This window comes from Salvelinus sp. IW2-2015, linkage group LG4p (assembly GCF_002910315.2).
Source record: "Salvelinus sp. IW2-2015 linkage group LG4p, ASM291031v2, whole genome shotgun sequence".
Classification (NCBI taxonomy): Eukaryota; Metazoa; Chordata; class Actinopteri; order Salmoniformes; family Salmonidae; genus Salvelinus; species Salvelinus sp. IW2-2015.
The window spans coordinates 14,456,877-14,528,965 of record NC_036841.1 but is presented as its reverse complement, the minus strand read 5'-3'; the positions used below and the strand labels follow the sequence as shown (position 1 = coordinate 14,528,965).

The 72,089-nt window shown below is 41.7% G+C and overlaps 1 protein-coding gene across 1 annotated transcript; it reads right to left on the bottom strand.

Annotated features, from left to right (window-relative positions):
- Positions 1–24,617: 24,617 nt before the first annotated feature.
- On the bottom strand, positions 24,618–43,447 carry LOC111960560 (sodium channel regulatory subunit beta-3-like). The gene is made up of 7 exons (XM_023982607.2): positions 43,184–43,447; positions 42,687–42,781; positions 37,850–38,013; positions 37,381–37,606; positions 29,543–29,681; positions 28,136–28,223; positions 24,618–27,508 (listed from the first exon to the last, which is right to left on the bottom strand). The coding sequence occupies exons 2-6, from the start codon at positions 42,739–42,741 to the stop codon at positions 28,160–28,162; spliced, it is 648 nt and encodes a 215-aa protein (XP_023838375.1). The 5' UTR covers positions 42,742–42,781; positions 43,184–43,447; the 3' UTR covers positions 24,618–27,508; positions 28,136–28,159.
- Between the last annotated feature and the right edge of the window lie 28,642 nt (positions 43,448–72,089).

Sequence of the window (72,089 nt, the reverse complement as noted above, 5' to 3'; positions counted from 1 at the left end):
GTGAGAAATTAGCTTTACATAAAGTAAATACATGCTGATATGCTAATATTTACATGGGGTAACAATGCTGATATTAGTCCTGCAGTTATGTCTAATGTCGACAGACATAATAAGTACTCCCCCCCCCCCCACACACTTTAGTTGCAGAGATTCAGAGAGGGCTACAGTCAATGGGAGTGCTGCAAAGATAATTAGAAGAATCATACACAGATTTAGACCCAGACATAGCAGAGTTGCTGAAGGAGGATGAGGATTCCATCATAGACATTAATGTATCTTTGGATGGCACTTGGCACAAGAGAGGATTCACTTCCAGCTACGGGATAGGTGTGTGCATTGGTGCTGGTACCAGCGAGCCATAGAAAACAGTGAAGATCCATCCAGTCACAAAAACCTAAAAAATTATTATAGAGAGGTTGCACAGAAAATGGTACCTGTATATCATAGGATGTCAAATGATAACGTCCTCAAAAGCGTGAAGCACGGAGGAACCCAGAATGCAAATGAATGTCTGAACTCTGTAATATGGTTGCGATGCCCCAAAACTGTCTTRGTGGGCAAAAGCCACATTGCAGCCAGTATGGCAGTAGCCACGTTCAATGAGGGAGCCACTGCTATATCAATTGTGATGAACAAATTGTGGCTTGACAGCACTTTGGTGACACTGGAGCAATCAGAGAGTTGTGAGAGCTGCAGCTGCTTCAATGGAGTGTGCCAAGCGTAGGCGCAGTCAAGAAAGTAAAGCGTCACCAGCAACAACTCAAAGAGGGCCTTACATATGGGTCAGGCATAGCTGATTCATGTTCTGCACATTTCAACAGCCATACGAAATCCTTGTATGTGACAAATTGAGCAAAGTGATATGAGAATTTGCCCAAAACTGCATATTTGCCCAACACTTCCAGTATTCAAAGCATATGCTCTCTTGCTTGAAACAAATGTATTAAATGTGCTAATGTATTTGTAAAATGTATATTTTATGTTTATTTGTCAGMTTAGAAGTGATGTATGAATAAGAGTTTAATTCATGTGACATAAATGGTCATATTTATGGAAAGTACATTTTAATTGCATTAGCCTATCTTTATCGGACATTTTCTCAAAATGACATGTTCCCGGTGCGCCAAATCCTTTTTCTCAAACTTCAAAGGACGTACATTCCCATTTTTCCACACACAGGTTCTTAAGTCTTATAGTCAGACTTTTACAGATGTTTTTTTTTAAATATCTTGTGTCGTTTTGATTTTAAGTGTTATTTTATGTGTAAATATATGCAAAATATGCATCCGTCATACATGTGAGTTATGTTTTTTAAATAATTCCATGAAATTACAATATTTTGATGAACTGATCTGTAAAAGCCTGACCATTGAGTGTCTTATCACATTAAAACAACAACAACAATAAACATTCTGCCTTGAAGCAATGTGTTGAAAAACAGATTCWCGTAATATGCTAATTATGCAAATTAGTGCATATTTATGGTCAGTTTGCCTCATTTGCATATMTTATTTATAAAATAAATAAAACTTGTAATACAATAATATAATGTATTTATGTATACTTTCAACTGTTAAAGTTTCAGTCTGATCAGAGTAAAGGGAAAAAATCCCTATTAGCCTGTGGTGCCTGGCCTTAAAATGTGTAGGCAGCATTTGTGTGTTAGAGTCACTTTTAATTCTTAATTGATCTACCGTTTCTATCATAGGCCACTGTAATCGATGGGGGCTCAGGGCGGTAGCATTCTGCTCATCTGATGAGGTTGCACATGGATCACATTCAAACTTTGAAGACCGAGATCAAGTCATTGAAGGCAGACCAGCAGAAAGAGAAACATTATCTGAGGGCAGAGATACGGGCGACAGCTGATGCATTGGTCCAGAGCCAGGCGGTACTGGCGGAGAGCCAGGCGGTACTGGCGGAGAGTCAGGCGGAGAACGACGCGTTGAAGAGGGCGAGGAACGAGATGGAGTCCCAATCCATGCCAGGCACACCTGTGAGCTCTGGAACTCCACCTCCAACAGGAAGAGTCAACATACGTGGCGGATTCGTCAGGTCATCGGTTCACCCTGACATTTCCATTCCTCTTCTGACAACAGCACTTGACCAACTGCTCACCAGGCACAGCAAGGGCCGTCCGGACCGTTATGCTGTTCTGCTATTCCAAGGATGTGTAAACGAAGAGAGATACCACGAGTGGGCACAGAATACCAACTGGGATGGATACCGAGGCAAATGTGGCTTACCAGTGAACCTCCGGGTGTTCATCATTAATACTGTGTCTCAGAATTTTCTGTACATGACTGATGCAACCTGAAAAAGCATTAAAGACAGAGTATTAATGATGAGAAAGTCAGGACATGGCTTGTTCTCCCTTATGTAAGGAATTAGGCACTTTACCATGTTTACTACAGTATGTACTGTAGGCTATGTTTACTTGTCAGACTGCACAGTAGCCAAATAAACAAATGCAGGTAGCTTCTATCTTCAAAATGCTTTATTATCCAAATGTTTAAAGTGCGTGTTGGTGACCTCATGCAACCGCAAAATGTCGGATAAAGCATATACTGTACAGTACTGTATTTCTTCAACAGCATCTTTATGCTTTTGTTAATAAAATATTTATGAAAATACTCTTTCAAAATGCAGATGTGTATTTCGTTATGGATCCATAACGAATTACTATGGCAATAAATATCACTGAATGACAGAAATATTGGAACGTAGGCTAATGAAGGTAAACAAATTCGTCAAATGTATTTCTTAGTTAGGTTGGCTGTATCACAACCGGCCGTGATTGGGAGTCCCATAGGGCGGTGCACAATTGGCCCATCGTCATCCGGGTTAGGGGAGGTTTTGGCTGGCCGATATGTCCTTGTCCAAAAAATAGGCACGGTGGGCTTATAGTTTCCCTCCCTCTAAAAACAGAAATAAATATTTTGYCCTTTATAAATATTATTTTGACCTTTATTCAGATTACAAACACTCACTTTAGGTTATTTCAAAACAAAATAATCTCCAAAATATKATTATTTTTAAACAAAGCGATTATTATTATTAATTAATTAATTTAGAATTATATAAAAGCCCCTTAGATATTCTCACAGATCAGATTTGCCCTAACAAAAAATGCCCCTTAGATATTAATTTAAAATCCCCAATCCTCTAAATCGAATTATTGGCGGAGAGTTACATCATTGAAAAAAATATTTMTAGATATACTGTAGGCCTACCGTAGGTGACATGAGTCTCACAAGTGTTGAGTATTGTGCTGTTAAAAGTGGTGTAGGTCTTATTTATTTTAAAAGCATATTGAAGTTAGAAGCAATAGGATTTGAAGCAATGGCCGACCCGCATGTGGTCAACTTTTTCAGCACCGGGACTGGTCAATGAGATTTTTATTTTCCCTGAATCTCCGTTTGGGTATTGGTTAGACTAAAATTAGGGTGTGGAAATGTTAGGATTATTTTGCTCTTACTGTTGTAATGTAGCCTACTCCCGCCCGGTCACGTTATACAGCGCCATTATGGGCTATTAGCAGGACAATAGATACTTTGTGCAATGCAATTGATCAGCATTAAAAACTTTGTGGATGGGGCCCCCCGAATGGRGCAGCGGTCTAAGACACTGCATCGCAGTGTAAACTGCATTGCTAAATATGCTAGTTCAATATGCTGGTACCTGTCCTMGCCGCAACCGGGAGACCCATGAGGCCGGGCGACCCAGTGGGCTTTTGGTTTCTCTCCCTCTAAAAACAGAAATAATTCTAAATAAGAAACTGGCTTTATTTACAAATTAGTAAGAATATCTCAGCCCATGGTCAAGAATGGCCTTTTTCTCGCTCACTTTAGGTTATTTGAAAATGAAATAATCTCCAAAATATTGTTATTTTTTAAACAAAGTGATTATTATTATTATTAATTCATTTAGAATTATATAAAAGCCCCTTAGACATACAATTAGGGTGTGGAAATGTTATGTAGTCTGTAGTCTACTCCCGACCGTCACGTTGTACAGCGCCATATTTTCCTAACGGAAACCCTGAGGGTTTCGTTTTTTCTTGGAATAGAAACACTATAATATTAATCAAATAAATTTCTTAAAATCAATCCCATATACTATGTTCTTACCAAAAAAGGTTTTAAATTCTCCAGTACAGCCAATATTGAAGGCTATCAAATGCTTCTCAAAGATGCCCTCTGGTGGTCAAACTATCACTAACTAGCATTAATGGTAACAATGGCTGACAATTGAACAACGTGCCATAGAATTCTGTGGCACCCCACTAGGTGTGCTCCAGTATGACGCAACTTACAGGAAGAACCACTGTAGCTCGTCTGGTAGGCTCGCATCAGTGGGCAGCTCGCGTCTGGGTTTCCCTTTGTAGTCAGTAATAGTTTTCAAGCCCTGCCACATCCGACAAGCATCAGAGCCGGTGTAGTATGATTCAATCTTAATCCTGTATTGACGCTTTTCTTTTTGATGATTCATCTGAGGGCATAGCTGGATTTCTTATAAGCGTACGGATTAGTGTCCTGCTCCTTGAAAGTGGCAGCTGTAGCTTTTATCTCTATGCGGATGTTGCCTGTAATCCATGGCTTCTGGTTGGGATATGTACATACGGTCACTGTGGGGACGACGTCGTCAATGCACTTATTGATGAAGCCAATGACTGAAGTGGTATACTCCTCAATGCCATTGGATGAATCCCGGAACATATTCCAGTCTGTGCTAGAAAAACAGTCCTGTAGCATAGCATTTGCGTCATCTGACCACTTCCATATTGAGCGAGTCACTGGTACTTTGTTCTTTGAATCAGGAGGATAGAATTATGGTGAGATTTGACAAATGCATGGCGGGGGAGAGCTTTGTATGCGTCTCCATGTGTGGAGGAAAGGTGGTATAGAGTTTTTTTCCCCTCTGGTTGCACATGTGACATGCTGGTAGAAATGAGGTAAAACAGATTTAAGATTGCCTGCATTAAAGTCCCCTGCCACTAGGAGCGTCGCTTCTGGATGAGCATTTTCTTGTTTGCTTATGGCCTTATAGAGTTGGTTGAGTGCGGTCTTAGTGCCAGCATCGGTCTGCGGTGGTAAATAGACAGCTTCAAATAATATAGATAAGAACTCTCTTGGTAGATAATYTGGTCTACAACTTATCATAAGGTACTCTACTTCAGGCGAGCAATACCTRGGGACTTCTTTAATATTAGATATTGCTGTTATTGACATAGACACACACCCCAACCCTTTGTCTTACCAGACGTAGCTGTTCTGTTCTGCCGGTGCATGGAAAATCCCGCCAAATTTATATTATCCGTGTCTTCGTTCAGCCACGACTTGGTAAAACATAAAATATTACAGTTTTTAATGTCCCATTGGTAGGATAATCTTGATCGTAGGTCATCATATTTATTTTCTAATGATTGCACGTTGACCAATAGAACGGATGGCAGTAGGAGTTTACTCGCACGCCTACGAATTCTATGAAGGCAGCCTGTCCTCCACCCCCTTTTTCTCTGTCTTTTCTTCACGCAAATGATGGGGATTTGGGCCTGTTCCCGGGAAAGCAGTATATCCTTCCCGCCGAACTCATTAAACAAAAATGATTCTTCCAGTTCGAGGTGAGTAATCGCTGTTCTGATGTCCAGAAGTTATTTTCGGTCATGAAAGGCGGTAGCAGCAACATTATGTACAAAATAAGTTAAAAAACTAAGTTAAAAACGAACAAAATAGCGCAGTTGGTTAGGTGCACYTAAAGCYTCAGCCATCCCCTCCGACARCATTATACATTATTCAAGTGTAGAGAACAGTAGTTACAAGATAATGTGATTTACCCAAAGATTTTTGCACATCTTGTCTATTTCAAGTCTTCTCTCATTGATCGAGACAGGTGGGTGTCCACCCTAAAGTGCTGCATGTCATGATGAGTGAGATCAATGAGTGAGAAGACTTGAAATAGACATGATGGCGGCACACATATTGTTGGATTACTTTAAGGAGCAAAAAATTATAGCGGTGCATTTTCTAAATAAAAACTGACACTGCAACTGGACACGGACATTTGATGAGATTCCTGTTTCCCCAAATCGAGGACGAAGACAGCATTGCTAAGGTTTGTCGGAAATTCTTTGTGCAGCAACAAACAGTACCTATCCTGTAACTCCCGGTAATGGATACCAAACATCTTTGGTTAGATCACATTATATGGTGTAATAATCTGTAGCTAAGAGAACTGATGATCAGCAGTTGAGAGGTGATCATGATGAAATTTCCATTCTAAAGAAGCATACAGTAAGTTCAGGGAATACTTGTAAAGCTGTGGGAGGAGTGTCATGATCAAACTGCCTTTCAGGTCCTCATGAGTTCGCTGCTTGAAATCCAGCATAATGTCTAATTCCTTTGAGAGCAATACAGTTCACGGGATACACTTCTGCTGCAATGACACGCGCAGGCAAAGGAATTCTGTTTCTATATAACTGATGTTCAACTGATGCCTGAATGTTATCTCCCGGTGGCGCAGTGGTCTAGGGCAGCTGCATGCGCGTGCTAGCTGCGCCACCAAGTCTCTGGGTTCCGCCCAGGTCAGCGGGGTGGGCTGGGTTTCGCCTGCCCAGGCTCTGTTGGCAGCCGGCCGCAACCGGGAGATCCGTGGGGCGACGCACAACTTGGGTTAGGGCGAGGTTGGCCGGTAGGGAGGGTTTGGCCGGTAGGGATATCCTTGTCTCAGTATGTAATAAAAAGTTATGCACTTACTGTAAGTCGCTCTGGATAATCAATCAATCAATCCAATTTTATTTTATATAGCCCTTCCGATTATACCTAATACTCGAATGTGTACAAACACCCCAGCCTTAAACCCCAAAGCAGCTAGTAATGCAGTGTATAAGCACGTGTAGGTGGAAAAAACTCCCCTAGAAGGCCAAAACCTAGAGAAGACACTGAGAGGAACGCAGCGCTATGAGGGGTGGCCAGTCCTCTTACTGTGCTGTGCCGAGGTGGAGATTATAACAAGAACTATGCCAAGATGTTCAAAAATGTTCCATAAGATGACAAGCATGGTCAATATAAATCAAGAATAATATTTCAGTTGGCTTTCTCATAGGCCGATCATCACGAGTTGAAAACAACAGGTAGCTGGTAAGTGCGGTCCATAACCCGCAGGCCAGAACACTGAAACTGAGAATAGCAGCAAGGCCAGGTGGACTGGGACAGCAAGAGAGTCCACACGGCGGCATCCCGACGCATGGTCCTAGGCCCAGTCCTCCCGAGAGAAAGAAAGAGAGCACGAGAGAAATATTAGAGAGAGCCCAAAGATTTTCAACAATGTTCATAAATGAGTCTTAGCTTGATGTCAAATGACATAATCAGGAAATAAATTCAGTTGGACTTTTTCATAGCCCGATCATTAAGAGTCAGAAACAGCAGGTCTGAGGACAGTAGGGGTTCCATAACCGCAGGCAGACAACAGTTGAAACTGGATAGCAGCAAGCCCAGCGGACGGGGACAGCAAGCGAGTCACCAGCGTCCGTAGTTCCCACGTAATGGTCCTTGGCTGCAGGTCCTCAAGAGAAAAGAAAGAGAGAAGGAAAAATCTTAGAAGAGCCAAGATTTTCAAAATGTTCATTTTAAATCGACACGCATGGTCAAATAATAAATCAGAAGTAATCTCAGTTGGCCTTTTATAGCCGATCATTAAGAGTTGAAAAAGCAGGTCTGGGACAGGTAGGGGTTCCGTAGCCCGCAGGGAACAGTTGAAACTGTGAATAGCAGCACGGCAGGCGGATCTTGGGGACAGCAAGGTGTCATCATGCCGGTCGTCCTGACGTATGGTCCTAGGGCTCAGGTTTCAGAGAGAAAAAGAGGAACGAGCGAATTAGAGAGAGCATCCTTAAATTCACACAGGACCTGATAAGACAGGAGAAGTCTCCAGGTAACCAACTGACCCTAGCCCGAACACTACCATACTGCAGCATAAATACTGGAGGCTGCGACACAGGAGCGGTCAGGAGACCTGTGGCCCCATCCGACAGAAACGCCCCGGACAGGGCCAAACAGGAAGGATATAACCCACGCCACTTATGCCAAAGCAACGCCCGCGCACCATAGAGGAAATCCTCACCGACCAACTTCCAATCTGAGACACGGCCGAGTGCCACAAGGTCTCCACCACGCACACCAAGGGGGGGCGCAACCAGACAGGAAGATACGTCAGTAACTCAACCCACTAAGTGACGCACCTTAGGGACGGCATTGTGTGAAAAGAGCACCAGCCCCAAAGCCAAGTGACTCGCCTGTACAGGGCTTAGGGGCCAGAAGAATCCGCAGTGGAGAGAGGGGGAACCGGCTACGGCAAGAGACAGCAAGGGCGGTTCGTTGCTCCAAGAGCTTTCCGTTCACTTCACACTCCTGGGCCAGACTACACTCAATCATAATGACCTACTGAAGAGATAAGTCTTCAGTAAAGACTTAAAGGTGAGACCGAGTCTGCGTCTCTCACATGGGTAGGCAGACTGTTCCATAAAAATGGAGATCTATAAGGAGAAAGCCCTGCTCCCGCTGTTTTGCTTAGAAATTCTAGGGAACAATTAGAGGCCTGCGTCTTGTGACCGTAGCGTCCGTATGTGGTATGACGTGCAGGACGCACTCGGAAGATATGGTAGGTAGCAAGCCATGTTACGCTTTATAGGTTAACAGTTAAAACTTTGAAATCAGCCCTTGCCTTAACAGGTAGCCAGTGTAGGGAAGCGTAGCATGGGAGTATATGATCAAAATTTCTTGGTTTATAAGTTCAGGATTCTAGCAGCCGTATTTAGCACTAACTGAAGTTTATATTAGTGCTTTATCCGGGTAGCCGAAAGTAGAGCATTGCAGTAGTCTAACTCTAGAAGTAAAAATGCTATGGATTAAATTTTTGCGGCATCATTTTATGGACAGAAAATTTCTGATTTTTTGACATGTGTACGTAGATGAAAAAAAGCTGTCCTTGAACAGTCTCTTATTGTTTCGTTCAAAGAGAGACTCAGGTCAAGAGTAACCGCGACGGTCTTCACAGTTTTTTTTGAGACACTTACAACCTCAGATGAAATTGTCAGATTTACAGAAGATTCTCTTTTGTTTTCTTTGGGGAAAACCTAAGAAACCAAGCCATCTCTGTTTTGTCGAGTTTAAAAAGTAGAAATTTTCAGCATCCCTTCCTTATGTCGTGGAACACAGGCTTCTAGCGAGCGCAATTTTGGGGCTTCACCATGTTTCATTGAAAGTGTACAGCTGTGTGTCATCGCATCGCAGTGAAGGTTAACTATTTGTTTCGAATAACATCCCAAGACCTGGTAAAATTATAAGTGAAAACAATAGTGGTCCTAAAACGGAATCTTGGAGGAACACCGAAATGTACAGTTGATTTGTCAGAGGACAGCCATTCACAAGACAAACTGATATCTTTCCGACAGGTAAGATCTAAACCAGGCAGAATTGTCTCGTGTAGACCGAATTTTGCGGTATTCCAGTCTCTCCAAAAGAATGTGGTGATCGATTGTGTCAAAGGCAGCACTAAGGTCTAAGTAGGCAGAGGACAGATGCAGAGCCTCGGTCTGACGCCATTAAAAGGTGCATTTACCACCTGTCACAATGCAAGTCTCAGTGCTATGATGGGGTTCTAAAACCAGACTGAAGCCTTCGTATACACTTGTTTAAAGACGTGCTGCTCTTGGCCGGTAGGGATATCCTTGTTCAGTCATGTAAAAAATGTGATAAAATGTATGCACTCTACTGTAAGTCGCTCTGGATCAGAGGCGTCTGCTAAATGACTAAAATGTAAATGTAAAAAAATGTTACACATAATTTCTCACAAGTTACAAATGCGAGGCATGGTGCATACAAGMTAGCAGGCGCCAGGCTAACTAGCTGGCCAACTCTAGTCATGAGCTAACGTTTGCTGGTAAACCTAGCTTTTGGTGGCTGGTTGTAATGTTGCAGCTTGCTGTTTAGTAACTAGCCATATTTATGACTAAAAAGAGAAGAGGTTTTACAATCGAGATACAAAAGAGCTCTGATTGTAAAACCTCTTCTATTTTTAATCATAAATATGGCTTCTGGTTGTTTAGCTAGCTAACTTAGCTAGTTAGCTATCTACATAGCTAGCTAAGTTAATAAACAGAAAAATAATTTGATTTCCCCCAGTGTACCACAGTAGTATGTTAGCCAGTAGATAAACTAAAGTTAGCTATCTAGCTAGGTGACTTGCAGGAAAAATAACTTGCTTAGCTAGGCATTGTATCTGTCAACTGGCCTGTTGGTGCTGGCATCGGCTGTAGTTGAGCTTCTAATTTMAGCTAAATCCAACTCTTTGTTTCGAATCCTCTTCACTGTATTCTGGTTGAAACATGTATGGTTGAATGACCATTTAGCTAATAGATGCTCTATCGTCAAATTCGTGTAGATGAGAAGAATCACGAGTAAGTTCTTTCAGTTTMCCCAAAGGATTGTTGTTAGAGTCCGCCTCTTTTTTTGAAAAGCGGGGGCCAGAGCACGATGTACCGCCCAACACAAATTGTAGTCTTTCAGAGACTGGAAAAACAGTGTCTGCTTGTATATTTAGCAATGTATCTGCCAATAGGAACATCGCTGAAAGATGTCCAATAGCTTTATCAAACAAGGACAACCATATCTACACCCACAAAAACATATAGTGTGATTAGTACAGCATAGAGCCTTCGCAAAATGCCACAAAGCAGAACTACATGTACTTTTAGGTCTCGCCTCCCCATCAATACACCGGAAGCCATCGTAGGGTGTATCATTCAGCGCGGAAAGCCCTAAKCTGCCTTCCTCCTGGGCAATTATGTGTGAAACACATCTTACTGTTCTAGAAATGGCTCCGACATGATGAAAACAAGTCTAGATTCCCCCAGGGTGAAATTCCCCTTTAATGTACAATGCTCTGCAGCATTGCCCGTGGCATTGTATCTGACTGCAACAGTAAGCTTCATATACACTGAGTGTACAAAACATTAAGGACACCTGCTCTTTCCATAGCATAGACTGACCAGGTGAAAGCTATGATCCCTTATTGATCTCACTTGTTAAATTCACTTCAATCAGTGTAGATGAAGGGGGAGGAGACAGGTTAAATAAGGCTTTTTAAGTCTTGAGAGAATTGAGACATGGATTGTGTAAGTGTGCCATTCAGAGGGTGAATGGGCAAGACAAAATATTTAAGTGCCTTTGAACGGGGTATGATAGTAGGTGCCAGGCACACTGTTTTGAGTGTGTCAGGAACTGCAATGCTGCTGGGTTTTTCAAGCTCAACAGTTTCCCATGTGTATCAATAGTGGTCCACAATCCAATGGACATCCAGCCATCTTGACACAACTGTGGGAAACATTGGAGTCAACATYGGCCAACATCCCTGTGGAACAATTTCGACACCTTAAAGAGTCCATTCCCTGACAAATTTAGGTTGTTCTGAGGGCAATATTAGGAAGGTGTCCTTAATGTTTTGTACACTCAGTGTATGTTCTCCCTGTCAAATAMAATTTATTGARAGGTGTGTATTATACCGTAATCCTACTTTATTTAAAGGCGCTAAGGAACAGAATTGTCATAAGTAATTATTACTTAGCTGACATGATGGACWGTCACTTGGCTGATTCCTCACAGTCTTCCCAATTCATTACTGTCTCTTTCGACATGCTGCTACTACAGGACAGTTTGTTTCAAGGGCAGAGTCGACGATGTAGGGTTTTGTAGATTGACCGACCAACGTAGACACTAAGATGTAGGCAGCATAGATGTCAAGATGTAAAATTTGATTCAAATCAAATGTTATTGGTTGCATTCACATTTTTAAGTAGATGTTTTTGCGGGTGTAGCGAAATGCTTGTGCTTGGAGCAGTCTCTGGGATATGAGGAATTGCCTTGGGGGGTACGAACAAAGGGTCCAATTAAGGAAAGTCGTATTTCTGGTCAAAATGCTGGTAAATTACCGCCACTCTAATATCCCAATGTTTTTTTCTGGCTGTATGTGTGTGCAAAGGATGTTGTGAGCAAATAATGTGAGAAATAACACACAACGGAAAAAAATATTGCAAAGTTGCTAAAGAGCCATGAACAGGGTGACCATGTCTATCGGCGCCATCTTGTCCAACAGGTTTTCTATCCTCCATCCTAAGAGTTGGTCTGGATCCAAACATCAGTAGGCTTTTCATAAAGAGGAAATACTATCGAAGAGGTTATTTTAAGGCTATTGACTGAGAGTAGCCTGGCTCTCAGATTCACATATCAACTATCCTATTCCCTCCCTATTTTTAACCTTATTCTTCCGCAAACATTTGTATAGACTCTGAGAGCCAGACTAATGACGCATCTATAAGGAGCTACCGGCAACTTGAAACATGAATTTCTGTTAAATATTGATTCCTTCCTTCATATTAATAATTGTTATCGTTCTAGTTCATAATGTTGCAACTCAGACCACATGGAATATGCTATCAGAGACAAACCGACCATGCTACACAGGGTAAAGAAATCAACACCGTTGTTTTTGCACCATACTGCACTTACTGCACTAACGTCCTGTCCAGAGGGTGTACATCAAGCTGCCTCACGCTAAGAAAACAGGAAATAGGCTGCTGGCTTATGGGCCATTCTGGCATTGACATGGCTATTTACTTACTATACTGCACTTGCCACTTGCTCTCCATCTCTTCAACGTCAGTCTTAGGATGGCAACCCTACAAACACTTGAAAACAAGGGGCGCATTCGTTTTACCTCACCTGGTGCAACACAGTTTGCACTTGAGGACCAGTTAAGGAGGGCTCATTAATAATACATTGAGGTGAGGAAAGGTGATTCAGGAAGTATCACACAGGTGAAATAGCATGAACTGTAAGCATACCTCACATATTCAAACCATATGGCCATACATGTATGCATTAAAATTTGTCCTACAAAATACTGAAGTCAGAACAGGCTTGGATATCAACCCAAAGTATAATGTGAAGAAGAGCTATCTATTGTGAAAGTATTTACGGCTGTATGAATACAAAGCAGAAAAATGCAAAGAGACTCTTGGGTAATTTACACCCAGAGCAGGACCTTTGATATCCATGTGAGTGAGATAAGCAGCATTCTCTTAGACACAACTTAAATTCCCTGTTAACCACAAAGCATTCTCTACTACACAATTGCTATCAAGGGCATTTGGGAATATTTAATGGAAAACCGACTCCCATATATTTACATATTCCATTATTTTGATTTAGTTCAAATTCTTACTTAATTCTTCTCTTTATTTGCAGTACTCGCATTAAGTGGAGTTTGGCTGTGTACCTTTAGGTCATAACAGGATGGTGCCGAGAAGTATACATTCGGTATTCAGCTCAAGTGAGACACATCCTTCTGGTACTCCATTATAGCTTTGAACATGTTAGTTTATTCTTGGGCTTTCTGTGCAGAAGTAAAAGGACAGTATAATTCATTATGTGACTGGAAAGAGTAATGTGTTTAGTGCCTGCCAAGCGGAGATAGAAAATAACAAATGCTCTATGATTCTTGACTTCCACCCTCAATACAAAATTAATTCCAAACAAGGAAACACTTTGTCTTTCATCAAGCCAGTATTCAGGAACAATTTGCGACGAAACTAGTTTTTTCCTCCCATCATTTCAGAACGGTAAAGGTCTATAGAATCACATTCTCTGTCTCCATGGACTGGACACACACACACACACACACACACACATAGGCACGCACGCACGCAGGCACAGACACACAAACACACACAGACATAACCAGTTGGGTTCTGATAAGCTTTCATTTGTTTGGGGGAATAAAAAACGGTGACTATTTAATTCAATGACTAAATAACAGACATTTGGGCTTTGCATCCAAAGCAAAGATATTTTAAGATTAAACTTGAATTATTTCACGTCAATAGAGGCCATAATCCAATAAGTCTATCCATCTATCATTTAGGCAGGCTATCGAAATAAACAATTTCAAAGCAAGAAGAATCTCAGACAAACAAACGTCTGCCCTCTTGGGTTGGCTGCTTTGCTCCGTATTGAACTTTAACTTAATCTTCTAATTCAAGAGCATAGGTAGGTTGTTCTTATAGTGGTAGATGCAACTTCTTTGCACCAAAATGTTCTCTTCGCTTCTCCTGTCACTTGCCCTAAGCCAAGACAGATAAGGTCATCTTTTTCCACTGGTATTGCTTCTGGAATCTGAAAGCAATAGAGGCCAAGTAAATGATCCAATGTGTTCATTAGCAGGCTTTTCCAAATGATCAGTTAAAACAAAGGAAAATGTTTGCATTTATCTTTGCCAAATAAGCTTGAGGAGCAGAACAAAACTGGGGGAAAAAACAGCTATGAAAATATTTTAATAATGCAAACATGTAGAAGAATTGGCCGTGCAACGCTAGACATTGGGAAGGCTGTAGATATTTAGCTTTATGCATTTCCCAAACTAATTGGTCCCTTAAGGGTTGAATAAATTTGTTTTAACACTGTTTAAGCAATCACCTAACAATATACATTTAACAAACAAGGACTTGGTTGAGGTCAAGTAGAAGACAAAAATTGTGTGGTCATTATCTTATTGTAATTATTACTAACATTATTCTCATCACGTTGAACACACATATGGTCCTTGGGTTTTAATTAATTGAACTTTGATCTTCAGTGATGAGAACTGGGGATAGGCCTACAGGCAGCGTGTCTTTAACGTTGAAGCATGCCTTGTTATTTCTCGTCATGGGCCCTAATTAAATTCTGGATTTAGGAATTATTATTATTATTATTATTATTTTTTAAATAATTTTATCCCCTTTTCTCGTGGTATCCAATTGCTAGTAATTACTATCTTGTCTCATCGCTACAACTCCCGTACGGGCTCGGGAGAGACGAAGGTCGAAAGCCATGCGTCCTCCGAAACACAACCCAACCAAGCCGCACTGCTTCTTAACACAGCGCGCCTCCAACCCGGAAGCCAGCCGCACCAATGTGTTGGAGGAAACACCGTGCACCTGACTACCTTGGTTAGCGCGCACTGCGCCCGGCCCGCCACAGGAGTCACTGGTGCATGATGAGACAAGGATATCCCTACCGGCCAAACCCTCCCTAACCCGGACGACGCTAGGCCAATTGTGCGTCGCCCCACGGACCTCCCGGTCACGACCGGCTGCGACAGAGCCTGGGCGCGAACCCAGTCTCTGGTGGCACAGCTAGCGCTAGCCCTAGACCACTGCGCCACCCGGGAGGCCGATTTAGGAATTATTGAAGTTATATTCAAGAGGAATCAGAAATAGGCAACTTTCTTAAATGTGGTTAACCAAAGGTAAAATCATGTGTCATTGATTGCGTGTAACGGTTTTCTTCCTGGGATGAAGGAGAGGACCAAAATGCAGCGCGGCTAGTGTTAAACATAATTTAATAAAGAATGTGAGAACACTACAAACAACAAAACAATAAATGTGAAAACCGAAAACAGTCCTATCTGGTGCAGAACACAAAGACAGAAGACAACCACCCACAATCCCCAACACAAAACAAGCCACCTATATATGATTCTCAATCAGGGACAACGATTGACAGCTGCCTCTGATTGAGAASCATATTAGGCTGAACACAGAAACAGACAAACTAGACACACAACATAGAATTCCCACCCAGCTCACGTCCTGACCAACACTAAACAAGAAAAACACATAAGAACTATGGTCAGGACATGACATTGCGTCTGATTGCATCTAGCCTCACCTTGGGCAACTGTCCTCATGTCTGCTTTATACAAAAGTAAAAGAATGAATTCGTACTCAAAGAAAGTTTCCAAACTTTGTATTAATATGTTGAATGTTAATATGGTCATAGCCTATATATGAATGTACACTACCTTTCAAAAGTTTGGGGTCACTTAGAAATGTCCTTGTTTTTGAAAGAAAAGCAAATTGTTTGTCCATTAAAATAACGTCCAATTGATCAGAAATACAGTATAGACATTGTTAATGTTGTAAATGACTATTGTAGCTGGAAATGGCAGATTTTTAATGGATATCTACATGGGCATACAGAGGCCCATTATCAGCAACCATCACTCCTGTGTTCCAATGGCACGTTGTGTTAGCTAATCGAAGTTGATCATTTTAGAAGGCTAATTGATCATTAGAAAACCCCTTTGCAATTATGTTAGCACAGCTAAAAACTGTTGTGATGATTAAAGAAGCAATAAAACTGGCCTTCTTTAGACTAGTTAAGTATCTGGAGCATCAGCATTTGTGGGTTCGATTACAGGCTCAAAATGTCCAGAAACAGAGACCGTCCTTCTGACACTCGTCAGTCTATTCTTGTTCTGAGAAATGAAGGCTATTCCATGCGAGAAATTGCCAAGAAACTGAAGATCTCGTACAACGGTGTATACTACTCCCTTCACAGAACAGCGCAAACTGTCTCTAACCAGAATAGAAAGAGGAGTGGGAGGCCCTGGTGCACAACTGAGCAAGAGGACAAGTACATTGGAGGGTCTAGTTTGAGAAACAGATGCCTCACAAGTCCTCAACTGGCAGCTTCTTTAAATAGTACCCGCAAAACACCAGTCTCAACATCAACAGTGAAGAGGCAACTCCGGGATGCTGGCCTTCTAGGCAGAGTTACAAAGAAAAAGCCATATCTCAGACTGGCCAATAAAAAGAAAAGATTAAGATGGGCAAAAGAACACAGACACTGGAACTCTGCCTGGAAGGCCAGCATCCCAGAGTCGCCTCTTCACTGTTGAGGTTGAGACTGGTGTTTTCACGCAGTCTCCTCTGAGCAGTTGATGTTGAGATGTGTCTGTTACTTGAACTCTGAGGCTGATAACTCTAATGAACCTATCCTCTGCAGCAGAGGTAACTCTGGGTCTTCCTTTCCTGTGGCGGTCCTCATGAGAGCCAGTTTCATCATAGCACTTGATGGTTTTTGCGACTGCACTTAAAGAAACTTTCAGTTCTTGAAATTTTATGCATTGACTTGCCTTCATGTCTTAAATGAATGATGGTCTGTCGATTCTCTTTGCTTATTTGAGCTGTTCTTGACATAATATGGACTTGGTCTTTTACCAAATAGGGCTATCTTCTGTATACCACAACTACCTTGTCACAACACAACTGATTGGCTCAAATGCATTAAGAAGGAAAGCTATTCCACAAATTAACTTTTAACAAGGCACACCTGTTATTTAAAATGCATTCCAGGGTTACTACCTCATGAAGCTGGTTGAGAGAATGCCAAGAGTGCGCAAAGCTGTTATCAAGGCGAAGGGTGGCTACTTTGAAGAATGTCAAATCTAAAATATATTTCGATTTGTTGAACACTTTTTTGGTTACTACATGATTGTGTGTTATTTGATAGTTTTGATGTCTTCACTATTATTATACAATGTAGAAAATAGTAAAAATAATGAAAAACCCTTGAATGAGTAGGTGTGTCCAAAGTTTTAACTTGTACTGTATTGGCAGGTAGCCTAGTGGTTAGATCGTTGGGCTAGTAACCGAAAGGATGCAAGTTCGAATTTCTGAGCTGACAAGGTACAAATCTGTCGTTCTACCCCTGAACAAGGCAGTTAAACCCACTGTTCCTAGGCCGTCATTGAAAATAAGAATTTGTTCTTAACTGACTTGCCTAGTTAAATAAAGGTAAAATATAAATAAATCATCAGAAGGCCCAACAGGAAAGTACCAGCAGATTGAGCACATTTACAGTTAGTGTAATTTAAGAATGTGGTATCCATCCCAGGTCTCAGGTGGGGCTAAACATATCCCAGTAATTTAACACGTCGCTAACAGCCAGGTGTTAATTTCACTAACAATGGAGCTACGACGTCAATCAGAGCCGACGCCAGCTTGGTTCTCTAATCACGCATGATAAAGCAGCCCCAGCCATTGATTCACTGTGGATTTTGACTTGTTAATGCTCTTTTTATTTAAGGCATCCCTTTGTGCAAATAATCAAAGATGTCTTGTGTTTGAAGTGCAGGTGAATGAAATGGTGGTGAGGGAGAAGGGGCTAGTAGAAAGTAAATATGGGTGGACAGCCTTTTGGTTAATTCATATCTCCAATTTTTTTAATGGGGAGAGATGATAGAGAGTCGACATAGTATGGTGGCCCTAAGGGGCAAACCAGATGTTGAAATGATAGACAGATATCGCTCTTTTGATTATATCTTGTTGGATGAATCAGTCAAAATATCAGAATAGACCAAATAAAATGTTTCAACTTTCATTTTATGCTCAATCTCTATATCTCCTGTCTTTGTAGGAAAACCAAGGACACGTGTCTGTGGTATTTCACAAAGGATAAGGGAACACAAAGGATAAGGGAATATAACAGAATTCTGTGTAGGTGTAGAGAAAAACCTGCCACAATATTGTGTATTTACAAGACTTATAGGGATGTACAATAGTGTCAATATGTCTGTATTTGAGAAACATGATGCAAAGCAACCTCGGAACCATGATAGGACCATGACAAATGGCAAATTCCTTCCAAATGGGTTGTGGGCTTGTGGCTGAATTCATTCAGCTTTACAAAATGAAATGTTATGGCCTCAGCATGTTTGTAAGAATGTTGGAAGCGGTGTAAGTGTCAGGTGGTGAAAAACTAAGGTTATTACTTTTGCTCATTTTCAGTGCTCTCCAACCAAGTTGCATGAATTGAGGAACAAGCTGAAGTGAAGAGAAAATTCAGCAACTCTCGGAGGACAATGGAAGTTGCTAAAACAGCTTATTTTTTTGTTAATTAAGGTCCAATGCAGCCGTTTTTTTATCTCAATATCAAATCATTTCTGGGTAACAATTAAGTACCTTACTGCTATTTTTTCAATTCAAATGGTAAAACAATATTTAAATAATCCTTCTTAGCAAGGAGCAATTCTCAAGATAGAATTTTGCTAGGACTGAGTGGTCTGAGTGGGGAGAAAAACTGAAAACTAGCTGTCTATTAAATAATTTGCCACCTGGTGATGTCACCAGGCAGGCCAAAACTCCATCCCACCGAAACAGGCTGAAATTTCAAATGTCTTTTTAAACTTACACTAAAAGGGCATTATCATAATGTTCACAATTTCACAGTATTATTCCAAACTCATAGTGTGGAAATATATATATATATATATAAAACACAGGAAAATCAAGTTGACTGCACTGGTCCTTTAAAAGTAAAACATTGATTTTAGCCCTTAGTCTTCATTTTGGGTTTTGCTCATTTTCACTCACTTTTGTTTATACAGTACTTGTAGAGTGTAGTACACAGTGGCTTTGACTCATATGAACTCATAATAAGTACTGGATATTCCAAAGGTGTCCCAGACTTAATTAATGTACTTCATACCTGTCAAAACCATGGACCCCCTCACACTCGGAACTGTTTAAGATGCCCTTAGCCAATACACAGCAATAATAAGTTTGATCAAATTACGGCAATAACAAGTTTGATCAAATTAACTTAAGCCCTCACCTGACTCACCTCTGAAAATGCAGTAATTTGCATTCTTTCAAATCCGATAGACTTTGTGTGGATTTGAGAAGAGCTTCTGTGGGTGCTCTGTTGACTACTTAAGCATCATTTAGTGTTGTGCTGCAGACAGACAGTGCTTACTTAAACATGCTGGCATTTTTGCCTTGTGGGTTTCTCAAATCAATTCAAATTGTATTTGTCACTGGACACATGTTAAGCAGATGTTATTGCGGGTGTAGCAAAATGCTTGTAGGAGCTAGAAGCAGAGTTGCCCTATCTGTCGGCGCCATCTTGCATAGCCTGACACTTTGAAGATGTCCAGGCCAGGGGAGATGTGACGAGGGAGAACATCAACAAGAACATCTTCTGTTGTCTATTTTATGGAGCGCTAGGCAGTCTGGGAGAGTCAAGGAGATTCATGAAAACCTTTTCAAGTATCAGAATGAAGTTGAAAACATTCCTAGTTGAAAGTCCACTCTGCTGAGATAATTTGAGGGAGGAAAGTGATTTCTTAGTGACTGAAGAAACATGTAAAAGAGAGACTTAAAAATGAATGTCACCAATACATGAGAGGCTGCAAATTCTCTCCAGGCAAAAATGTCCTTCTGCTTTCATATTCTACAAAAGTTCCCTCCCAACTTCAGGCAGTTAATTAACTTTAGATTATATGTTTTTTGTTGCAGTTGCGTACATTATTTATCTTCAATTAACATTTCAGCATTCAGTTGTGCAATGGTCAAATGTAAATTCATCACTGCTTGTGGATCTCTTACACTCAGATGTAATCCTAATTCTCACTAGGCTTAAAATTCCCTTCGCATATAGTATATTTCCAAAAAGGTCGATTTTTATCAAACCTTTAAGAAGAGTATCATTGTTTAGCCTGTATCACACTTTGGCTTAGATAGGGGTACATACACACACACAGGGTGGGGTGTATACTCCAAACAATAACATCAAATCAGCAAACACGATGAGATCGTAGGGTAGAGTAAGGTTTAAACCAATTGTTTTCTCTCAACCTGCCACCCATACAAAACCACAATTCCTTCAGTAAACAGGTACACTGCCCTCCTATGGGCCTAGAACCACATTGCACTGTCTCATCCCATAACTAACATCAACTCAGACAGAACTAATGCGCTCAAATATTCTAGGCCTAAATGGAGAACATAGGGGCAAAATATATTATTTTGTRTTCCCAGTTTTTCTCCAATAGGGGATCTTTCAGAGCCCTGGAGATACTTATTGAATAGAGATAAATAAATGCATTTTTGGGGAGAGGGATTGAGGGATTGTCACTGCAGTCTCTGAGCTGAGTCAGATGTGAGGAGTCAAGTTTGGCTCATTAAGGGACTTAACAACTTAACGCAGCGTGAAATAGTCTGCTTTATATTCTCGTAACAATCTGACTAAATAAACAGTTTTATTCAGGTAGGCTACTTTACAACAGTGATAAGACGAACTATAACAATAGCTCTACTTACCATTGTTAATTACTTCATTGTCCATAAAGTGATTCAATGACAATAGTATTTTATAATAAGTTATGAAACCTAATATAATGCAGTTAGGGTGGGCCTTAAGCCTATAGCAGTATAATATACTATTGTCATTGAATCACTTTATGTAACTTGGTGTTTTATTATATATATATATATAATAAAACACCAAGTTATGAAACCTAATATAACATAACGCAGTTAGGGTGGGCCTTAAGACTTTTTTTGTGTATTACACTAGAGGGAGACAAAGACCATTCGTAGATGTTATAATTGACATGTTATCTTGTTCTTCTGTAACTAAATTGAGAGTAAAGTGATAGTAGATTGAGAGTAAAAGTGATAGGAAGTAACATTGGCAGAGCACACAATGACACATTTGTTATGTTACTGCTAAGTTCTGTTGTTGCTGTTATCAAATCAAATCAAATTGTATTGGCCGCTTACACATATTTGGCTAATGTTATTGTGGGTATAGCAAAATTTTTATGTTCCTAGCTCCAACAGTACAATAATACCTAACAATACAAAACAATACATGCAAATCCCAAAACATTGAAATAAAGGAATTAAGAAATATAGAAATATTAGAACGAGCAATGTCAGAGGCTGGAATTTAAATATATATGTATGTGACGGTGTGTATAGACATTATAGATAGTATATGAATGGAAAAGGTGTGTACAGCAGTAGTTATATAGTACATATGGCAGCAGTCTGTAAAGTTCAGGGCAGGGTACTGGGCGGATGCTGGCTAGTAGTGACTATTTAACAGTCTGATGGCCTGGAGATAGAAGCTGTTTTTCAGTCTCTCTGTCCCAGCTTTGATGCACCAGTACTGCACTTACTGTACTAACGTCCTGTCCAGATGGTGTACTTGTACATCAAGCTGCCTCAAGCTACAGAAACAGGAGATAGGCTGCTGGCCTATGGGCCATTCTGGCATTGACAAGGCTATTTAAAATAGAGAAATATTACAATATATTTTGTTGTTGTTGTAACAGTAGTAACAATAACAATGCTATATACAAGGAGTACTGGAGCCGAGTCAGTATGCAGGGGTATGAGGTAGTTGAGGTAACTGAGGTAATATGTACATGTAGTTAAGGGTAAAAGTGACTAGGCAATCAGGTTAGATAATTAACAGGGGTCAATGTAAATAGTAGGGGTAGCCATTTGATTAACTGTTCAGCAGGCTTATGGGTTCGGGGTAGAAGCTGTTCAGGAGCCTTTTGGTCCCAGACTTGGTGCTCCGGAACCACTTGCCGTGCAGTAGCAGAGAGAACAGTCTATGACTTGGGTGGCTGGAGTCATACACACTACCCTCTGTGGCGCCTTGCGCAGTTGCAGTTGCTATACCAAGCAGGGATGCAGTCAGTCAAGATCAAATCAAATCAAATTTTATTTGTCACATGTTGGCGAATACAACAACCTTACAGTCAAATGCTACTTACAAGCCCTTAACCAACAATGCAGTTAAGAAAAATACGTGTTAAGTAAAAAATAGATAAGTAAAACATTTTAAATAAAAGTAACAAATAATTAAAGAGCAGCAGTAAAACAACATTAGCGAGGCTATATACAGGGGGCACGGGTACAGAGTCAATGTGCAGGGCACCGGTTAGTTGAGGTAATTGAGGTACCCGCAGTATGTATACACCGCCTGGTATAGAGGTCCAGGATGGCAGGAAGCTTGGCCCCAGTGATGTACTGGGCAGTACGCACTACCTTCTGTAGTGCCTTGCGGTCGGAGGCCGAGCAGTTGCTATACCAGGCAATGATGCAACCAGTCAGGATGCTCTCGATGGTGCAGCTATAGAACTTTGAGGATCTGAGGACCCATGCCAAATATTTTCAGTCTCTTGAGAGGGAATAGGCTTTGTCGTGCCCTCTTCACAACTGTCTTGGTGTGTTTGGACCATGATAGTTTGTTGGTGACGTGGACTCCAAGGAACTTGAAGCTCTCAACCTGCTCCACTACAGCCCTGTCGATGAGAATGGGGGTGTGCTCAGTCCTCCTTTTTCTGTAGTCCACAATCATCTCCTTTGTCTTGATCACGTTGAGAGAGAGGTTGTTGTCCTTGCACCACATGGCCAGGTCTCTGACCTCCTCCCTATAGACTGTCTCATCGTTTTCGGTGATCAGGCCTATCACTGTTGTGTCATCGGCAAACTTAATGATGGTGTTGGAGTCGTGCTTGGCCATGCAGTCATGAGTGAACAGGGAGTACAGGAGGGGACTGAGCACGCACCCCTGAGGGGCCCCTGTGTTGAGGATCAGCGTGGCGGATGTGTTGTTACCTACCCTTACCACCTGGGGCGGCCCGTCAGGGCCGGCAGAATGGTCGAAACCGGGAAAACTAGAAAACGGGAACTATAGAAAAAGACAGGAGCAAGGGGAAAAATGCTGGTAGGCTTGACGGACAAAATGAACTAGCAACAGACAAACAGAGGACACAGGTATTAATACACTGGGGATAAGGGTCAAAGATGGGCAACACCTGGAGGGGAGTGGAGACAAGCACAAAGACAGGTGAAACAGATCAGGGTGTGACAGGCGTTGTTGTTGTGTAAAATGTTAATGAATTGTTGTGAGGGATTGGCATTATTCCAGCTCCAATAGAACATCTAGCATTGTTGAATACATTTCTGTGATAAATGAATTTATTTCAGATTAGTAACAGCCTGGTATAATTATAAAGTCTTAAATGTGGGTCACAATAGTGGGTTGTACCCTTTGGGAGATAGGAAATTATACCGTACTCCAATGACACGCTTGTTAAACAGAAGAGGAGGGAAAAGCATTACTGGCTGAATGAGGTGCAGCATACAGATAATGAAATGTTGAATTTTCATATCACTGATGTAGGCCCATGCTTTAGGGTGCATTACTAGCAAGGGTTGTGATAACCCTTGTGCCCTGTACTGTGTAGTCATTACCTTCATGTCTGGTTCGTGCATGACCCGCACAACTCTGTCATCATGGCATGGTTAAGTCGAAGACAACCAATCTGCTCTCTGCTCGGCGCTTGCCTGGGTTGCTATAACGACAGATGCTATATCTGTCACCGGTGGCCCCAGAACAAAAACATGGTGCTGGTGCGATTGTTCTCCGAGGACTGCCCCCCATCCTAAGGTGCTTAACACCAGCTGTGCACTGTGGAGGAGGATGGATGGTACAGATGGATGGCTGAACCCACCTAGATTTGGCCTAATTCATTCACACCCTACCTCCTTAGTCTCAATAGCTTGGTGCCACCACCCCCAGTCTGTCCCCACCCCTATTCCCCAGTCAAGATATGTCATCAAAACCTTGTGGGTGAACTAGTCACATTGTATCTATAGCAAATGGGATGATGCTCCTTTTCCCTGTGGTATTCGCTAATCAGGCAATAACTAAATAGTTATATTTTATCTGTAATGTTTTTGAGGTATCTAAAAACAATACCTTCCTCTGTTATTAGTCACACAATCAGTGAGGAGATTGACAGACAGACTTGCACAAACTCTTATCGAGTGTTTTAGCATTTCAATGAAACGCGACCTGCTTGTCTCGTCTCTGTGCCAACTCTGTAATCAAATAGATTTTCAAGATCAAAGTAGAAGGACTTTACAAATTAGATAAGTATGGAGAAGGGTTCGGATACATTTGGAATGCATTGTCCTTTAATAGCTCAGTATGGAGATACAGTGTATAAGAGATACAGTGACATACAGGGCATTCGGAAAGTGTTCAGACCCCTTCACTTTCTCCACATTTTGTTACTTCACAGCCTTATTCTAAAATGGATTAAATTATTTCCCCCCTCATCAATCTACACACAGTGCCCCATAATGACAAAGCGAAAACAGGTTTTTAGTTATTATTGCAAATGTATAAATAAAAAATCTGAAATATTTACATAAGTATTCAGACCCTTTGCTATGAGACTTGAAATTGAGCTCGGGTGCATCCTGTTTCCATTGATCATCCATGATTTGTTCCTATAACTTGATTGGAGTCCACCTGTGGTAAATTAAATTGACTGTAAATGATTTGGAAAGGCACACACCTGGCTATATAAGTTCCCACAGTTGACCAAGCCAGGTCGAAGGAATTGCCTGTAGAGCTCCGAGACAGGATTGTGTCGAGGCACAGATCAGGGAAAGGGTACCAAAACATTTCTGGAGCATTGAAGGTCCCCACGAACACAGTGGCCACCATCATTCTTAATAAATGGACGAAGTTTGGAACCACCAAGACTCTTCCTAGAGCTGGCCGCCCGGCCAAACTGAGCCATCGGGGGAGAAGGGCCTTGGTCAGGGTTGTGAAAAAAGAGCTCCAGAGTTCCTCTGTGGAGATGGGAGAACCTTCCAGAAGGATAACCATCTCTGCAGCACTCCACCAATCAGGTCTTTATGGTAGAGTGGCCAGACTGAAGCCACTCCTCAGTAAAAGGTATATGGCAGCCCGCTTGGAGTTGGCCAAAAGGCACCTAAAGGACTCTCAGACCATGCAAAACAAGATTCTCTGGTCTGATGAAACCACGACTGAACTCTTTGGCCTGAATGCCAAGTGTCACGTCTGGAGGAAACCAGGCACCGTTTATCACCTGGCCAATACCATCCCTAGAGTGAAGCATGGTGGTGGCAGCATCATGCTGTGGTGATGTTTTGAGGGAAAGATTAATGGAGAAAAGTACAGAGAGATCATTGATGAAAACCTGCTCCAGACCTCAGACTGGCGGAAGGTTACCCTTCCAACTGTTCATTTATGAACATTTGAACATCTTGGCCATGTTCTGTTTTAATCTCCACCCGGCACAGCCAGAAGAGGATTGGCCACCCCTCATAGCCTGGTTCCTCTCTAGGTTTCTTCCTAGGTTTTGGCCTTTCTAGGGAGTTTTTCCTAGCTACTGTGCTTCTACACCTGCATTGCTTGCTGTTTGGGGTTTTAGGCTGGGTTTCTGTACAGCACTTTGATATATCAGCTGATGTAAGAAGGGCTATATAAATAAATTTGATTTGATTTTGGAGAGACCTGAAAATAGCTGTGCAGCTTCGCTCCCCATCCAACCTGACAGAGCTTGAGAGGATCTGCAGAGAAGAATGGGAGAAACTCCACAAATACAGGTGTGCCAAGCTTGTAGCATCATACCAAAGAAGACTCAAGGATGTAATCGCTGCCAAAGGTGCTTCAACAAAGTACTGAGTAAAGGGTTTGAATACTTATGTAAATGTGATATTTAAGTTTTTTTATTTGTAATACATTTGCAAAAATGTCTAAAAGCCTGTTTTTGCTTTGTCATTATGGGGTATTGCGTGTAGATTGATGAGGGGAAAAAACGATATAATCAATTTTAGAATAAGGCTGTAAAGTAACAAAATGTGGAAAAGGTGACGGAATCTGAATACTTTCCGAATGCACTGTATATAGTATGATTGTACACAATTCATACATTATAGAAGTAGGCACATATGAGTCTCAATAGCAATTCTACTGTATATTAAAAAACAACAATCTCACCAGCCAGTATATGGTTTAGCATGGTTTAGAATGATCAAGTATTTGGCTATTGGTGTGTACAGTAGTTGTATTATGCAGCATCATTGTTTTGAATGTCTTAATAAGATGCCATTGAATAAGCTTTATATCTCACAAAACACTGAGTAAAAAAGCCATATTGTTGATGTGAGCAAAAGATATAGGAATCTCTGGTACCAATGACTGTGACTTTGTTCCATTTGTTTCCTTCTTCTTCTTTTGTAAAATAGCCTAGTCACTCTCTAAGATCCAAATGCACAACGTCTTCTCAAGCCAGGTCCTTTCGTGGAAGAGAATTGAACTTAAAGAGGAGCTTCTGACGTAGAAGGCCAAATGGAGCCTTGGAGTCACACTAAGAACCAGCGAGAGGACTCAGTGTTCATATCATAAACCACAGTCATACTGTGCATGAAACATCTCATTTGACCAAACAACTTGAGTGAAGTAAACCTGACAAGCTATGCAATCCAATTTCTGTAAAAAGATAACGACGGGACACCGGTCATATAAGAGCAAAACCTTGACCCATGATCTCGTCATTTTCTATCAGGAGAGTAAAAATGAACTGAAAATAACGTACCAGAAGCTTTTATGTGCACCCAATGATGTGCAGTGTACCATTTGAACAACATTTCACACATTTAAAAGTATAAGTAGTTTGCTTTGAAAGCAATTGGTTGATCCTCTGCAACAGTCGGTTCAATTTTGTTTCTGTGGGTGACATTCAAAAGTCATAAACAACTTACTAATCATCAAATCACTGCTGTCTGGCACATAGTGGTTCAGAGTGAAATAAGAAGGGAGAGTATACTTGAGCATTCAAGTATTTGGCTAGCTCACACCACAAGACCAAGACAAAGGGGACTCCACTTGGCAGGTTTCCTGGTTGCTGAGAGGCGTTGCGACATCTTTACTGAAAGTTCCCTTCAAAGAGTTCAGTCTGTATCGTCAGGTGACTATGAACTGCTTGATACACCATTGGTCAGTACCTGAAATAGAGGACAGACTAAGTTGCTTGATGTGTTGAAAAATTCAGATCAGGTACAACAGTAACAGATATTCTAATACAGATTCAGAAATGTAAAACAATAACTTGCGAAAAACTTTCTTCCACTTAAATAAAACAGAAAGTACCACTCTCAGAAAGTACCACTGTGCCTCACACAGCCCCTTAGCAATACTAAGAAAACATGTCTCCGTCCACTGTTCTGAGAACACAGCAGGGGGTATGTTCAGAGTGTTCATGGGCCTCATTTCTTTCACTATTGTAAATCGGGCCACTCTCCCTTTGAAAACGACACTTAAATCAAGTACCAAAGAATCTCACGTGGAGAGTGGATTTCTTATATAACTATTGTTTTCACCTCTCGTTATTTTCACTATTAGGTAGACTTTTACTATTAGTACGAGTACTATGAGTGAGAAAGAGCTGATGGTAGATGGATATAAAGCACAGAGATGAGTGGTTGAGGAAGGGAATGTTCTTACTATGGTGTGAGTGAGTCATGTCTTACGGAAGAAAATGGGGGATGAGGTTGCAGCAGAAAGAGACTCGTGAGTTGAAGTGGAGAGTGATTTTCTGATCGAGGTCAGATTGAGAGCCACATTCAAAATACCGTATTGGTGTGAGACAGTCACTTTTATTCTGTAACTGGAACACCCAGGTTCTCTTTATTTTCTGAGGGAATGGCTAGGTAGTTTGTCCTGTAGATGGGTAAAGAGAGAGAGGCACATCTAAGATCCCGTGGTGCATCCATGGAGCACCATACTGTGAACATTTCATTGGGCCTTTCTTATTCAACTCTGTCAATGCAAAACAATTGAGACAATTGCAAAACAATTTAAACAATTGGGGTAACTTATCATTGGGAAGGTTCCAGTTTATTCGTGACAACGTGCCAACAGCAATACCGAACATAAGCCTGGATACTGACTAAGAAGCTATGACATCGATTTTTTTCAACTTTGCTAATAGGATTCCCACAACCCATGAGTTAACCTATTTCAAGTAAGAGAACCAGGTCAAATGGAAGTGGGAAAATGGTAGGAAATCAGTTAACCACACTTGCAACTGCTGGAGATCATCCTGTCTCCTAGCCAACAGTCCATGATCGATGTGATTTGGGATCAGTAATGCATGCTACAGATCCTTTTAAATGGATACATTGTCCTGTACTGTTGAACCGCCAGTCACATATTATGGCTGGCTGCCATCAGTGTGCCTCTAATGTTGATCTGCTCAAACAGCTCAATACCAAGCTGCGTCCCAAATGGCACCCTATTCCCTGTATAGTGCATTCTTTTTTTAACCAGAGCCCTAAGTCCTGTCGGCACTAGACCGGACGGAGGTCACGCCTTGCAACACACCACTGGTGGTTAAACTTACTCTGGTGTTCTTGGGCATAGGGTCATTAGGCATTGGCTCTAGACTGAGCGCAWAGTGTTGTCCATTTAAAAAGCATTTTCGGAACAACTGTCACAAGCCATGTCACGTAGCAGTGTACACTCTCTTCATGTGTTCAGAAGTGCATTATTTTAACCCATTTCCTCCATCGATGCCTTCAGACATTCTCTCAATTTCCCAAGTAAGTTCTGTGTACATCTATCCTGCACTATCGGTACATCCAGTGTAAGGTACAGGAACAGTGTCATTGGATTCAAACATGCACTGTATATTACCCAATATCTTTATTGTAAGGTTGACATTTGATGGCCCACAATCCACTGTACCGACTTCCATCTACCGCCGAGCACCATCACCAATCATTGGGAGCTGACAGCACAGAAATATATTGAAGCCTTGGCCACAGAACAGGTCAATTTCAGATCCGGCTGCAAATCCACAGAGCACTAAATTGGTTGTTTGAAAATGGCAGTACAGGAGTCAGCAGAGCGCTCCAAGCTATCCAGGGACCTCAGCGGAAAGCCGACAAGATTCAAAGCTACGAGATACAAAGCTACGAGATAAGAGACAAGCCCTATGAGATAAAAAGCCATGAGACACATGGCTAAGAGCTACTCACGCGGGGTCCTGGGCCTGCTCGTCTGACTTGGAGATCTTCCTGTAGCAGTATACCATCTCCACCAGGAGCCAGCAGGTGAGGAAGACCAGCAGGACGTACATCATGATCTCCGAGTACAGGGCAGTGGTGTCGTCACTGGCTGCCAGACAGACACACACAACCCATAGAGATGGATATAGGGCACACTTGCTACAAAGTCGGTTTTAGCATTGGCAGCGCCATCAAAGGCTTTCACCATTTTAAAGTAGGCAACTGGGTGGGACTACCTATGGGTCAAGGAAGGATAACAGAATTTCATCCAAGTCAGCAGAAGGGATCAGCAAATACTTCTGAGCAAAGATTCAAGCTCAACAGGTGGCAGTTAAATCATTAACTTTAGCTTTATGCCTGTTCAGACTATACACACTCGAACACAGTAGGTGTAGGTATACACCTTTTTAGTTTGATTACAAACCGCCAATAAACTCCTAGAAGTAGAAGAAGAAGAAGAAGACATTGACTACTTTGAAATTGATATAGCCCTCAATGGTTCTGCCCATGCTGTCACAGAAGTGATGAATGGCAAAGATAGGTGTGCCCTCTTTCCATCTCTATGACACAACCCACACCGCATCTGTTTGGATGGAACACTGCAAGACAACAGAAATAGACAATGTATTTAAACTGCATTGATTTGATAGGGACTTACTGTAAATCTTGCACAGACTGTTCTACAATTATGTGATTTCTGAATAAGGCAAAGAGCTGTAAAGATAACTATTTGTAAGTTAGATAACTATGTAGGCCTATTTGTTAGTATGGGACAGTGAACAGATTCTCAATGTGTTTTGAAACCCAGCATATCAGCCATAATAAATAACTGTCCTGTCGCCACTAGCAATGAAATGGCAATTCTAATTCAAATGGCTTCAGTATGTAGCAATCTATTTCTGATTTATCCATTCACTCATAATAAAAAATATAAACAGTCCCATATGTGGGCATTACAGCTAGTTCTGTTAGCCAGGTGAAGTCAATCTCATTCAGTATAGGAGGCAGACTTCTTCAGGGATCGGTGTCACTTCCACGATACAGTTGAGCAAATGTAGGCTAATGCGATTAGCTTGAGGTTGTAAGTAACAAGAATATTTCCCAGGACATAGACATATCTGATGAAAGTGAAAGAATACCATGCTATTGTTTGAGGAGAGTGCACAATCTTGAACATGAAAAGTTATTAATAAACAAATTACGCACATTTGGGCAGTCTTGATACAACATTTTGAACAGAAATTAAATGGTTCATTGGATCAGTCTAAAACTTTGCACAAACACTGCAGCCATCTAGTGGACAAAATATAAATGACAACTGGGCTGGAATAATACATGATGGCCTTTCTCTTGCATTTCAAAGATGGTACAAAAAAAATACAAAAGAACGGTAGATTTTTTCTTTGTATTATCTTTTACCAGATCTATTGTGTTATATTCTCCTACATTACTTTCACATTTCCACAAACTTCAAAGTGTTTCCTTTCAAATGGTACCAAGAATATGCATATCCTCGCTTCAGGGCCTGAGCTACAGGCAGTTAGATTTGGGTATGTCATTTTAGGCAAAAAATAAATAAAAAAGAGGCGGATCCTAAAGAGGTATGCTTTGTCTGTACATAAACGTTTTGTAAATATTTTGGGTACATATTGAGAAGATACATTTGATGGGATAATGGTCCAATGATAAAGATGGTAAGATCCAATTATTGCTAGTATAATCACATTTGTAAAGTATACAGAATAGTGTTTCACATAACCTTATTGGGAATAAACAAAAAGTCATCTCTTGATGCTTTAGTGTTTTCCTCCATGCATAGTACATTCTATAACACTATAGTCCAGGCAATTTATTGCCAGCTGACAGTTAGTGTAGCTCTATGCAAAACACATTAGATATTGTAGCACATATTGATAGGTCAAATTCCCTCTGTTAAAATTGTCATACTGCAAACCCAACAGTATTATTCAACAATCATGCCATCTCTTCCTCTCGTTTTCTTACATAGTATTCAGACCCATTTACTTTTTCCATATTTTGTTACATTACAGCCTTATTCTAAAATTGATTAAATGAAAAAAATGTTTCAGCTATCTTCACAAAATACCCCATAATTACAAAGAAAAAAATGTTAAATTTTTTTTTTAAATTGCAAATGCATTAAAAAAAGTATTCAGACCCTTTGCTATGAGGCCAAACTGAGCAATCGGGGGAGAAGGGCCTGGGTCAGGGTTTCTGACCAAGAACCCGATGGTCACTCTGACAGAGCTTTAGAGTTTCTCTGTGGAGATGGAAAGAACCTTACCAGAAGGACAACCATCTCTGCAGCACTCCACCAATCAGGTCTTTATGGTAGAGTGGCCAGACTGAACCCACTCCTCAGTAAAAGGCACAAGACAGCCCGCTTGGAGTTTCCCAAAAGGCACCTAAAGACTCTTAGACCATGAGAAAGAAGATTCTCTGAAACTTTGGCCTCTTTGTGTTCCAAGATGGCGTAGCAGTCGGACGTGTGTTTTATCTTGTCCCGTCCTGTGTAAATATAGTTTTTTCCCCTCGTTTTTTCATATATATTTCGGATATATTTTAATCTCACTTTCCATCTACGGACTGAATATACTCTCCTGCAACCCACCTCACCCAATGTGGTACGGATCTGCCATTTTTATACTTTAGAACCGGAACCTCCATCAGGAGCTAGCCAGCTAACTAGCTAGTAGTCAGTTAGAAACTGCTAGCGGACTTCACTGTTAACTCGGACACCAGCAAGCCTTAGCTCGGTCAATACCTGCCAGTCTGCACAGCGCGATATCAACTCAGAGCATATCGGACTGCTTTTTCTCTACCACATCTCCGGATTCCTACCACAAGCTCTGAACCTTTACACCGGATCATCACAGCTAGCTAGCTGCAATCCGAGTGGCTACTCCTGGCTAACGTCTCTGTCCCGAAGCAAGCACCAGTTAGCCTTGAGCTAGCCTCAAGCAAGACCAGTCTCCCAGCTAGCCGAAGAGGTCCACCAGCCAATTCTTGGGCTACAATACATCTTTTGCCAATTGGCCTGGACCCTTTACTGCCAACACGGAGCCCCGCCGATCCATCGGGACTGGTCTGCCGACGTAATCGTCCAAGGTGGTTTCAACAGGCTCCTCCGTTGTGACGTCGCCGGAGGCCCATCTGCTAGCCCCGGCCCGCGAGCTGTGTCTCCAGCTCACCTAGCGTAGTAGCGACTACTGAATCGGCTCCCTGACTCATCTATTGCTACTCACTGGACCCTATGATCCCTCGGCTACACATGCCTCTCCCTAATGTCAATATGCCTTGTCTATTGCTGTTTTGGTTAGTGATTATTGTCTTATTTCACCGTAGAGCCCCCAGCCCTGCCAATTATGCCTTAGATAGCCCTTTTTGTTCCACCCCCCACACATGCAGTGACCTCACCTGGCTTAACTGGTGCCTCTAGAGACAAAACCTCTCTCATCGTCACTCAATGCCTATGTTTATCTCCACTGTACTCACATCCTACCACACCCTTGTCTGTACAGTATGCCTTGAATCTATTATTCCACGCCCAGAAATCTGCTCCTTTTAATCTCTGTTCCGAACGCACTGGACGACCAGTTCTTATAGCCTTTAGCCGTACACTTATCCTAATCCTCCTCTATTCTTCTGGTGATGAAGAGGTTAACCCAGGCCCTGCAGCGCCCAACACCTCTCCCATTCCCCAGGCGCTCTCATTGGTTGACTTCTGTAACTGTAAAAGCCTTGGTTTCATGCATGTTAACATTAGAAGCCTCCTCCCTAAATTTGTTTTATTCATTGCTTTAGCACACGCCGCCAACCCGGATGTCCTAGCCGTGTCTGAATCCTGGCTTCGGAAGGCCACCAAAAATCCTGAAATTTCCATCTCCAGCTACAACATTTTCTGACAAGAWAGAACTGCCAAAGGGGGTGGAGTTGCAATCTACTGCAGAGATAGCCTGCAGAGTTCTGTCATACTATCCAGGTCTYTGCACAAACAATTTGAGCTTCTACTTTTAAAAATCCACCTTTCCAGAAAGAAGTCTCTCACTGTTGCCGCTTGTTATAGACCCCCCTCAGCCCCCAGCTGTTCCCTGGACACCATATGTGAATTGATTGCCCCCCATCTATCTTCAGAGTTCGTGCTGTTAGGTGACCTACACTGGGATATGCTTAACACCCCAGCCATCCTACAATCTAAGCTAGATGCCCTCAATCTCACACAAATTATCACGGAACCTACCAGGTACAACCCTAAATCCGTAACCATGGGCACCCTCAGATATCATCCTAACCAACCTGCCCACCAAATACACCTCTGCTGTCTTCAACCAGGATCTCAGCGATCACTGCCTCATTGCCTGCGTCCGTAATGGGTCCCTGGTCCGTAATGGGACCACCCCTCATCACATCCCTAAAAAACTTCAGCGAGCAGACCTATCTAATCGACCTGGCCCGGGTATCCTGGAAGGATACTGACCTTATCCCGTCAGTCGAGGATGCCTGGTTGCTCTTTAAGTGTTTCCCTCGCCATCTTAAATAGCATGCCCCATTCAAAAAATGTAGAACTAAGAACAGATATTGCCCTTGGTTCACTCCAGACTTGACTGCCATTGACCAGCACAAAAACATCCTGTGGCGTTCTGCATTATAGCATCGAATAGTCCCCGCGATATGCAACTTTTCAGGGAAGTCAGGAACCTATACACACAGTCAGTTAGGAAAGCTAAGGCTAGCTTTTTCAAACAGAAATTTGAACCCTGTAGCACTAATTCCAAAACGTTTTMGGACACTGTAAAGTCCATGGAGAATAAGAGCACCTCCTCCCAGCTGCCCACTGCACTGAGGCTAGGAAACACTGTCACCACCGATAAATCTACAATAATCGATCATTTCAATAAGCATTTTTCTATGGCTGGCCAAGCTTTCCACCTGGCTACCCCTACCCCGGCCAACAGCTCTGCACCCCTGCAACAACTTTTCCAAGCCCCCTCCTCTTCTCCTTCACCCAAATTCAGACAGCTGATGTTCTGAAAGAGCTGCAAAATCTGTCTCCCTACAAATCAGCTGGGATAGACAATCTGGACCCTCTTTCTAAAATTATCCGTTGAAATTGTTGCGAACCCTATTACTAGCCTGTTCAACCTTTCTTTCGTATCGTCTGAGAACCCCAAAGATTGGAAAGCTGCCACGGTCATCCCCCTCTTCAAAGAGGGAGACACTCTAGACCCAAACTGTTATAGACCTATTTCCATCCTGCCCTGCCTTTCTAAAATATTCGAAAGCCAAGTTAACAAACAGATCACCGACCATCACCGAAGGTACGAATCCCACCGTACCTTCTCCACTATGCAATCTGGTTTCCGAGCTCGTCATGGGTGCACCTCAGCCACGCTCAAGGTCTTAAACGATATCATAACCGCCATCGATAAAAGACAGTACTGTGCAGCCGTCTTCATCGACCTGGCCAAGGCTTTCGACTCTGTCAATCATCACATTCTTATCGGCAGACTCAATAGCCTTGGTTTCTCAAATGACTGCCTCGCCTGGTTCACCAACTACTTCTCAGATAGAGTTCAGTGTGTCAAATCGGAGGGCCTGTTGTCCGGACCTATGGGGGAGCCACAGGGTTCAATTCTCGGGCCGACTCTTTTCTCTGTATATATCAATAATGTCGCTCTTGCTGCTGGTGATTCTCTGATCCACCTCTATGCAGACAACACCATTCTGTATACATCTGGCCATTCTTTGGACCTTGTGTTAACAAACCTCCAACCGAGCTTCAATGCCATACAATACTCCTTCCATGGCCTCCAACTGCTTTTAAATGCTAGTAAAACTAAATGCATGCTCCTCAACCGATTGCTGCCCGCACCCGCCCGCCCGACTAGCATAACTACTCTGGACGGTTCTGACTTAGAATATGTGGACAACTACAAATACCTAGGTGTCTGCTTAGACTGTAAACTCTCCTTCCAGACTCACATTAAGCATCTCCAATCCAAAATTAAATCTAGAATTGGCTTCCTATTTCGCAAAACAAAGCCTTCTTCATTCATGCTGCCAAACATACCCTCGTAAAACTGACCATCCCACTGATCCTTGACTTCGGCGATGTCATTTACAAAATAGCCTCCAACACTCTACTCAGCAAACTGGAGGCAGTCTATCACAGTGCCATCCGTTTTGTCACCAAAGACCCATATACTACCCACAACTGAGACTTGTATGCTCTCGTTGGCTGGCCCTCAATACATATTAGTCGCCAAACCCACTGGCTCCAGGTCATCTATAAGTCTTTGCTAGGTAAAGCCCAGCCTTATCTCAGCTCACTGGTCACCATAGCAATACCCACTCGTAGCATGCGCTCCAGCAGGTATATTTCACTGGTCATCCCCAAAGCCAACACCTACTTTGGCCGCCTTTCCTTCCAGTGCTCTGCTGCCAATGACTGGAATGAATTGCAAAAATCACTGAAGCTGGAGACTTATATCTCCCTCTCTAACTTTAAGCATCAGCGGTCAAAGCAGCTTACCGATCACTGTATCTGTACACAGCCAATCTGTAAATAGCACACCCAACTACCTCATCCCCATATTGTTGTTTATCTTCTTGRTCTTTTGCACCCCAGTTTCTCTACTTGCACATCATCATCTGCACATCTATCACTCTAATGTTAATGCTAAATTGTAATTACTTCGCCTCTATGGCCTATTTATTGCCTTACCTCCCTACTCTTCTACATTTGCACACACTGTACATAGATTTTTTATGTTGTGTTGTTGACTGTACGTTTGTTTATGTCTAACTCTCTGTTGTTGTTTTTGTCTCACTGCTTTGCTTTATCTTGACCAGGTCGCAGTTGTAAATGAGAACTTGTTCTCAACTGGCCTACCTGGTTAAATAAAGTTGAAATATATATATATATAAATATATAAATGGCAAGTGTCACGTCTGGAGGAAACCTGGCACCATCCCTATGTTGAAGCACGGTGGTGGCAGGACAGAGGGAAAGATGAACGGAGCAAAGTATAGAGAGATCCTAGCTGAAAACCTGATCCAGAGCGCTCAGGACCACAGACTGGGGTGAAGGTTCATCTCCCAACAGGACAACGACCCTAAGCACACAGCCAAGACAACGCAGGAGTGGCTTCGGGACAAGTCTCTGAATGTCCTTGAGTGGCCCAGCCAGAGCCCGATCGAACATCTCTGGAGAGACCTGAAAATAGCTGTGCAGCGACATTCCTTATCCAACCTGACAAAGCTTAAGAGGATCTGCAGAGAAGAATGGGAGAAACTCCCAAAATACAGGTGTGCCAAGCTTGTAGCGTCATACCGAAGACTCAAGGATGCAATCGCTGCCAAAGGTGCTTCAACAAAGTACTAAGTAAAGGGTCTGAATACGTACATATTACATTTCCGTTTTTTTAGGTTTTATAAATTAGCAAACATTTCTAAAAACCTGTTTTTGCTTTGTCATTATAGGCTATTGTGTGTAAATTGATGAGGGAAAAACAAATATTTWATATATTTTAGAATAAAGCTGCAACGTAACAAAATGTGAAAAAAAGTCCCAGCAGTCCACAATAGATAGGCAGATAGAGGTATTGTAAAGTGAATGTGGGAATAATTATATACAAATATACCTATTAAATAGTATTTATGAGTAAGGTGAACATCCAGCAAGCATCCAGTAAATGGAAACTAAATACAAACCACAGATAGTTAAGTCTCCAGCAAGGAACTTGAAAGAACAGGAAGTACAATTACAAAACAGGAAGTACTCTTACCTTCCTCTCTGACCACCAGGTTGATGACCAGGCTGTTGGTAACCGAGGGAGAGTAGCAGTCAAACTCAAACTGTCGGAAGACCACACACTTGTAGGTGCCCGTGTCGTTCATTGTGACGTTGAGGATACGGATGGAGAGTTCCTGCAGGTCTTTACTTCCATTCCACACCAGGCGACCCCTCCAAGGCCCCTCCAGCTCCCTGGGTTGTCCATCAAACAGGTAGATCTGAGGGGGCAACGTAGCAAGCGCACACACACTAATCGTTGTTAGCTAACTTTGCCCGATTCTTCCCTCATAATTCAAAGTATTTGTGGACCATACAGCCTGTCCAGGAAAAAGTTACAGGCAATCATTCCTGATCAGGTCACATGGTCAGGAAATACTGCCGGTCCTGTCAGGTGAAATACTTGTAATGAAAATGTAGAAGTTTGTGTTTGTGCAATTGGATGTTCGATGGAGGAGACCTACAGGGATGGGTTCTTCGTCAGGTGGGATGTAGTACCAGTCCACGCGTGTCTCCGCACTGACCTCCTCTCTCTTCATACAGGAGATGCAGGTCAGTTTCATGGGGTTCCCAACAACCGCCTCTGTTTCGGAGGGCACATCCACACATACTGGCCTGCTCACCTGCACTGGAGATAGTAACACACAGAGCGGCATCACACCAGCACCACACTGTAGCATGTACAGTACACATCACCCAGAGATACATACATGTGTGTGTTTGTGCGTGTGCGTGTGCGTGCGTGCGTGTGTGTGCGTGTGTGTGCGTGTGTGTGCGTGTGTGGGCTTTGTTGTTGTTGTTGGATGTGGTGTTGTGTGGTCCCGGTGTGTGTTGTGTGTGTGTGTGTGTGTGTGTGTGTGTGTGTGTGTGTGTGTGTGTGTGTGTGTGTGTGTGAGAGTGAGAGAGGCAGGTTTGCGTTTTTCGTCATGAATCTTTCTGGAGGCAGCTCTGCAGAGTGGTCACTAGTCATACAATCAGATTTTAAACCTAACCTTAACCACACTGCTAAACCTAATACCTAACCTTAAATTAATACCGAAAAGCAAAATGTTTTTTATAAACTTTTACAATATAGCCAATTTTGACTTTGAAGCTAGCCTAAGGGGAAATCACTCAGTTCTGCCTCCAGGACAACACTCATGAATTTAAACATCAACCTGCGTGTGGGAGCTGGCGGGAATAAAAGACAGCAAAAACACAAATGTATTATTCTATTCAACTACGCCCTCCGCCCATTCCCCTTTGGTCTGTTGTCAGAGCGTGATGTTCTATCGGATAACCCTGTGACCTAATTTTGCTGTTCTCTTAATGATGTGAGCCAGGCTTGGATGAGCTTCCTGTTGTGCCAGTCAGACTGGCATAATGCAGTGCCATTGACACCACTGTCCTCAAATCACAACTCACTCAACCACATAATACACCCTCACACCCCGGACCATCGCAGCCGGCCACGACCGGGAGAGCCATGAGGCGGCACTGAATTGGCCCAGCGTCGACTGGGTTACGGCAGGGTTTTGCCGGCCAGGATGTCCATGTCCCATCACTCCTGTGGCGGACTGTGTGCATGCATGCTGACATGGTCGCCAGGTGTACAGTGTTTCCTCTGACAAATTGGTGCGGCTGGCTTCCGGGTTAAGCGAGCATTGTGTCAAATAAGCAGTGCGACATGGTGGGGTCGTATTTTGGTGGACGCACGGCTCTCGACTTTTACTTCTACCGAGTCCGTACAGGAGTTGCAGATATGTGACAAGACTTTAACTACCAATTGGATACCTCGAAATAGGGGAGAAAACAAAATAATAATACAAAAATATGTATAAAAATATATGTATACAGTTGAAGTCGTAAGTTTACATACACTTAGGTTGGAGTCATTAAAACTCGTTTTTCAACCACTCCACAAATTTCTTGTTAACAAACTATAGTTTTGGAAAGTCGGTTAGGTCATCTACTGTGTGCATGACACAAGTAACTTTATCAACGATTGTTTACAGACAGATTATTTCACTTATAATACACTGTATCACAATTTCAGTGAGTCAGAAGATTACAAACACTAAGTTGACTGTGCCTTTAAACAGCTTGGAAAATTCCAGAAAATGATGTTATGGCTTTAGAAGCTTCTGATAGGCTAATTGACATCATTTGAGTCAATTGGAGGTGTACCTGTGTATGTATTTCAAGGCCTACCTTCAAAAAAAAATTGTAGACCTCCATAAGTCTGGATCATCCTTGGGAGCAATTTCCAAACGCCTGAAGGTACCACGTTCATCTGTACAAACAAGAGTACGCAAGTATAAACACCATGGGACCACGCAGCCGTCATACCGCTCAGGAAGGAGACGCGTTCTGTCTCCTAGAGAGGAACGTACTTTGGTGCGAAAAGTGCAAATCAATCCCAGAACAACAGCAAAGGACGTTTTGAAGATGCTGGAGGAAACAGGAACAAAAGTATCTATATCCACAGTAAAACAAGTCCTATATCGACATAAGCTGAAAGGCCGCTCGGCAAGGAAGAAGCCACTGCTCCAAAACCGCCATAAAAAAGCCAGACTACGGTTTGCAACTGCACATGGGGACAAAGATTGTACTTTTTGGAGAAATGTCCTCTGGTCTGATGAAACAAAAATAGAACCGTTTGGCCATAATGACCATCGTTATGTTTGGAGGAAAAAGGGGGAGGCTTGCAAGCCGAAGAACACCATCCCAACCATGAAGCACAGGGGTGGCAGCATCATGTTGTGGGGGTGCTTTGCTGCAGGAGGGACTGGTGCACTTCACAAAATAGATGGCATCATGAGGTAGGAAAATGATGTGGCTATATTGAAGCAACATCTGAAGACATCAGTCAGGAAGTTAAAGCTTGGTCGCAAATGGGTCTTCCAAATGGACAATGACCCCAAGCATACTTCCAAAGCTATGACTTAAGGACAACAAAGTCAAGGTATTGGAGTGGCCATCACAAAGACCTGACCTCAATCCTATAGACAATTTGTGGGCAGAACTGAAAAAGCGTGTGCGAGCAAGGAGGCCTATAAACCCGACTCAATTACACCAGCTCTGTCAGGAGGAATGGGCCAAAATTCACCCAACTTATTGTGTGAAGCTTGTGGAAGGCTACCCAAAACATTTGACCCAAGTTAAACAATTTAAAGGCAATGCTACCAAATACTAATTGAGTCTATGTAAACTTCTGATCCACTGGGAATGTGATGATAGAAATAAAAGCTGAAATAAATCATTCTCTCTACTATTATTCTGACATTGTAAGGGGTGCGTAACTGGTGGCAGGGAAGTCAGACGCAGGAGAGCAGAACTAGGCAGTTTAATTGCAAAACCAACGGCATAAAGAATAACAAACATGGGTACAAAACCCGTCGCGCACCAGTAAACATGTGCACAAGCACTTAAAACAAACATTTCCACACAAAGACATGGGGGGAACAGAGGGTTAAATACACAACACTTAGTGAAGGAAATGAGAACCAGGTGTGTAGGAAAACAAGACAAAACAAATGGAAAATTAAAAGTGGATCGACAATGGCTAGAAGACCGGTGATGCCGACCGCCGAACGCCGCCCGAACAAGGAGAGGAACCGACTTCGGTGGAAGTCGTGACAGACATTTCACATTCTTAAATTAAAGTGATGATCCTAACTAACCTAAGACAAGGAATTTTTACTAGGATTAAATGTCAGGAATTGTGAAAAACTGAGTTTAAATGTATTTGGCTAAGMTGTATGTAAACTTCAACTGTACATTTCACACTAGACTGACACACGCAGTGAGCGTAATTTCATCAACCCCACAAACAAGGTCTGAGTCCCAAACAGCACCATATTCCATATTTCATGCACTACTTTTGACCCGGGCCCTGGTCTAAAGTAGTGCATGAAATATGGGGATTAGGTTGCCATTTGGGAAGCATCCAAACCCAGTCAGGCTGCTATAGTGATTGAGGGATGAAAATGTGTGGATTTCTGCATGGAATCTTTGTGTGACTGATTGACACAACGCACGGTTAGTATTATGTAACCTAGAGCCCCGGGCTGTGTTTGTCAACATCGATCACATCTCCAGCTCATGAAGGGTCATACAAATCAAATCAAATGTATTTATCACATGCTTCAAATATAGCAGTGAAATGCTTACTTACAAGCCCTTAACCAACAATGCTTTAAGAAGATCAGTAAAAAACAGTTCAGTAAAATAGATAAGTAAAAATAGAAAATAAAAGTAACAAATAATTAAACAGCAGCAGTAAAATAACAATAGTGAGGCTATATACAGGGGGTACCGGTACAGAGTCAATGTGTGGGAGCACCGGTTAGTTGAGGTAATTGAGGTAATTATGTACATGTAGGTAGAGTTAAAGTGACTATGTATTGATAATAAACAGAGTAGCTGGTGATGTACTGGGTATACGCACTACCCTCTGTAGAGCCTTGCGGTCAGAGGCCGAGCGATTTCCATACCAGGCAGTGATGCAAACAGTAAGGATGCTCTCGGTGGTGCAGCTGTAGAACCTTTTGAGGATCTGAGGACCCATGTCAAATCTTTTCAGTCTCCTGAGGGGGAATATGCTTTGTCGTGCCCTCTTCACAACTGTCTTAATGTGTTTGGACCATGATCGTTTGATAGTTTCCATGCAGCCACATGGAAACCAGGAAAGTCACAGTAGTGAACGTGACACAGAAACATACTGGGAAAGAGGACCAGGTAGAAACCTGCTATACATGATATGTGTCAGCAGCCTAATGTTATGCAAATGTATTTCTTATTTCTGAATAACAGCACTGACAGACCTCATTTGAGGCTTTCACTTACTTTTGTTGATGATCTACTGTATGCTCTCTGTTTAAGTACCTCTCTTAGTTTTGTTCATGTTTTTAAATGTTGGAATAGTTGGTGAAATGTTTAGTATATTTTATATAAATGTGTTACCAAATTGTATTTTATTTTACTTTAGAGGCTYATTACCCAAATCATGTCCTGTCTGTTGGCTTCTACATGTAATGATAATAGGCTCATACCTTCATTTTACTTAATCCAAAAGCCAAGTGAATGTTACTATTGGTTTTCTATGTCACTTGACCGTGTCAAATCCTGCCATCCTAGCCTTAGTCAGATCTCTCAAAGTGGTCAGTTGAAGATGGAACATAAAGGCCTAAGTGTTGGGATTACAACTTGTTTGTTCGTGATGTGTCAATTACTGTCAAAAACCGTTGCATCACAAATCTAATTTAGGTGTGATTTTCAACCATTAGAGACAAAATACATAATGTAAGTGCAAACACTTACCTACTAAAACCAACAGTAATAGAGAATGCAATATAACCCTGGTTCGAGTTCTCATATTCGGTATTCTCTGGGATAGCTGTCTTGGACACGCTCTCCTGTTCACAATCAAAMAAAGAAAAAACACGTTAAACCTCGAATAATCTCAAATTTCATCTACAGTATTTTCCTCTACAGTATTTCTATGTCGTGGTAGCGGAATGCCCTAGTTTGATTAGGCTATTTGAAGAGCGTAATTTCAGGACAATGGACAGCGCACCGCTACCCAGGAGATCGGTCGTCGATAAATATAACACATTCTCTGTAGAGATTTCACAAAGTGTGACTAAAAACCTTGCTTTAGGCTATATGATGGTTATTTGCCAGTGTCTGAAGATAACATTAATTTAATAATATCATTGACTGGCCTGTTGCCTAAGATCAAATCACTTATTTTTTTGTTAACTTCTCCCATATTATTCAAGTCGTATTATATTTGTGGTGAGAAAAAAATGACTCACACTCATTCACTCGATATACGTCGCAGCTTCACCATGAATAAAACCCAAAAGAGACCTGTAGATTCCTCTGCCACTTTCTATTGCAGGATCTGGGTGAGCGTCTAGAAATCCTCAATCATACAATGACAATGGATTGTAAAAAGTTTTTAGATGAATAGCGAATAATAAACTGGTTTAATAATCAAAAAAGGATACTCTTTTGTCAGATTCTTCATAAAATGAGGAGCAATCCGAAAATGACGTTCCGTTCCGCTGTTCACTGCCTTTGTTTTTCGCAATAAGCGCTCACTTAGGGCTCCGATAACGTTTCCATTGATGCGCATGCGTAAAAGTCACATCCTATTTATTTTGACTCCCTATCTTCTTGTTCCCAGGCACATGGACAATACGAAGTAGAGTACCAGTCAAAAGTTTGGACACACTTCCTCATTAAAAGGGGTTTTCTTTATATTTTTTTTAACTATTTTCTACATTGTAGAATAATAGTGAAGACATCAAACCTATGAAATAACACATATGGAATCATGTAGTAACCAAAAAAGTGTTAAACAGATCAAAATATATTTTATATTTGAGATTCTTCAAAGTAGCCACCCTTCTCTTTGATGACAGCTTTGCACACTCTTGGCATTCTCTCAACCAGCTTCATGAGGTAGTCACCTGGAATGCATTTCAATTAACAGGTGTGCCTTGTTAAAAGTACATTTGTGGAATTTCTTACCTTCTTAATGCATTTGAGCCAATCAATTGTGTTGTGGCAAGGCAGGGGTGGTATACAGAAGATAGCCCTATTTGGTAAAAGGCCAAGTCCATATTATGTCTAGAACAGCTCAAATAAGCAAAAAGAAATGACAGTCCATCATTACTTTAAGACATGAAGCTCAATCAATGAGGAAAACTTCAAGAACTTTGAAAGTTTCTTCAAGTGCAGTTGCAAAAACTATCAAGCGCTATGATGAAACTGGCTCTCATGAGGACACCCACAGGAAAGGAAGACCCAGAGTTACCTCTGCTGCAAAGGATAAGTTCATTAGAGTTACCAGCCTCAGAAACTGCAGCCCAAATAAATGCTTCACAGAGTTCAAGTAACAGACACGTCAACATCAATTGTTCAGCGGACATTGTGTGAATCAGGCATTCATGGCCGAAAAGAAACCACTACTAAAGGACACAAATAATAAGAAGAGACTTGCTTGGGCCAATCTCTCCTTTTGTCTGATGAGTGCAAATGTGAGACGCAGAGTAGGTGAACGGATGATCTCTGCATGTGTGGTTCCCACCATGAAGCATGGAGGAGATGTGATGGTGTGGGGGTGCTTTGTTGGTGACACTGTCTGTGATTTAGGCACACTTAACCAGCATGGCTACCACAGCATTCTTCAGCAATACACCATCCCATCTGGTTTGCGCTTAGTGGGACAATCATTTGTTTTTCAACAGGACAATGACCCAAAACACACCCCCAGGCTGTGTAAGGCTGCGTAAGTGATGGGGTGCTGCATCAGATGACCTGGCCTCCACAATCACCAGATGTTAACCCATTCGAGATGGTTTGGGATGAGTTGGACCGCAGAGTTAAGGAAAAGCAGACAAGTGCTCAGCATATGTGGAAACTCCTTCAAAACTGTTGGAAAAGCATTGTAGGTGAAGCTGGTTGAGAGAATGCCAAGCGTGTGCAAAGCTGTCATCAAGGGAAAGGGTGGCTACTTTGAAGAATCTGAGATATAAAATATATTTTGATTTGTTTAACACTTTTTTGGTTACTACATGATTCCATGTGTTATTTCATAGTTTTGATSTCTTCATTATTATTATACAGTGTAGAAAATAGTAAAAATATAGAAAAACCTTTGAATGAGTAGGTGTGTCCAAACTTTTAACTGGTACTGTATATGTACAGTATGTGTGTGTNTGTGTGTACAATACAGTTTGTTCAATCAATTAAAACAAAGCATACTAACAATTGAACATGGTAGATTCAGTGTACAGTAATACGTTTGTTTTTGTGTGTGTGCATGTGTGTGCATGAGAGTTAGGCTATATGGAGGAGACTACTGTGCAGTTCACAAAAAAGTTATTAAATTCACATAAAATAACATAAAGGTTCACTATAGGTCTTACTTCCAACATTGAATTGAGACAGGAGAGCTGTAGAATACTTTTTCTTGTTCAACAGATGATGATTTTCCATGTTGACTTTATATTGTTTGCATATTCTTGTAATTTGCTAGTAAAGCATATTCTTGTGGATATCCTTAGTAGATGGGTAACTGTGTTGTTATACTATACTGAACAAAAATATAAACACAGCATGCATAATTTCAACGATTTTACTGAGCTACAGATCATATAAAGAAATTAGTCAATTGAAATAACTTCATTAGGCCCTAATCTATAGATTTCACATGACTGGTCAGGGGCGCAGCCATGGGTGAGCCTGGGAGGGCATAGTCCCACCCACTGGGGAGCCAGGCCCAGCCAATCAGAGTTTTTCCCCACAAAAGGGTTTTATTACAGACAGAAATATTCCTCAGTTTCATCAGCTGTCCGGGTGGCTGGTCTCAGAAGAAGGTGAATGAAGAAGCCGGTGTGGATGTCCTGGGCTGGCATGGTTACACCTGGTCTGCGGTTGTAAGACAGGTTGGACGTACTACTAAATTATCTAAAACGACATTGCAGGCGGCTTTTGGTAGAGAAATTAACATTTAATTCTCTGGCAACAGCTCTGGTGGATATTCCTACAGTCAGCATGCCAATTGCACGCTCCCTAAGAACTCTGTGGCATTGTGTTGTCTTACAAAACTGCAAAAAAAATGGTATTTTATTTCACCTTTATTTAACCAGGTAGGCCAGGTGAGAACAAGTTCTCATTTACAACTGCAACCTGGCCAAGATGAAGCAAAGCAGTGCGACACAAACAACAACACAGAGTTACACATGGAATAAACAAACGTACAGTCAATAACACAATAGAAAAAGTCTATATACAGTGTGTGCAAATGGTGTGAGGAGGTAAGGCAATAAATAGGCAATAGTAGCGAAGTAATTACAATTTAGCAAATTAATGAGTGATAGATGTGCAGATGATGATGTGCAAGTAGAAATACTGGTGTGCAAAAGAGCAAAAAAGCAAATAAAATCAGTATGAGGATGAGGTAGGTAGATTGGATGGGCTATTTACAGATGGGCTGTGTACAGCTGCAGCGATTTTAAAGTGGCCTTTTATTGTCCCCAGCACAAGGTGCACCTGTGTAATGATCATGCTGTTTAATAATATCTTCTTGATATGCCACACCGGTCAGGTGTATGGATTATTTTAGCAAAGGAGAAATGGTCACTAACAGGGATGTAAACAAATTTTATTTCAGCTCATGAAACATGAGACCAACACTTTACATGATGCGTTTACATTTTTGTTTAGTTTATTTTGAATTGGTAGAATTCAAGGGGGGTAGAATTTTTGAGAAACTTTTTTTACTGAGGATTTTTGGAGACAGATTGTAAACCATGGTTTCCAGAACCCATCTGCTGCTCTCTTATGAAGTCTGAATAAGGGAAAGCAGTGGTGAAATATAGAATTGAAGGATGTGAGAAAAGTCTGGTAAGCAGACTCCACAGTAAATGATTATAAAAATGTTCCCATTAAATATCAATCAACATTTTAAAGTCTTCAGTATTACTTTTGTTAAACATTCTACATTTAATGCTACTATCCATTCCCATCTGTTCATTTCCAAATTTTCTAGCTGACAAAGAGAAGTGGAATATTGGAAATTGGTCATAAATGTCAGTATAAAGTGTACCTGTTTTTGCCACATTATTCAATTAAATCAGTAAAAATATTACTAATAAGGATGACCGATGAACTGGTCACTTTGTGGGCTTGTAGTTGAGGAGATATAGATAGCTGGTGTATAAAGTATTCAAAAAGTCCGATGTCAGGAAGCCCTTTTTACATCAGTCGATGTCACAAAGTGCTATACAGAAACCCAGCCTAAAACCCCAAACAGCAAGCAATGCAGATGTAGAAACATGGTGGCTTGGAAAAACTCCATAGATAGGCAGGAACCTAGGAAGAAACCAGGCTCTGAGGGATGGCCAGTCCTCTTCTGGCTGAGCTGGGTTGAGAATATAAATGGCCAATATGTTCAAACGTTCATAGATGACCAGCAGGGTAAAATAATAATAATATTATTATGATTGTAGAGGGTGCAACAGGTCAGCACCTCAAATTCAATCTTGATGCAAGGGCATCATTAAAACTACCAATGTCGGTATCGGGTGCCCTATAAACACATCCAATTCTAACTTTTTTACCACCGTAAAATGTACAGGAGGGAATTTCTATGAAGGGCGATTCAACGTTAATGTTATGAGTTGTAAGTGCGAGGTCCTCTCTTACAAATAAATGTAAGACTTATGAAAAAAAATGACAACAGACATCCAATGTACCACCACAACCACACAAATGTTATATGATGTTGTTTAGCATCTGGAAGGAGAGTGCTTACTCATAGCCACTCATTTAATACAGATCAGTGAAGCACATATATTTTTTATTCACCCCCTCAGGCATCTCCAAAGAACCACACTGCAGTGATAGAGCTCAAAGATCACCCTATCTCTGGATTTAATTTTGGGGCGGCAGGGTAGCCTAGTGGCTAGAGTGTTGGGCTAGTAACAGAAAGGTTGTAAGTTCAAATCCCCGAGTTGACAAGGTGCAAATCTGTCGTTCTGCCCCTGAACAAGGCAGTTAACCCGCTGTCACTGACAATAATAATTTGTTCTTAACTGACTTGCCTAGTAAAATAAAATAAAAAGTATACTCTGACCTCGGTGTGTAGGGCATTAAACTAGGGCATGTGTAGGCCATTGAAAAACACATAATTCTGAGCATACCAAGAAAAACCAGCCTACAGAGCTTCTAATGCAACCTTACAATCCCCACGATTCTCTCTCATATTTGGTGCTTATAGCAGGATGATGCAATGACCTTTCATCTACATAAAACTTAATCTGCATTTGACACAAAGCGATGAGGTTTTTCGATTATGTTTTATTCCTTTCTGCTTCACTGCTCCTCTCTGCCATTACCTCTGAGAGCAGTCATTATCCCCCCCCCCCCCCCCCGCCCCCCATTTCACCCACACACTAGTGTGAAAGAAGCCTGGGCTACATCTCAAATGTCACCCTATTCCCAATATAGTGTGCTACTCTTGACCAGAGGACCTGGTCCTCTGTAGTACACTTATAGGGAATAGTATTACTTTTGAGACGCGGACCTAAAGGACTTATGAAGGATCGGCATGATGTCAACTATACCCATTATTCTCCATGAGTCACATTGAGTATGAATTATGTTTGCCTTCCTAGACATTTATTTAGGAAAGACTACGTTGTTTAATGAACTGTTAGGCATTGACATATGGAATATGATCATTCAGATTTGTACTGTAATGGATGGTACAGTGTGTGTGTGTGAGTATTCCATACATTGCATAAATACAGTTCATTCTGAACCCAGCATCTWAAGTAAAGCTATTGTGATATTTATTCCGAAATCTTCTAACCAGTATTTCTACATTTCTCTATGGCACTTCGACCTCTTAAAACTCTTCGACTGTTCTTCAATGTTCTTAATCTGGGAAAAATTCTAAGGTTTATCAAGTGAAGACATGTGAAAACTCCATTCAACTTCATGAAGCAGATAGTGCTCAAATTAGAAAATTCAGTGTAATCTAACAATGAGATCACTGTGTTTAATCTAGTGGCCGATTTACAGTATGTGCATGGAGGAATAAGAAAGGCTTACCTCAAAGGATACTGTAGGTTTAATGATTTCAGCTTTCTACCATGGATTACAAATTTCATTTGGAGTATGTTGTCATTCTATTTCTATGGACGTTGTACGTCATACATTTTTTCAATGTTTAAATATCAGAGCACTTGGCTGATATATCCATGGCATCAGGCAAGTAGGCAGCAATCATCATTTGAATGACTAATCCCACGGCATATTATTTCTAATGAAAACACATAAACAACAATGAAAATGGCAGTGGAGAATAAGCAGTGTGTTGTTGCCAGCAGGCTGGGTGTCTCAGAAACACAAAATATGGCAGGCCTGGTGGTTGCCACTACCACATCCCAGAGATAAGGGAACCATGGCAACAGTGATGCACAAGGACCGGATGATGGGAACAAGGCAGAGAAAAGGCAAAACCCTTAGACTAACACAGGAGAAGCTCAGCTCTGAGAAGAAACCACACTGGTTGTTTATCATGCTCATTTCCAAGAACAAAACAAATGGATTTGTTCCTACCCAATGGGCACACACTGGTTGAATCAACGTTGATTCCACAGAATTATGTGAAACCAACGTGMAATTGTCGCTGAATGGCGCCGATAGATAGGGCAGCCGTGCTTCTAGCCACTAGGCAACTTTGCAGTATTTTATTTTTTTATATGTTATTTCTTACATTATTAGGCCAGACATTTTTTTGTGTTATTACATACAGCCGGGAATAACTTTTGGATATCAGAGCAACGGTAACTCACCAGCATTACCAGCATTTTGACCAGGAATATGCGACTTTCCTGAATCAGATCCTTTGTACGTAACCCCCATTGAAATGATTCCAGAGGCTGACCCAGAACATCATCCGCGGAGAAAAGGTACTCGGAGTGGACTTCTAGACCGACTCAGGAGGCACACACACCACACACCGGTTCCGAGTATATTACTCGCTAATGTTCAGTCTCTGGATAATAAAGTTGAAGAGCTGAGTGCGAGGATTTCCTTCCAGAGAGACATCAGGGATTTCTGTTTCACAGAAATATTTCTCTCTTGGGATTTACTGTCCGAGTCTGTACAGCCAGTTGGGTTCTCAGTTCATCGCACAAACAGGAATAAATCTCTCCGTGAAGAAGAAGAAAGGGGTGAATGTTTCAGGATTAACTACTCATGGTGTGATTGTGATAACATACAGGAACTCAAGTCCTTTTGTTCATCCAACATAGAATACCTCACAATCAAACGCCGACCTTATRACCTCCCAAGAGAATTCTCTTCAGTTATAGTCACAGCCGTGTATATTCCCCCTCAAGCCGATACAACGACGGCCCTCAAAGAACGTCCCTGGACTTTATGCAAACTGGAAACCACATATACTGAGGCCGCATTTATTGTAGCTGGGGATTTTAACAAAACAAATTTGAGGAAAGTGCTGCCGAGGTTCCATCAGCACAACAATTGTAGTACTCGCACTGCTAAAACACTCGACCACTGCTACTCCAACTTCCGGGATGCCTACAAGGCCCTCCTCCACCCTTCATTCGGAAAATCTGACTATGACTCRCTTTTTCTCCTCCCTTCCTACAGGCAGAAACTCACTATTCAAAGCTGGTCTGACCAAATTGTTTTGATCACGCTGACTGAGATATGTTCCGGGTAGCCTCCGAGAATAACATTGACGAATATACTGATACGGTGACTGAGTTTATCAGGAAGTGTATAGGAGATGTTGTACCCACTGTAACTATTTAAACCTACCCTAACCAGAAACTGTGGAAAACTGAAGGCACGAACCACCGCATTTAACCATGGCAAGGTGACTGGGAATATGGCAGAATACAAACAGTGTAGTTATTTCCTCCATAAGGCAATCAAACAGGCAAAACGTCAATATAGAGACAAAGTGGAGTCSCAATTCAACGGCTCAGACACGAGACGTATGTGGCAGGGTCTACAGACAATCACTGACTAAAAAAGGAGCACACAACCTCTTACTCAACATCAACAAAACAAAGGCGATGATCTTGGACTTCAGGAAACWGCAGAGGGAGCAACCCCCTATCCACATCATAGGTCCACCCACACAGACAGCGTGGTGAAGAAGGCACAACAGCACCTCTTCAACCTCAGGAGGCTGAAGAAATGTGTCTTGGCACCTAAAACCCTCATAAACGTTTACAGATGCACAATTGAGAGCATCCTGTCGGGCTGTATCACCGCCTGGTATGTCAACTGCACCGCCTGCAACCGCAGGGAACTCCAGAGGGTGGTACGGTCTGCCCAACGCATCACCGGGGGCAAACTACCTGCCCTCCAGGACATCTACAGCACCCGATGTCACAGAAAGGCCAAAAAGATCATCAAGGACAACAACCACCCGAGCCACTGCCTTTTCATCCCACTATCATCCAGCAGGTTAGGTCAGTACAGGTGCCTCAATGCTGGGACCGAGAGACTGAAAAACAGCTTCAATCTCAAGGCCATCAGACTGTTAAATAGCCATCAGTAGCACATTAGAGGCTGCTTCCTATATACATAGACTTGAAATCATTGGCCACTTTAATAATCGTTCCACTAGTCACTTTAATAATGTTTACATATTTTGCATTACTCATCTCATTTGTATATACTGTATTCTATTCTACAGTATCTTAGTCTATGCCGCTCTGACATTGCTTGTCAATATATGTATATATTCTTAATTCCATTCATTTACTTCGATGTGTGTGTATTGTGTGTATATTGTTGTGAAATTATTAGATATTACTGCACTGTTGGAGCTMGAAACACAACTATTTCGCTACACCCGCAATAACATCTGCTAAACATGTGTATGTGACCAATAACATTTAATTTAATTTGAATTGATATCTGTGCCCAGTGGGTACTGTGTAGGGTGAAAATCAAGTGATCCATGTCCTAATAAAGGAACACACAACACTAAGCTTTGAGGGTGGTGGTAATGCACACCAAGCAAATAGAAGCAATCACTGGTGGCCTACTTACAGTAAAGTACACTGATTAGATATTGACACCCAACTGGTAAGTGGATGCACTGGTCAGGTGACACTTTGGCTCAGTAGAAATATGAGATTGTGAATTGGGATGACCAAAAATTAAAACTAGCACAACTATGAGGCTCACCACAAGTGGGTGGAGTTCAGTAAGGATAATTTTTMGGGGGGGAACAGAGTGAAACAGGAAGGTACTGTACTGTCCAATAAAAATACATTTGCTGTAAAAAAWATATATWTTTTTWAAATAATCTTACAAACTTAAATGTTTTGCCTAAAAAAACATTAAAAGGATTTAGTAAAACATTTTAAAAAACATTAAAACGCTTTTTTCCAACGTTTAGAAAACCCTAACTATGTTTACTACTGCATGGTGTCCGGGGCAAGTGAACAGAGTTTCGGGGATTTGGAGGGATTTCAAGATTACAACATGATTACAGCATGTGGACACTTATGGGAAATGTTGGAACTTAACCGCGAAATCTGGCCAGCAACTATAGAAACATTTTAATGATTGAAACTCAGTGCTAAATTAATGAGAATTAGACTACATGCTTATCCCCAGTGGTGTAGTTCAGATGTTCAATACAAACATGCATATGGGGTTTACACACTCCTATATGAAGAGGAGGATAGATTTTGAAGGGTCTGACCATTGTTACTGAGCATCTTTTTTTTGTGGCATTACTGATATACTCATCAATTTCAATATTTATGTACCACAATTAGAGATTTTAATACTGCAACAAATATAACTTAGTCATTGTATGTAACACAGCATTATCCCCACCCCCAAATGAAATCAAATAGCCACACTTACAGTGAGTCTGTATCCATAGGATCCAGAAAAATCTTCTTTATCAAACACGTTTCCTCAAAAATATGTGCTGCTTCAAACAAAACTGTAATGACCAAACAAGTTCAAATAACATTTGGAAAAAGTATTTTGTGTTTGTATCATGGACTATGTTTTGCAGCTGTCTGTCCATTTGTTATGTGATGGGACAGGAATAGTTGTGGGCTCCACTAGCAGCTGGCAAAAGGTAACATCATGCCAACCTGAGGAAAAAAACACACACAGGGCTTTACTTTCTATAAATAACACTGTTGTTCTCATTTAAGCAACCGGAGCAGAAATAATATTGTAATATTGCAAATCCTTACATGAGAAAGATGTCTGCATGCTTACACTCTTAGAAGGAAAGGTGCTACCTAGAACCATAAAGGCTTCTTTGACTTACCCCTCCGCAAATAACCATTTGGCAAACCTTTTTCTTCGAGTACAGTGCCAGCTGAGAGAGGTAGGACAAGTAGTCAGATATTGGGTGGTATGAGATATGATTTTTAGTGAGACATCGTTCCTAATCTCCATGATAGGGTCTGTCAGGCTGAGTCAGCCGAATGCAACTTCCTAAGGGGCATCACCCCATTTTAACCCGGGACTTGGCACCGAGTTGTGGGCCCTGATACTGATAGCCATTGACGACTGGTCCAGCTGACCTCCTCAATCTGCTCACAGTCTAACCCTCCCATCCCCACCCACCTGTAGGAATACTCCCTTTCTATTAGCAGAGTGCCTATTGTCTAGATTACTCAGCCTGGAATGGGTCCAGGGGTTGGATTGATGATAATACATTTACCGCTGCTCGGAGAGAGAAGGAAATGACCATTAACGGAAGAAAGAATATTGCGTAATAAAATATGAATAAATACTGTTAAAACGTTCTGGGTCACTCGTACAAAGATGTTGGGTTGAAACAAAGAGAAGCAGGCGCCAGAGCAGACTGGTCATCCAATGAAACGGTGATGTATTGATTTGACAATAGTGGCTGAAGCCTGAAAGATATGTAGGGCCTGGGTGTCACGCCCTCTGGGTTCTCTATGGTGTATAGGTCAGAGCGTGACTAAGGGGGTTTCTAGCGTTTCTATTTCTATGTTGGTATTTGTATGGTTCCCAATTAGAGGCAGCTGTTTATCGTTGTCTCTAATTGGGGATCATACTTAAGTTGCCCATTGTTCCCACCTGTGTTGTGGGATATTGTTTTCAGTTAGTGCCTAAGTGCGCTCTGTACTGGACGTTCATTTATTCTTTGTTGTTTTTGTTAAGTTTCACTTTATAATAAAGTATGTGGAACTCTACGCACGCTGCGCCTTGGTCCGCTCCTTTCGACGGACGTGACACTGGGAAGTATTTCTACTAGGCGACAAGCATAATTCATATTTTTAATAAATATCAGTCCAATGAAAATGACCAGTTTGATTAAATCAGATGTGATGAACAAAATCACAAGAAGACAAATCATACCAAAACCACACACTTCATTAGTGCCCCATGTTCACATGCTTCTGACTGGCTCATTCCCATACATCTAGTTCTGTGTAGCCTGTTTTACCCATGCTTGTCATCTGACAGTTTATGGTTCTTTGGTACCCTGCTTTCTAGATCTTCCTGGTCTGGAGAATTGTTGTGTTCCTCCTGACCATCTGCTCTATGGTTGTCTGGCTCTGGGTGTGGGTGTTCTCTGGTCTGCTCCTTTTCCTCTGGACTGTTGGCGCTGGCTCATCCCGTTTAATATGATTTGCAAATAGAAATGATTTTATCGCTGAAGTCTAAAATCAAATTAATAAAATAAAGGATTGTAAACATTGTTTTACAATTTTCACGAAGTCATTTTCAAAAATGTAACACAAACCTGTCTGACGAGAGGTACTCTGTTAACTGGCTTTCAGTGGGGACAGAGACATTGAGAAAGTCCTCCACTAACTTCCCAGGAGACTGGTCTGAATTCAGTGAGGTGTCCCTCTTTGCCTGTAAAAGTAAGGCAAAAGTCTGCTTGCGGCACTCATCATTACAGTATATTTAACTTTGAATAAATGGGTTACAGAAACTTCAAGGCTTCTTACCTTGTTTGCTTCATATGTGAAAGAGCTGAAGGCTCAAAGCTGAGATGGCATGATGGAGGGCTTGCATGAAGCTTTCAGGCTTGGGACCTAATACAGGAAGTTAATTTGACATGATAAACCTACTGTGGGAGAACATCAACAACAAATTAGTACAAAAAGATCTGCTTAATATGTGACCATGCTTCACAACGTTATTTCTTATCTATTTACCTGAAGCAATAAAGGCCATAGTCTGTAGGAGAGTGGCAATAAACCAACACTCTCACAGAGATACAGAATCGGATTGGTGGTGTCAAAATAAAAGTGCCCGTCGCAGTGTGACACCACGCCCTCGTAGGCTGAGACAGGAACCATTTTGGCCAGAAGCAGCGTGACCGGTGGGGGGGAGATTTAGGTGTTGCACAGCAATTTCACAACATGACAGCCGAACAGGAAGAAGGCAAAGAGCTGTGGGGAGAGGTTGTCCAGGGCAACGGGGATCAGGTGCACTGCTGGGTCCTCTGTGGTCTTGTCAGTACTGGCTGGAATACAAACTATAGTGTCAGAGGACATCATTAGTGTACTGTACAAGTCAGCTAACCAGGCATTGAGGCATTCAGTTACTGTTTGATTGAACGTTAGAATGGGCAAAACGAGTGACCTAAGCGACTTTGAGCATGGTGTGATCATCGGTGCCAGTTGCACCATTCTCTGTAAACCCTAGACACTGTTGTGCGTGAAAAGCCCAGGAGACGGGCCATTTCTGAGATACTAGGACCGGCGCACCTGGCACCGATGATCACACCATGCTCAAAGTCGCTTAGGTCACTCGTTTTGCCCATTCTAACGTTCAATCAAACAGTAACTGAATGCCTCGATGCCTGTCTGCCTGCTTTATATAGCAAGCCACAGCCATGTGAATGGGGTGGTGTACCTAATAAATCGGGCCACCGAGTGTATATATAACCTTTGGAAGAGATAGCCATTTACCTGTGTGCAGCCTGTGTGCAGCTCACACTCCCTGGTGTCTGCGTGGCAGTGTGCTGCTATCATGTCCTGCTGCTGCCAGCCCTCTCCACTCAGTCTGTACAGGACTGCCTCCAAAGCTCTGGACACAGCCCTCATCAGCACCACTGACTGCTCTGATGACAGGTTAAAGGTAGGGATTCCGATAAATACAGAAAAAAGACCTGTACACTGCAATTGCCTTGAGCCAACATCTACAATGTTTACAATAGAATGTGATTTCTGCAAGCGTCAGGGAAATTGCCTTTAAAGGTCTATTGCTGTGCGCTGGTCTTAAATCTGCGTTGTATTGAATACTGGTCATAGTATAGCAATGCAATACATTACATTATCTCTGAGACATAGCATTGTGTATGCACATGATTGTACAGTATGAATAKATGTCTTATTGGCCACTGATTGACATCATTCAGTCTTACCTTGTGTTGATTGGAAATGTCCATCCCCGTCTGCATCAGTATTGGTGTATGGATCATTCTGCAAGGCATCATGTTTCAACAGCTCTTTCAACAGACTCAACATGTTGGGTTCCATGTTCTCCAGAACATCCTAATAAAACATAAAACCACTAGTTGCACTGTTCAAAGGACCGATAGGTCTGATATACAGTATGTTTATGTTCTTTTACTTTGCAGATTTGAGGAGGACTATTTCTCACCTGGGTTAAAATACAACTTGAAATCATTTAAAAGACTTAATCTGTGTTAAATTGACCATGGCTGTTGCAATGGAGCCAATTGAAAAGTCCCAAAAGTGCAAACCTTGCTCACTTGGCCTTCCAGGCAGACAAAGTATTTGAAAGATTTCAAATAGTAGTTGAACTCAGGTCCCTTAATTTCTCCCGTCCAATTATGCCATATTTTGCGTACCCTCAGGGCATCTGTCTATTGGCAGATATTTCGGTAGTATTTCGGAACTCTTGGGTGTCCTTGCAGTGCCTGGCCAGCTGGGATGCCAAATGCAGGTTCTGATCCTCCAGTTTGTAGAAAATTATTTTCACGTTGAGTTCCTCCAGCTTAAACTTTCCAGTCATGATTCCTTGGGAAGCATTGGTGGAGAAAGTGGATAATAATATTAACTTGAAATGCCAACGCAAGACTACTGATCATGTCATTGATAGAAATAGCCTCACTTGTACATTATCATGGCTTAGCTGTGTTGTCATCCTAGAGGTGAATTTGCGTATAAAATGGAAAATCGATACCAAAATGGAAATGGCAGAGCAAAATACTCCTGAACCTATTACCCATTGTATTTCCGTGTCTGTGATATGTGGGATATGTGGGTATAATCAAAAACGTTAACTATTCATCTAGTGGGGCAAATAATATTGTACATGACTGTATACAGTTGAAGTCAGAAGTTTACATACACTTAGGTTGGAGTCAATAAAACTCGTTTTTCAACCACTCCACAAATTTCTTGTTAACAAACTATAGTTTTGGAAAGTCGGCAAGGACATCTACTTTGTGCATGACACAAGTCATTTTTCCAACAATTGTTTACAGACAGATTATTTAACTTATAATTCACTGTATCACAATTCCATGGGTCAGAAGTTTACATGCACTAAGTTGACTGTGCCTTTAAACAGCTTGGAAAATTCCAGAAAATGATGTCATGGCTTTAGAAGCTAATTGACCTTGTGAAGATGCTGGAGGAAACAGGTACAAAGTATCTATATCCACAGTAAAACGAGTCCCATATCAATATAACCTGAAAGGCTGATCAGCAAGGAAGAAGCCACTGCTCCAAAACCGCCATAAAAAGCCTGACTACGGTTTGCAACTGCACATGGGGACAAAGATCGTCCTTTTAGGAGAAATGTCCTCTGGTCTGATGAAACAAAAATAGAACTGTTTGGCCATAATGACCATTGTTATGTTTGGAGGAAAAAGGGGGAGGCTTGCAAGCCGAAGAACACCATCCCAATTGTGTAGCACGGGAGTGGCAGCATCATGTTGTGGGGGTGCTTTTCTGCAGGAGGGACTGGTGCACTTCACAAAATAGATGGCATCATGAGGTAGGAAAATTACGTGGATATATTGAAGCAACATCACAAATTATCAGTCAGGAAGTTAAAGCTTGGTCATAAATGGGTCTTCCAAATGGACAATGACTCCAAGCATAGTTCCAGAGCTGTGGCAAAATTGCTTAAGGACAACAAAGACAAGGTATTGGAGTGGCCATCACAAAGCCCTGACCTCAATCCAAAATACACCCAACTTATTGTGGGAAGCTTGTGGAAGGCTACCCGAAAGTTTGACCCAAGGTAAACAATTTAAAGGCAATGCTACCAAATACTAATTGAGTCTATGTAAACTTCTGACCCACTGGGAATGTGATGAAAGAAATGAAAGCTGAAATAAATCATTCTCTCTACTATTATTCTGATATTTCACATTCTTAAAATAAAGTGGTGATCCTAACTGACCTAAGACAGGGAATTTTTACTCTGATTAAATGTCAGGAATTGTGAAAAACTSAGTTTAAATGTATTTGGCTAAGGTGTATGTAAACTTCCGACTTCAACTGTATGTACTGTACCATGCATGGGTGGTTGTGAAATTGCGGTGTAGATGTGGATTAACCCATCATAACTATGAACCTATCATCATTAAGGCAGTGAGTAATTTAACTGAGTTAGTCACCTCCTCCACGGTAGACTGCAGGCACCAGGCCCCCTCTCGCACTCCCCTGCAGCCCTGGCCATTCATGCTGAGACAAAAACAAAAGATAGAAGTCAATAGTTGTAGATAGTGGCTTTTCAGAAGYAGGTTTTCAGAGAGGAGTTTCACTTGCACAGCAAGGTGTCCCTGGTCAGATGGATGGATTTCAAAAACATGTCCTGAAGACTTCTCAGCCATGCTCACTATCAGAATTGAATGGGTAATTCCACTGGACTGCTGATTTTTAAGGGACATGCTGCAGTGGAAATACAATACACTTCAGAGAACCCATTATAGGCCATGATTGAATTCTGACCAGAGAGCTGTTAGTAGAGCCATTCCCTGCTATCTACCAACTCTCAATCATAACTGTGGTAAGATCAGATATCAGATAAATGGCTGGCACACTTCCTGAAAGCTATTAGCCAAGCTAATKAAAGCTAATAGAATAAACCAGTATTGATCGTTTGGTTGCGTCTGGCTGACCATTCTCCACTGTAGATGTATTCCACTGGAGCAGTGGTTCCCAAACTTTTTATAGTCCCGTACCCCTTCAAACATTCAACCTCCAGCTGCGTACCCCCTCTAGCACCAGGGTCAGCGCATTCTCAAATATTGTTTTTTGCCATCATTGTAAGCCTGCCACACACACACTATACGATACATTTATTAAACATAAGAATGAGAGTGAGTTTTAGTCAAAACCCGGCTGGTGAGAACTGACAAAGAGCTCTTATAGGACCAGGGCACAAATAATAATATAATAATAATCAATAATTTAATAAACAAATATTCATAATAAACATTGATAAAAGATACAAGTATTATACATCTAACTTTAGATAAACCTCTCCTTAAAACTTCTTATGGCTGCAATCCCTTTAACGGGATGATATGACAACAGCCAGTGAAAGTGCAGGGTGCCAAATTCAAACAGAAATCTCATAATTAAAATTCCACAAACATACATGTATCTTATACCATTTTAAAGGTAATCTTGTTGTTAATCCCACCAAAGTGTCTGATTTCAAATAGGCTTTACAGCGAAAGCACCACAAACGATTATGTTAGGTCACCGCAAAATCACAGAAAAACAGAGCCATTTTTCCAGCCAAAGACAGGAGTCACAAAAAGCAGAAATAGAGATAAAATGAATCACTAACCTTTGATGATCTTCATCAGATGACACTCATAGGACTTCATGTTACACAATACATATATGTTTTGTTCGATAAAGTTCATATTTATATCCAAAAACCTCAGTTTACATTGGTGCCATGTTCAGAAATGCCTCCAAAATATCCGGAGAAACTGCAGAGAGCCACGTTAAAGATACACTTGTTCTTAACTTCTCTAGGATAGGTGGGACGGTAGCGTCCCACTTGGCCAAAATCCAGAAAAAATGTAGCGCGCCAAATTCAAATATATTACTATAAAAATCAATCTTTCATGATATCACACATGAAAGACACCAAATTAAAGCTACACATGTTGTGAATCCAGCCAACATGTCTGATTTCAAAAAGGATTTACGGGGAAAGCACAGCAAACAATTATGTTAGCTCAGTACATAGCCACAGAAAAACACAGCCATTTTCCCAGCAAAAGATAGTAGTAACAAAAACCAGAAATAGAGATAAAATTCATCACTAACCTTTGAACATCTTCATCAGATGACACTCATGTGACATCATGTTACACAATACATGTATGTTTTGTTCYACAATGTGCATATTTATATCCACAAATCTCGGTTTACATTGGCGCCATGTTCAGAAATGCCTCCAAAATATCAGGAGTAATTACAGAGAGCCACGTCAAATAACAGAAATACTCATCATAAACTTTGATGAAAGATACATGTTTTACATATAATTAAAGATACACTTGTTCTTAATGCAACCGCTGTGTCATTAAAAAAAAAAACTTTCGTAAAAAGCACACCATGCAATAATCTGAGACGGCGCTCAGATTTAACAACATTTCTCCGCCATGTTGGAGTCAACAGAAATACGAAATTACATCATAAATATTCCCTTACCTTTGATTATCTTCATCAGAATGCAGTGCCAGGAATCCTAGTTCCACAATAAATCGTTGTTTTGTTCGATAATGTCCATTACTTATGTCCAATTAGCTAATTTTGCTAGCATGTGTAGTACACGTGTCCAAACACTTGCGCAGATGCAGGCAAACGTTGGACGAAAACTTCAAAAAGTTATATTAAATAAACTGAATAAACTGGTCAAACTTAGTAGAGAATCAATCTTCAGGATGTTGTTATCATTTATATCCAATAACGTTCCAATGAAGCATTTCTTCATGTCTGTATAAGTAATGGAACGCAAGGCGTCAACATGAGGAAAGCGCGTGACCAAGAACTGGCAATCTGCCAGACCACTGACTCATTCCCCTCCCATCCGGTCCCACAACACAGCATAAGCTTCATTCCACGTTCTACTGACTGTTGACATCTAGTGTAAGGCGTATGAAGTGCAAACAGATCCATATATTACAGGGAATTGAATAGGCGATGACTTTAACAACGACCACTCTCAGAATTTTCACTTCCTGTTTGGATTTTTTCTCWGGTTTTTGCCTGCCATATGAGTTATGTTATACTCACAGACATCATTCAAACAGTTTTAGAAACATCATAGTGTTTTCTATCCAATACAAATAACAATATGCATATATTAGCATCTGGGACAGAGTAGGAGGCATTTCACTATGGGCATGCAATTCATCCAAAAGTGAAAATGCTGCCCCTTATATCAAAGAAGTTAAAGCTTTTTGAAATCTGACACAGCGGTTGCATTACGGCAAAAGCACAATATTCAATAATCTGAGAACAGCGTTCAGCCACAAAAYGAAGCCATACAGTTACCCGCCAAATTGTGCAGTCAACAAAAKAAAAAAAAAACATTWTAAATCATCACTTACCTTTGCTGATCTTCGTCGGAATACACTCCCAGGACTCCCACAAGAAATGTTTGTTTTGTTCGGTAATGTCCATAATTTATGTCCAAATAGCTATTTTTGTTAGCATGTTTGGTAAACAAATCCAAAGTCAGGAAGCGCGTTCACTAAAAGCAGACGAAATGTCAAAAAGTTCCGTAACAGTCAGTAGAAACATGTCAAACGATGTATTGAATCAATCTTTAGAATGTTTTTAACATAAATATTTAGTAACGTTCCAACCGGAGAATTACATTGACTTCAGATGTGCGATGGAACAGAGCTCCCTCTCATGTGAACGCGCATGGTAAGAGCATGGTCAGGTCATGATAGACCTGACTAATTCCTGTCTCCTTCGGCCCCACTTCACAGTAGAGGCATCAGACAAGGTTCTACAGACTGTTGACATCTAGTGGAAGCCGTAGGAAGTGCAAACTAATCCATATCCCACTGTGTATTCAATAGGGTCTTGGTTGAAAATCGACCAACCTCAGACTTCCCACTTCCTGTTTGGATTTTTTCTCAGGTTTTTGCCTGCCATATGAGTTCTGTTATACTCACAGACATCATTCAAACAGTTTTAGAAACTTCAGATTGTTTTCTATCCAATACAAATAACAATGTGCATATATTAGCAACTGGGACTGAGAAGCAGGCAGTTTACTATGGGCACCTCTGGGCACCTTTCATCCAAGCTACTCAATACTGCCCTGCAGCCATAAGAAGCTAATGCAACCGCTGTGTCAGATTTCAAAAAAACTTTACGGAAAAAGCACACCATGCTATAATCTGAGTACAGCGCTCAGAGCCCAAACAAGCCATGAAGATATCCGCCATGTTGTGGAGTCAACAGATGTCAGAATAGCATTATAAATATTCACTTACCTTTGAWGATCTTCATCAGAATGCACTCCCAGGAATCCAAGTTCCGCAATAAATGTTTGATTTGTTCCATAAAGTCCATAATATATGTCCAAATACCTCCTTTTTGTTTGCGCGTTCAGTACACAATCCAAACTCACGACGCGCGGGCAAGTCCATGCGAAAGTTCAGACGAAAAGTCATATTACAGTTCGTAGAAACATGTCAAACGAAGTATAGAATCAATCTTTAGGATGTTTTTAACATAAATCTTCAATAATGTTCCAACCGGAGAATTCCTTTGTCTTCAGAAATGCAATGGAACGCAAGCTAACTCTCTCACGTGAACCCGCGTGGTCAGCTGATGGCACTCTGCCAGACCCATGACTCAAAGAGCCCTCATTCCCCCCTTCTTCACAGTAGAAGCATCAAACAAGGTTATAAAGACTGTTGACATCTAGTGGAAGCCTTAGGAAGTGCAATATGACCAATATCCCACTGTATATTCGATAGGCGATGAGTTGAAAAACTACAAACCTCAGATTTCCCACTTCCTGGCTGGATTTTTTCTCAGGTTTTTGCCTGCCATATGAGTTCTGTTATACTCACAGACATCATTCAAACAGTTTTAGAAACGTCAGAGTGTTTTCTATCCAAATCTACTAATAACATGCATATAWTAGCAACTGGGCCTGAGTAGCAGGCAGTTTACTCTGGGCACCTTATTCATCCAAGCTACTCAATACTGCCCCCAGCCATAAGAAGTTAAGTTTGCCGATTACACAACAGACAGCCTTTAGGGAGGTCAGAGACCTTTCCATGTGGTGCCAGGACAACAACCTCTCTRTCAACGTGATCAAGACAAAGGATATGATTGTGGACTACAGGAAAAGGAGGACCGAGCACACCCCCATTCCCATCGACGAGGCTGTAGTGAAGCAGGTTGAGAGCTTCAAGTTCCTTGTTGTCCACATCACCAACAAACTAAAATGGTCCAAACACACCAAGACCGTTGTGAAGAGAGCACGACGACACCTTTTCCCCCTCAGGAGACTGAAAAGATTTGGCATGGGTCCTCAGATCCCCAAAAGGTTCTACAGCTGCACCATCGAGAGCATCCTGACTGGTTGCATCACTGCCTGGTATCGTAACTGCTCGGCCTCCGACTGCAAGGCACTACAGAGGGTAGTACGTACGGCCCAGTACGTCAGTGGGGCCAAGCTTCCTGCCATCCAGGACCTCTATACCAGACGGTGTCAGAGGACAGCCCTAAGAATTGTCAGACTCCAGCCACCCTAGTCATAGACTGTTTTCTCTGCTACCGCATGGCAAGCCGTACCGGAGTGCCAAGACTAGGTCCAAGAGGCTTTTAAACAGCTTCTACCCCCAAGCCATAAGACTTCTGAACATCTAATCAAATGGCTACCCAGTCTATTTACATTGCCCCCCCTCTTTTACACTGCTGCTACTCTGTTATTATCTATGCATAGTCACTTTAATAACTCTGCCTACATGTACATATTACCGCAATTACCTTGACTAACTGGTGCCCCCACACATTGACTCTGTACAGGTACCCCCTGTATATAGCCTCGCTATTGTTATTTTGCTGCTGCTCTTTAATTATGTAACTTTTTTCTTATTTGTTGGTGTTTAATTATTTATTTTTAAATGCATTGTTGGTTAGGGCTTGTAAGTAAGCATTTCACTTTAAGGTCTACACCTGTTGTATTCGTCGCATGTGACAAATAATATTTGATAAAAAATATAGGACAAAACACATCACGACGAGAGACAACACTACATGAAGAGAGACCTAAGACATCAACATAGCATGGCAGCAACACAACATGACAACATGGTAGCAGCACAAAACATGGTACAAACAGTATTACTTGATACCATGTCTTGTTTGACCCCACCCAGCAGCACCTCTCCTGACCTCACCAGTGATTTGTTAGCCAGCCAGCCGGTGAATCAGAGGAGGCTGGTTATATAATGTTCCGTACGGATGAGGAGGTAGCCAATTGTCCCCTTGTTGACAGTCAGTCAACCCCTGGTGCTACACATAGTGAATGCAGCCATTGTTGTTGAGGTAATATGAGAAGAGAGAGGGAGAGTGACTGAACTGATTCACCGTTGGCTGCTGCTTGTAAACGGGCAACAACGGCCCCTACAGAGAGAGCGTGATCAATCTGTGAATCAGTGCATCCATTTACCTTGCCCTAGAACAGTGGTTGCTGCGTGGGCAAAAATAGTGCACTCTACAGGGATTGGGAATAGGGTCCCATTTGGGACAAAGCTCTGGTGGTCTAAGGGCTGATTGGCAGCATGTCCGTCTACAAGGTCCCTATAGTTGCTTACCACACAATTACTATACACAGTCAGCAACAATACAACAACACATTGGCCCTGTATACAAGAGTGGCAATAACTTTACTCAGTGGAGCTTTGTGTGTGTGTGTGTGCGCTTGTCTCCGCTTCAGGGTTTCCTAACCGGGAAGATTTTAATTTACCGGCCATCAGAGATMTACCGGACCCATATGCATAGGGTGCATAACCCATTAAGGCATCCACCCACGGTGCTCAGAATGACAGTAATCACATTTAGATTATGGTCATTCTTCTTAACGTAACATGCAACTGCTGTAATGAAGTAGCCAATAAAARGTKATTTTAAACATTTGTCAAAATGCAATTTGTGGGATCACACCATTCTAAACAGCGCACCTGATGTGAGCGGTTCCATATGTGACTATAACCAGGTTTACATCCAACCTTTGTGTAAAGTACGTGTAGGATAAAAGCGTGCAGGTAGCGCTGTTAGCTAGAGCGCACGTGCCAATACCAGAGTGGGCATACTCGCTATATAATGCTAACTTTTTTGTGAGAAAACCATCAGGAAAGTTAAATGCGATGGAAACTTATTTTTTTATTTGATACATGGGAATTTAACCGCAAAAGGTATCACGTAAAGCGTTTTATTTGCAACAAGTCAATTTGATGGAAACATCGTGAGAAAATGCGCATATTTTTGAATATTCGCATGAGTCTGTCGCCATTTGGATGGAAAAGGTGCTAGTGATAAATCTCTAGAAACTTAGACAGAAAGGGAATCTAAAGATGCAACAACTAGGATGGGTTACTAATATGACTAGGATTGTGCTTTTGGACAATGAAAGAAAGTTTCAAAGGCAGTCTTTATAAAATAAATTATATGGTCAGAATTTGCCTATGCTAATTTGAAGCAAGGTAAGACAAGCCTCAAATTATGAAGTATGTCACGGCTGTCTTCCTCTGAAGAGGTGTAACAAGGATCGGACCAATACGCAGCGTGGTAGGTATCCATGTTTTAATATAGAAAACTSAACTATGAACACCAATACAAAACAATAAACGTGAACAAACCGTAACAGTCCCATGTGGCACAAACACTGACACAGGAAACAATCACCCACAAAATACCCAAAGGACATGGCTGCCTAAATATGGTTCCCAATCAGAGACAACGATAAACACCTGCCTCTAAWTGAGAACCAATCTAGGCAACCATAGACTTACATAAACACCTATAATGAACACAACCCCATKAKTCTACAAAAAAAAACGAGACAGTACAAACACCCTAGACGAGACAAAAACACACAAACCACCCTCGTCACACCCTGACCTAACCAAAATAATAAAGAGAATAAAGATAACTAAGGCCAGGGTGTGACAAAGTAAAACATTCAAAATGCAAACTGCTTCCAGCTCACATTGCAAAGTGATGGGTGATGCACTGATAGCCTGCCTACCGTTGCCTATGCACTTGAATGGCGAATGGAAGGCATGCTTCAATTACCAGTTGAGAAATTAAAATAGTAGCTCTTGGCCTCCCGAGTGGCGCAGCAGTCTAAGGCACTGCATTGCAGTGTTGCACTGTTACTAAAGCCTGGTGTTTTGTCCGTCGTTGGCCAGGGTTAGGGGAGAGTTTGGCCGGGGGGGGGCTTTACTTGGCTCATCGCTCTCTAGCGACTCCTTGTGGCGGGCCGGGTGCCTGCAGGCTGACTTCGGTTGTCAGTTGAATGATGTTTCCTCCGACACATTGGTGGGCTGGCTTCCGGGTTAAGCGAGCGGTTGTTAAAAAGCGCGGTTTGGCGGGTCGTGTTTCGGAGGACGCATGACCTGCCCTTCGCCTCTCCAGGCCCGTTGGGGAGTTGCAGCGATGAGACAAGATCGTAATCACGAAATTGGGAAGAAAAACGGGTAAAAATTAAACAAAATGTAACTCTTTAATTGTGGTGATCAAAACTGTTTTTAATATGCGATTGCATTTAGAATTGTTACGAAATGACTGGACTTATAAAAGCGTGTTTCACTCCAGCAGCAACAACCTTTAACCTTTAACAACTTTTTAACCTTTAACTTGTGCTACATGCCACAAGGCCTACACACAACAAAGGCCATACTCTTGATATTGTGCTGTCCTATGGTCTGAATATTGATAACTTGGAAACTATTGATGTCAACACTGACCATCTCAGTATTGTTTTTAAAATGCTTTATCCTCCTCCTCCTCAAAAAATGTCTTTCCCCACTCGCTCTCGTGTCATTAACTCCACAACTGCTAGTAAATTTACAAATGCTTTTCTATCCCCTAGCACTGATCCTGTTCTTCGTCTTCACACCGATAATTTGGTGAACAGTTTCGATGACGTACACTATATATACAAAAGTTTGTAGACACACCTTCGAATAAGTGGATTCGGCTATTTCAGCCGCACAGGTGTATAAAATCTATGCAAACTCCATTGAGAAACATTGGCAGTAGAACGGCCTTACTGAAGAGCTCAGTGACTTTCAATGTGGCACCATTATAGGATGCAACCTTTCCAACAAGTCAGTTCTTCAAATTTCTGCCCTGCTAGAGCTGCCCTAGTCACCTGAAAGTGCTGTTATTATTAAATGGAATTCTCTAGGAACAACAACGACTCAGCCGCAAAGTGGTAGACCACACAAGCTCACAGAACAGGACCGCCGAGTGCTGAAGCACGTAGTGTGTAAAAATCACCTGTCCTCAGGTTGCAACACTCACTACTGAATTCCAAACTGCCTCTGGAAGCAACGTCAGCACAAGAACTGTTCGTCGGGAGCTTCATGAAATGGGTTTCCATGGCCGAGTAGACGCACACAAGCCTAAGATCACCATGGTCAATGCCAAGCATCGGCTGGATTCGTGTAAAGCTCGCCGCCATTGAAACGTGTTCTCTGCAGTGTTGAATCACGCTTCACCATCTGGCAGTCTGACGGACGAATCTGGGTTTGGCGGATGCCAGGAGAACGCTACCTGTCCCAATGCATAGTGCGAACTGTAAAGTTTGGTGGAGGAGGAATAATGATCTGGGGCTGTTTTTCATGGTTCGGGCTTGGCCCCTTAGTTTCAGTGAAAGGAAATCTTAACACTACAGCATACAATGACATTCTAGACAAATTTTGTGACAACAGTTTGGGGAAGGGCCTTTCTTGTTTCAGCATGACAATGCCACCGTGCATAAAACAAGGTCCATACAGAAATGGTTTGTCGAGATCAGTGTGGAAGAACTTGATTGGCCTGTACAAAGCTCTGACCTTATCGAACACCTTTGGGATGAATTGGAACGCTGACTGCGAGCCAGGCAAATCGTCCACCATCAATGCCCGACCTCACTAATGCTCTTGTGGCTGAATGAAAGCAAGTACCAGCAGAAATGTTCCAACATCTAGTGGAAAGCATTCCCAGAAGAGTGGAGGCTGTTATAGCAGCAAGGGGGGGGGGGAGAAACCCCATATTAATGCCCATGATTTTGGAATGAGATGTTCGACGAGCAGGTGTCCACATACTTTTGGTCATGTCGTGTATTGTCAGGCTACTTTAGACTCAGTGGCACCAGTTAAAATCAATCATAAATTGTCTGCCAGTGTCTCATCCTGGTTAAATAACCACACGTGTGCTTTAAAAAGTGAAATTCGAAATGCATAACATAAATGGAAAACCTGTAAACTTCCAAGTATTCTATGAGAAATTACAATGTTGCTATTCAAGATGCAAGAGCTAACTACTTATCTATCGCGATCTCTGAGCACTCCCACAACTCGAAAATTCACTTTTCTCAGTGAGAATGGGTGGCTCAGTTTTGTCCCAAGCACCTATTCGCTACGGTGTCCCTCAGGGCTAAATTCTGGGCCCCATCCTTTTTTCCTTGTATACGGTTCCCTTTTTTGAGATCATCCGCAATCATAAAATTCAGTTTTACTGCTATGTGGATAACACACYGCTCTATTTACAAATAAGAGTCAGTGACCAAAGCTAGCATAGCTAACCTTCACAAGTGTCTTGCTGAAATCAAATGATGGCTGTCTGACAATTTTCTTCAGCTCAATGATAAAAAATCTGAGGTTGTATTCGGCCCCTACCTTGCTAGAATTCAGATTGTAGATAATCTAGAAAATTTGTCCACAAATGTAAAGCAAACGGCCAGAAACCTTGGGGTCTTCTTTAACCCTGGCCTATACATCAAGCTGAATGTACAAAATCTCTCCATCGTCTACAGTGAGTTCGACTTTTAACAGGCACCAGGAAATGTAACCATATCACACCTATTTTAGATTTTCTGCACTGGCTACCAGTCACTTTGAGAAAAGATTTACAAACTATATTAATCACATTTAAGGCTAGGCTTGGTTTAGCCCCACCCTATATCTCAGATCTTTCATCTCGCCGTGAGAATGTTGGCTGAATGGCATACGTGAGGGGAGGTATGCCACTGTCAGTGCAATGAGGTCATTCCTGGAGAAAACAATTCTGCAAGTAATAATATAGTCACAATTCAGAATAGGGAACACATATTGAGGTAGTATGCCCTAATTAGTCCCACATTGAGACAGCTTACTAAGAATCGGTTTCTTGTGTAACTTGCTCTTTATTAACTATAAATATGCCTTTATTATAGTTAATAATTAGGTTATTAAGGATTGGCCAGTATTACATGACGTATGTTTGAATAACAAATCACTGAAATAAGGCCTGATATATGACTAATAAGGCCTAATAAAGGCCTTTAAGCTACTTATATACATACAGTGGGGCAAAAAAGTATTTAGTCAGCCACCAATTGTGCAAGTTCTCCCACTTAAAAAGATGAGAGAGGCCTGTAATTTTCATCATAGGTACACTTCAACTATGACAGACAAAATGAGAAAAAAAATCCTGAAAATCACTTGTAGGAATTTTTTATGAATTTATTTGCAAATTATGGTGGAAATAAGTATTTGGTCAATAACAAAAGTTTATCTCAATACTTGTTATATACCCTTTGTTGGCATGACAGAGGTCAAACGTTTTCTGTAAGTCTTCACAAGGTTTTCACAAGGTTGGCCCATTCCTCCATGCGATCTCCTCTAGAGCAGTGATGTTTTGGGGCTGTTGCTGGGCATCACGGACTTTCAACTCCCTGCAAAGATTCTTCTGGGGTTGAGATCTGGGACTGGCTAGGCCACTCCAGCACTTGAAATGCTTCTTACGAAGCCACTCCTCGTTGCCCGGGCGTGTGTTTGGGATCATTGTCATGCTGAAAGACCCAGCCACGTTTATCTTCAATGCCCTTGCTGATGGAAGGAGGTTTTCACTCAAAATCTCACGATACATGGCCCATTCATTCTGTCCTTTACACGGATCAGTCGTCTGGTCCCTTTGCAGAAAACCAGCCCCAAAGCATGATGTTTCCACTCCCATGCTTCACAGTAGGTTGGTGTTCTTTGGATGCAACTCAGCATTCTTTGTCCCAACCCACGACGAGTTGAGTTTTTACCAAAAAGTTATATTTTGGTTTCATCTGACCATATGACATTCTCCCAATCTTCTTCTGGATCATCCAAATGCTCTCTAGCAAACTTCAGACGGGCCTGGACACGTCTGGCACTGCAGGATTTGAGTCCCTGGCGGCGTAGTGTGTTACTGATGTAGGCTTTGTTACTTTGGTCCCAGCTCTCTGCAGGTCATTCACTAGGTTCCCCCGTGTGGTTCTGGGTTTTGCTCACCGTTCTTGTGATCATTTTGACCCCACGGGGTGAGATCCTGCGTGGAGCCCCAGATCGAGGGAGATTATCAGTGGTCTTGTATGTCTTCCATTTCCTAATATTGCTCCACACAGTTGATTTCTTCAAACCAAGCTGCTTACCTATTGCAGATTCAGTCTTCCCAGCCTGGTGCAGGTCTACAATTTTGTTTCTGGTGTCCTTTGACAGCTCTTTGGTCTTGGCCATAGTGGAGTTTGGAGTGTGACTGTTTGAGTTTGTGACTAGGTGTCTTTTATACTGATAACAAGTTCAAACAGGTGCCATTAATACAGGTAACGAGTGGATGACAGAGGAGCCTCTTAAAGAAGAAGTTACAGGTCTGTGAGAGCCAGAAATCTTGCTTGTTTGTAGGTGACCAAATACTTATTTTCCACCATAATTTGCAAATAAATTCATTAAAAATCCTACAATGTGATTTCTGGATTTTTTTCTTCTCATTTTGTCTGTCATGGTTGAAGTGTACCTATGATGAATTACAGGCCTCTCTCATCTTTTTAAGTGGGAGAACTTGCACAATTGGTGGCTGACTAAATACTTTCTTGCCCCACTGTACTTATAAACTACAAATGAGGGGTTAACATGTGTAAAATAAAGTGTTACCATTATTATTATTGTTAATTTTATTTTCATTATTGTTATTAAAATCTAGCTAATGTGACATGATAGTCCAAAACACATGGCCCTAATTATGTTACACAAAAATGCACACATACACACAAACACACAAAGGGRAAGGAGTTGTTCCTGGTCTGGTCACGTGATCAGGAAAAATTCCCGGCCCTTAGTGTAGTAGGCCTGTTGGATCAGGCTTTGGGGTGCAGTAGAGGAACAGGCTCTCTGGGCAGCCAGATGGTTGACGGTATCAGGTGGACATTGGTAGCAGTCCTCCAGGTGTTCAGCGTTGGAGAGATTAGCAAAATAATCAGGGGGGGTAAGGGACAGGACTGGATGAGCCCAGCAGACACACGTAGCCCAGGGGACAGGGGTTGCTGTGGTAGTGCTCTGTCCCTGATGGACAAAAAATATTGGACAGCTTTACGGTCAGGAAGCCTTTGAAATCAAGAAAGATGTAACGTGTGATGGATGAAGAAAGAAGAATGGATGGATAACGGAAAGTTGAAAAAATTGATAAAGGAAACGCTAAGAAAGTATAGATGGATAGATAAAACTTTGAAAGATGGATGGATCAGTGAAAAATTGGAAGGATGAATGGAGGTTGGAAGAATGAGCAAATGGATAAAGGAGGGTTGAGAAGATGGATGGATTGTGGAAAGCATTGCTAAATCTTGCTAAAGCAATCACGCTAAACTAAAAATAACACAAACAGCTAACCTGAAGGGCAGCGGTACCCTGGTGGGCAGGTGAGACAGTGAGGGTGGGGGTCGGTAGGTCGGTAGGTCCCCGCCTCACACAGCCCACAGCTGCTCTCCTGGGAGGCTCTGGGGCCACTGGTGTTGAGAGGCACAGAGCCCCCCTCACAGGACAGCATGGCAGAGCTGTTGGCAGGACAGTAGAAGGGAAACGTGCAACTGTGGAATGACAAATGATCAGATTTTATATGTTATCTTCAAAGTAAATCTATGATGTCATGGCATAAATTAAAA

Excerpts from the sequence above, each read along its gene's own strand:
- LOC111960560 (XM_023982607.2), bottom strand. The coding sequence starts at position 42,741 with ATGAGAACTCGAACCAGGGTTATATTGCATTCTCTATTACTGTTGGTT. Across the intron at positions 38,014-42,686 it reads ATTACTGTTGGTTTTAGTAG|TGCAGGTGAGCAGGCCAGTA; the intron begins GTAAGTGTTTGC and ends TACTATCTCCAG. Across the intron at positions 28,224-29,542 it reads GAGCAGGCCCAGGACCCCGC|GACAAACTACCTAGCCATTC; the intron begins GTGAGTAGCTCT and ends ACCCATCTACAG.